The following is a 72,089-nucleotide window of genomic DNA, read 5'->3' as shown; positions in this document are numbered from 1 at the left end:
TTGTTAATTATGCACACCCTTAAAACACCCGATTTGACCGTTTGTCACGCCTGCGTTCGGATCACCACTCCCCGTTTTCAAGCACCTTCCCCTGTTACCACCCACAAACGCCTCATCCTGTCAATCAAATTAGCAGGCACTCACTGTTTTGCAAGCACTCGATTTCCAACTGCACTGACTGGTTGGCGCATGCGCATTATGACCCATATGCATGCACAGTAGTGCGAACATCACTCGGAGCGAACGAGCGGCCGCGAACGTGCGCTCTGAATCAGGCCCTTGAATCTTATACTTTAAAGCTTATGAAACCTTTTATGTGAATATGTACTGTATAAGTATTTGGGGTTTGATATAAAGATGCTTGTTAACTTGGGGCAGATGCATGCGAATGAGGCTAATAAACAGCGTTTTCATACAAGATCTTATGCATTCACTAAAGTGCGACTAGTTAACAGCGCAATTGTGCGTATTTTTGTGTGTATGAGAAATGGTGTAAGATGCAATTGCATGATGCTAATAGTAACATCGCCATATGTACTTAAGTGTGAGTTTAGCTAAAATGGTTTTGGGCAGCCATTCGCAAAATTGTGTTTTGCGATCTGATTTACAAGATGGTGTCTTGCGGCCAGTCGCAAGATGGCATCGTTACGATCTAATTTTAAGCTGGTCTTGTCTCAGCCAATTATCCAGCTTCGATACTGTCCACCACCATCAAGATAGTATTGAACCCTTGTCATGAAGGTAGATCCATCACGAAGTCTATGGAAATGTGAGTCTAAGAACAAGAGGCAACAGAGGACCAGATGAGAGGGATCTTGTGATGAGCACAAATTTGACAGGCTGAAAATCCTTAACATCTTGATGAACTATTGGCCACCAATACCCCCTGAGAATAAATTTCACAGTTCTATTGACTCCTGCATGCCCACTAAAACATGAACAATGTGCCCATTGCAGCAACTTGGATCGGGATTCAAGTGCTACAAATGTCTTTCCTGGTGGAATCTTGACCTTATTGGTAACAGCCACAAAGCAAGCAGGATTTAGAATGGCCTTGTCCTCCTTTAATTCCTCCATCTCATCAGAATTGAATGCTCGAGATAGTGCATTGGCCGTCACATGCTTATTACCCATCCGATAGGTAATCACAAGATTAAACCGATCAAAAAATAACGACCACCTAGACTGGCGGTAATTTAAACAATGGGCCGTCTTGAGATATGTCAAGTTCTTATGATCGGTATATACTGTTACCGGAAATTTAGCTCCCTCCAACAAGTATTGCCATTCCTGAAGAGCCAACTTGATGGCCAGCAGTTCCCTATATCCGACCGCGTAGTTCCATTCTAGCGCAGAAAACTTTTGTGAGAAGAACCCACAGGAGTACCACTTGTTTCCTTTGTCCTTCTGCGACAGCACTGCCCCCACTCCAACTGTGGAAGTGTCCACCTCCAAGAAAAAATGGTAAATCACAATTAGGTTGCCTCAGAATAGGTGCTGAAAGGAAACACTGTTTCAATTGGGTGAATGCTTCCTCTGCCTCAGATAACCATACACAACTGTCTTGACCCTTTTTGGTAAGAGCAGTGATGGGGGCTGCGATGGATGAATAGTTCCTGATGAGCTGGAGGTAGAAATTGCAAAACCCCAGGAAGCATTGTATAGCTTTCAATCCAACTGGATGAGGCCAGTTTACAATGACGGCAAGCATTTCTGGATCCATTCTAAGAAAGGAACACGAAATGATGTATCCCAAAAATGTTAGTTCCTTTTCCTCGAAAGAGCATTTCTCAAGCTTGCAAAAAAGCTGATGAGCTTGGAGTCATGACTGCACCTCATACACATGTTGACAGTGACTTGCAATATCCTCTGAAAATATCAAGATATCATCCAGATATACCACCACGTACTTGTATAACAGATCCCAGAAGATATGTTTCATGTACTTTTGGAAAACAGCTGGGGCATTGCTTAATCCAAAGGGCATGACTAAGTACTCATAGTGGCCATCATGAGTATTAAAAGCCATCTTCCATTCTTCCCCAGATCGGATTCTAATTAGGTTGTAGGCCCAATGGAGATCCAGTTTGGTAAAAATCTTTGCCCCTTTTATTCAATCAAAAAGTTCAGAAATCAGTAGTAGGGGATACCGGTCCTTATTGGTGATTGCATTCAGGCCCCGGTAGTCGATGCCTGGCCTCAAACCTCCATCTTTCTTCTTAATGAAGAACAAACCAGCTCCAGCAGGTGATTTAGACTGCTTGATAAACCCTCGCTCCAGATTTTCTTTAACGTATTCAGTTACAACCTGGGACTCGGGAAGAGAAAGGGGAAAAATTCTTCCATGGGGCGGTTCCTTCCCAGGCAGTAAGTCTATAGCACAATCCCACACTCGGTGAGAAGGTAGCATTTCTGCTGCTTTTTTACTGAACACATCTGTAAAGAATTGATAAAGAACTGGAAGTTGGTCTTCTGGAGAGATGACTGAGCTTCGAATGGCATGGTGAGAAGGCTTAACTGATGATAAACAGAACCCCACAACAGGATTTGAGGTTCATTCCAATCTAGAATGGGAGTATGACCAGACTCTCGGCTGACGGAAGAATGTAAAATGTTATCAACTCTCGATGAAGAGCCCCTATTTGCATGGTGACTTCCATCGTCTGTGAATGAATGGTAGCCATAGGAAGTTTATTCCCATCCACTCCGATGATGCAAAGGGATTTTTCCAGAGGCATACTAGCAATACCCAACTCTTGGACATTTTTAGTCATAATGAAGTTGCCATTGGCACCCGAATCTAAGAAGGCCTTGACTTCAAGGAGTTTCCCATGGCCAGGGTTATGTTGATGGAAAACTGAGAAGTAACTTTGTTTTTTGGGGTGTATTCCAACGCACCTAAACTGGACAGCCAGAGAGAAAATGGCCTGATTCACCACAGTACAAACAAAGCTTATTTTTGAACCTACTTTCTCTTTCTGCGGCAGGGAGGTGAGATTTTCCAATCTGCATAGGTTGTTCTGGAAACTCAGTAGGTGCCGTGAAACGTGGAGCCAGCTTAAAAGTGAAGTGACTAGACTGGTCCCTTTCTCATGCTCTCTCACTGTGGCGAAGGTCTACTCAGATACACAAGGAGATCAAGTCATCCAAGGAAGTTGGCAACTCCCTAGATGCAAGGACATCTTTAATTTGATCTGACAGTCCCTGCATAAAAGCGGCAACCAAGGCTTCATTGTTCCACCCCAACTCTGAAGCAAGGGTTCAAAACCGCACATCATAGTAGATCCTGTAGATTGGTTTCCCTGCTTCAGCTGCAAGATGGCTGACCCTGCGGAGGATACTCGCCCAGGCTCATCGAAGACCATCTGAAAGAATATCAGAAACTCAGCTTAGGGGTGCATAGTTTTTAAAACTAGCCTGCAGCCTTTGCAATGTCACCTTAAAGTAATATCTGTCAAATAATTTTTAATAAGTCACCTAAAAACTATTCTTAATTGTGTGCTTTTAGTCTTAAAAATATTGTTGGATAAACTTCTAAACTTGTAAAATGTATCCCTGGCTCCACGATTCATGGCACCTTCTGTGCTCGATTCAATTCGAAATCCAAACAACAAGCTTCCCTTCAGACAGGACAAAAGTGGCTTATATGATCTTGCTGTTGTTAGGTCAAGCATTGGCTTGGGCCTCTCCATTGTGGGAAAGGAATGATCATCGGCCAAATATTAACCCCAGGAAACATATATTCACTGCTTAATTTATTTTTTTCCCAAAGCCAATTAGAAATTTTAAAACTTTACCAATGCTCCTTGTAAGAACTACATTCCAGAAAAAAATTAATTACCACATAAAAAACATTTAAACATTGTGAAGATATGTTTCCTTAGGTTAATTTTTGGCCGATGATGTAATTTACACCTGGTTTACCTATACCCATATATACGATTATAAATACATTTTGCAGGTCCAAAAGTTTTTTTTTCAAAAAAGGGGATACATTTTCAACCATGTTTAGGTCCTTTTAAAAAGTGCAGATTCGGGGCTATGGGGTGCATAGTTTTTAAAACTAGCCTGCAGCCTTTGCAATGTCCCCTTAAAGTAATATCTGGCAAAACAATAGAGATATGCTAATCTTCATCCCTTCTTCACAGGTGCAGTGATGCACCTTGCACGCTTATTTAAAAACCTTGATTAACTTCAGCAGGCAAAAAAGGGAATACCTGTAGTGATCCCCCATGTCAGAACATCTTTAGGGTGTTGCCAGGAACTTATCTCCTAAATTTTTACCAAGTTTAGTAAATCACCTTTTTGCAGGGTAGTTATCACCGCATATTAATTGCATACTGCGATAAGCAGCTACGCACCCGATACTTTATCCCTGGAAAAACCTACCATGAAGCTGCAAAGTCCCACCTTGGACATTTCTTCTGCAAACTGATTATGGCTGAAGAGGCATACTGGCTTATTTGCGGCTAAAGCTTGAGATAGCAGTGAATAAATGTTATCCGTTGTCAATGTAGGGGGACTATATTTTTAAAACAATTACAAGTGTATTATTATATGTGTTTTTAAATATACTAGCATCTGGATGTGATTAAAACATATACTGCAACATTGCCAGACCAAATGATTCTGAGGGCCTTATATGGCCCCTGGGCATGAGGTTCCCAATCCCTGGTCTAGATAGACAATGTTTGGGTAGACAATGGAAGATAGACAGGCAATAGATAGACAGGGAATGAAGTTCAACAGGCAATAGGTCGACAGGTACAGAATGTCGACATGTAATAGGTTGACAGGTACTGAAGGTCGACAGGTAATAGGTCGACTGGGACTGAAGGTCATCAGGGTCAGAAGGTCGACACACTAAAGATCGACTAGTAACACGGTCAACAGGTATGAAGTCAACATGCATAGGTCAACAGGGACTGAAGGTCGACAGGGTCAGAAGGTCAACACACTAAAGGTCAACTGGTAACAAGGTCGACAGGTATGAAGGTCGACAGGCAGTAGGTTGACACTCATATAGTCAAATGGTCGATAAATAATTTTTTGTAGGGTTAGTGTCAGGGTTAGGGTTAGGCACTTACTCACATGGGTAGACTAGTAACAAGGTTGAAAGCTATGAAGGTCGATAGGCAGGGACACTCACAGTCAAATGGTTGACACATTTTTTTTTATTTATTTTTTTAGGGTTTGTGTTAGGGTTAGGCACTTACTCCGACGGTTAGGGTTAGGCACTTACTCTGACGGCTTTACTGGTAACAAGGTTGACAGGCAGTAGGTCGACACTCATATAGTCAAATGGTCGACACTTTTTTTTTAGGGTTAGTGTTAATGTTAGGGTTGGGCACTTGCTCCGATGGTTAGGGTTAGGCACTTATGCCGACAGGTCAACAGGTATAACAAGGTCGACAGGTATGAAGAGCAACAGGCGGTAGGTTGACACTCATATAGTCAAATGGTCAACACATTTTATTTTTTTATTGGGTTAGTGTCAGGCACTTACTCCGATGGGTCGACAGGCAGTAGGTTGACACTCAATCAAATGGTCGACACATTTGTTTTTTAGGGTTAGGCACTTAGGGTTAGGCACTTTCTCCTATGGGTCGACTAGTAACAAGGTCGACAGGCATTAGGTCACATAGTCAAATGGACAACAATTTTTTTTGTTAGGGTTAGTGTCAGGGTTAGGGTTAGGCACTTAGGGCTAGGCACTTACTCCGATGGTTAGGGTTAGGCATTTACTCCGATGGGTCGACTAGTAAAAAGGTCAACAGGCAGTAGGTCGACACTCATATTGTCAAATGGTCGACACTTTTTTTAGGGTTAGTGTCAGGGTAAGGGTTAGGCAATTACTCCGACGGTTAGGATTAGGCACTTATTCCGACAGTTTGGGTTTGGTACTTATCCCGTCAGTTAGGGTTAGGCACTTACCCTGATGGTTAGGGTTAGGCACATACCCTGACGTTTAGGGTTAGGCACCAGGAGGGAGTGTTAGGGTTAGGCACCAAGAGGAGGGTTAGGGTAAAGATTAGGGCTAAAAAACAAAACAAACCATGTGTCAACAATTTGCATGTCGACCATATGAGTGTTGAGCTATTGACCATATCGACCTTCATACCTGTCGACCTTATTACCAGTCGATCTTTAGTGTGGTGACAGTCTGACCCTGTCGACCTTCAGTCCATGTTGACCTACTGCCTGTCCACCTTTATACCTGTCAACCTTGTTACCAGTCGACCTTTAGTGTGTCGACATTCAGACCCTGTCGACCTTCAGTCCTTGTCGAACTTCAGTACCTGTCGACCTTGTTACTAGTCGACCTTTAGTGTGTCGACCTTCAGACACTGTCTACCTTCAGTCCCTGTCTATCTATTGCCTGTCTATCTTCCATTGTCTACCGAAACATTGTCTATCTAGACAATGTAGACCTAATGACCGGATACCTGTCAGATGGAATTACTATGAAATGCTGCTGGCTGTGTGCATGGTGGACTTCATACCTACGATGGCAGAAGGTTGACCAATGAAGTTTCTGCTGACTTAATTATTCTGCCTATCAATAACCATTTGGCCCCCTTATCTTGGTCTTAAGGATGTCTTTATAGAACCACCAAACAATATGCGTAATCATAAATTCCCCCTCCCACCCCAAACTCAACATCAAGCATTTGCCATTATTCTGTTCAAATTTGTGCAGGCATTTGCACCTCCCTGTGTATTTCCTTCCTAACCAGATTCAGGGCTAATATTATACTAGGGCAAATATATAATCAAAAAGTTTATTTAAAAAAATTACATTGATTAGCCTGTTTACTTGTATATTCCATCCATTATACAGAATGTGTAAACTGCCTCAATCTGCAGTCCACATTACTGTTTAATCTTTATGGCATTTATGTGATTGCAGTATTTTGACATTTACACATGGGGTGCATAGTCCCCTTGCAATAATTTATTTTAACATATTAATATATGTGGGTGTAAGCAGGGGTGTAACTAGAACTTGTGGGCCCCATAGCAAAATGTTTAAGGGGCCCCCTCCAACTCAGGTCTCAACCAGAGTGTGTGTGTATATATATATATATATATATATATATACAGTATAAGGGATGAGCTGGTGCGGATTTCTGAAATCCGAAGCTTCCCGAGCCCCCCCGATCCTAGTCATATCCGAGTCAGGCTCGACTTTTCCCGCCTGACTCGGATCTGAAATCGAGGCAAAACGTCATCATCTTGCCTTCCGGATCTCGCGGGTTTTGGATTCTATAAAAGGTCCCCGCGTCGTCGCCATTTCTCACTCCGGCTGTGGACAGTGAAGAAGGAGGGTGGTAGCTAGGGCTGGCTGGGCTTTGTTGTGCTGCTGTCAGGGCTGCCATCAGAAATTGTGGGGCCCGGGACTGACAAAATAGACAGGGTCCCCCTGTGTTTCTGTCTCTCCAGCCACGGCAGTCCCCACACTTACCTGGTTATTGTTGTTCTGAGACCTACTCCCCATGCAACACGGTTTTTCTCTTTCAGTGGAGCGGCGTGAAGAGGGGGAATCTGGGCGGGGATTGCAGGGGCAAATGCAGGTTTTGCAATATATATAATATATATCTGCAAGTAATACTGTCTCACAACCAAAAATTACAAAATCCTGCTCTGGTGCCTTCCTCAATATACAGTACAGTATTGGCGAAATGGCGACACTCACAGGTACAGTACTATCATGTAAGACTTCAAGTAACAAACAGTGTTTGTGTTCACCATTTCAGTCCATCCGGACTTTTATTAAGAACATTCTTGCTAAAAGTCCAGATGGACTGAAACTTTGGACGAAGACATTGTTTGTTATTTGAATTCTTGCATTTAAGTACCCATGAGTGACGCAGTTTCTCCAATACTGTATATATACATATATATTCACACACACTATATATATATATATATATATATATATATATATATATATATATACATACACACACATATATATATGTATATATATATATATATATATATATATATACACACACATGCATATATATATATATCTATAAATATTAAAACATATATATATATATATATATATATATATATATATATATATATTTATATATATATATGTATATAAAGTAACACGTGTGTATATGTATATATATATATATATATATATTCACACACACACACATATATATATATATATATATATATATATATATATATATATGTATATATATATATATGAGAAATGTAGGCAGCACTTCACAAGAAAAGACACGAACAACAGCTACATATTATTAAACATCTGAAACATTGCTATGTAGCTGTTGTTCGTGTCTTTTCTTGTGGAGTGCTGCCTACATTTCTCTTGCATCCAGCGTATATATAATATAAAAATATTATATATACAAATATATTTTAGAGATATGTACTGGATATATAACTCAAACATCTCTCTTCCCTCCCCCAGATGATTCCTACCAACATGTGCTACACACAGCCTAATGCAGCAATTTCTACAGGTGAAGCAGGTGCCTTACCTGCAGCTGGAGGAGTGCAGTGGTTCACCGAGCACTCAATCAGCCCACGACCCACATACACTGCCTGGGTGGAGCTTTTTGCTGCCCCATCATGCCTCCCTTACATTCTGCCTTCTCCGTGGCTATGAGGAGCTCCCTTCACTGCCAGCCTGTTAGGAACTCCAATGAGACGGAGAGAAGAATCTCCGTCTCATAAAAAAAATACACTTGTTTAGCGGCGGGTCGGTGGCGACGGACTGACGGGCAGAAGGGGGTTTCTAGATAATGGTCCGTTAAAGGGTGCTGTAACCCTCAAAGTTCACTCCAATTGAATTGTGAATTGTGATATGTGTGCACAGTAGCCGCACGTGCATCAACAAGGTAACGCTAAGCGTGCGCCTGTGTCATAAGTAAAGGGCCGGCTGGCTTGACTGTTAAAGGGTGCTGTAACCCTCAAAGTGCACTCCAAACAAAATATAAAAATATTTTCTGTGTTTGTGAATTGTGTGCGCAGTAGCCGCACATGCATCAACAAAGTAGCGCCAAGCATGCGCCTGTGTCCCATAAGTAAAGGGCCGGTTGGCTCATCTCTTAAAGGGTGGTGTAAGCCCCCAAAGTGCACTCCAACAAAAAAAATATATTTTCTGTGTTTGTGAATTGTGTGCGCAGTAGCCGCACGTCCATCAACAAAGGAGCAGCGCCAAACGTGCGCCTGTGTCCCATAAGTAAAGAGCCAGCTGGCTCATCTCTTAAAGGGTAGTGTAACCCCCACAGTGCACTCCAACAAAAAAAAAAATATTTTCTATGTTTGTGAATTGTGTGCGCAGTAGCCGCACGTGCATCAACAAAGTAGCACCTAGCGTGCGCCTGTGTCATAAGTAAAGGGATGGTTGGCTTGTCCGTTAAAGGGTGCTGTTACCCCCAAAGTGCACTCCAAAAAATATTTTTTTTTTCTGTGTTTGTGAATTTTGTGCACTGTACGTGCATCTTCAAAACAGCAGCGCCAAGCGTGTGTCTGTCCATTAAAGGGTGGTGTAATCCCCAAAGTGCACTCCAACAAAATTAAAAAAATCTTCTTTTCTGTGTTGTGAATTGTGTGCACTGTACATGCATCCTCAAAGCAGCAGCTCCAACCGTGCATCTGTCTATTAAAGAGTGCTGTAACCCCCAAAGTGCACTCCAACAAAAATAAAACATTTTCTTCTGTGTTAGTGAATTGTCTGCACAGTACTTGCATCCTCAAAGCAGCAGCACCAAGCATGCATCTGTCTGTTAAAGGGTGGTGTAACCCCCAAAGTGCACTCTACAAAAAATAAAAAAATTCTTCTTTTTTTCTCTTTGAAAATTGTGTGCACTGTAGCTGCACCTGCATCAACAAAGGAGCAGCACCAAGCGTGCACCTGTCTGTTAAAGGGTGGTGTAACCCCATAACTGCGCTCCACAAAAAATAAACAATTCTTCTTTTTTTCTGTTTGTGTGCGAAATATATGCACAGTAGCTGCACGTGCATCAACAAAGGAGCAGCGCCAAGCATGTGCCTGTGTCCCATAAGTCTGTTAAAGGGTGGTGTAAACCACCAAAGTGCGCTCCAACAAAAATAAAAAATTCTTAATTTCTGTGTTGTGAATTGTGTGCGCTGTAGCCACACGTGCATCAACTAAGTAGCAGTGCCAAGCGTGCACCTGTGTCATAAATCAAGGGTCAGCTGCCTCATCTGTTGAAGGGTGGTGTAACCCCAAAGTGCTCCAAACAATAAAAAAAAATATTTCTGTGTTTATGACTTGTGTGTGCTGTAGCCGCACGTGCATCATCAACACAGTAGCCGAACCAAGTGTGTGCCTATGTCATAAATCAAGGGCCGTTTTCTACATCTGGTCCAGACCGAAGGACGTGCCAACAATTTCTGACATGTCTACTGTCACTGCAAATGATACTGTCACCACTGACAGAATGGTGGAGGATTACATCGGTGACAGCATCCAAGTAGGCATGTCAGACAGTCCATACCTGTACTTGCAGGAAAAAGAGGCAATTTGAAGGCCCCTGTAAAAACTGGCTCTATTTTACCTGAGTTGCCCCCCCTCCAGTGTGTACTCCGAAAGAGTGTTTAGTGCAACCGGGAACCTTGTCAGCGAAAGGCGTAGGAGGTTGCTTCCACAAAATGTGGAGAAGATGATGTTCATAAAATTGAATTATCAACTCTTCCAGGGAGACCTGCCTCCAGAACGTACAGAGAGACCTGTGGTGGTGGATTCCAGCGGGGACGAGTTAATACTCTGTGAGGATGAGGATGTATACAACACTGAAGAGGGTGAGGAATCGGTGGATGAGGAGGATGAGGACAACATTTTGCCTCCGTAGAGCCAGTTTGTGCAGGGACAGATTAATTGGCAGCTTGTTTTGTGGGGGCCCAAACGAACCAATCATTTCAGCCACAGTCGTGTTGCAGACCCTGGCGCTGAAATGATTGCTTTATTAAAGTGTGCATGTCCTGTTTATACAACATAAGGGTGGGTGGGAGGGCCCAAAGACAATTTCATCTTGCACCTCTTTTTTTTCTTTGCATTATGTACAGTTTGGGGCCTAGTTTTTCAAACTGCCATCCTGTCTGCCATTGCAGTGCCACTCCTAGATGGGCCACGTGTTTGTGCTGCCCACTCGTATCGCTTAGCATAGTCATCCAGCTACCTCGGTGCAACCTTTTGGACATAAAAACACTATTGTGAGGTGTGAGGTGTTCAGAATAGACTGGAAATGAGTGTAAATTAAGGTTATTGAGTTTAATAATAGCATAGGAGCAGAAAAACCCACAAATTCTGTAATTTTAGCTCTTTTTATACTTTAAAAAAAAAAAAAACAGATCCAAAACACAAAACCCAGAACCCAAAACACGGAAGGGTGGTTTTGGCAAAACCAATCCAGATCCAAACCACGAAGAAAGATCCAGATCCAAAACCAAAACACAAAACACGAAAAGTGGCCGGTGCACACCCCTAATTGTTATCAGTAAGCTCATATCCTGGTTTTTAAATTTTTGGAATACATTTTCATGAATTTTTCATGTTTGCAAGTTTATTTTATTTTTTTTTAATTTTGGATTAATGAAACTTTTTCTTTCATTACATTTACAGTTTCCAACTTCTTTAGCAGATTTGCAGTCTGTTGCTTTGGATTTTGAATCCAAATGGAATTTTCTGAACTGCAGTGGAGCCATCGATGGCAAACATATTAGAATCACCCCACCAAGCAAATCAGGCTCCTTATATTTTAATTATAAGGGCTTATTCAGTATCGTCCTTATGGCTGTAGTTAATGCACATTTGAAATTCCTATTTGTCAATGTTGAAAAAAATGGATGGTCTTCTTACGGGGGTTCTTTCCAAAACACAAAGTTTTATGAACACATGGTTAACAAGACCCTTCATCTGCCCCCTAGGATCAGTGCACTCATGGCCTTGGCTTTGTGTTTGTTGCCGATGAGGCCTTTGTGTTTGGTCAACAAGTCTTAAAGTCCTTTCCCCAAAAAACTCTAAATCACTATAGACGAATCTTTAACTATTGTCTATCCCGGGCACACAGATGCACGTTGAGAATGCATTTGGACTGCTAGCTAACAGGTTTAGAGTATTCCATACCTCAATTAACCTCTGAATTGACTAAATTAACTGTGTGGTTTTAGCCTCCTGTGCATTACACAATTTACTAAGGAGAAAGAGCCAAGCCAAATGATTTCTCTGGCAATGGATGCAACGGATCAAATTGAGGAAAATCTGACCTCTGTTGTCTCATTATTTAAGTATACTGGAAGTTTTGGAAAATACAATTGTTGATTTTATTACCTGTTCTCATGTAGTCTTACCATTTTACCTTATTAAATTATGTTACGTTTGTACATTTTACTACCTTCTACTACATACTCCTACAATTTTCACCTTGACATCCTCTGTATAAATTGTAGCTTGTGTTATTTGGGTACCCTGTGTTTCCTGGGTACCCTGTGTTACATGGGTACTCTGTGTTACCTTGGTACCTTGTTTTAATTTGAGTACCTTGTGTTTCCTGGGTACCCTGTGTTACCTGGGTACCCTTGTGTTACCTGTGTGCCCTGTGTTACCTGCATACCCTCTGTTATCTGGGTACTCTGTGTTACCTGCGTACCCTGTGTTACCTGCGTACCCTGTGTTACCTGGGTACTCTGGGCCTGATTCAGACTCGGTCGCAAATGCTGAGCGCTCGCAACTGGGTCGATGGTGGCCCAGAGCACATGCACATGATGGAGCCGTCTCCATCATGCGCATGCGCAAAACCCGGATAGCAACGGGCACTCCATCACACCGGGTCTTGTACCAAAGGGGGCATGCTGTCGAAGTTGAGTGACAGCACGCTCCCTTTGGTGGGCGGGCCGGGGGGTGGCTGCCCAGACGGAGGTGTTCCCATGAGAATGCCTACCATCTGGGGGCGGCCCCACTGACATCACGAATGATGTCAGTGGGAGAGATTTCTGCTCTGTTAGAGCCGAAATCTCTCTGGGGCTTGTGGCCACAAGACCCTACCACAAGGGTCTCGTCGCAAGCCCGATGGTCACGATGGTCTTGACCATTGTGACCATCTTCCTGCCCGCTCGCTATAGCTGTGTGCGGTCACCCACACCGATGCGAGCGGCCAGGAGGCCATTCTAAAGAAAAAAAGACCGGCCCTGATTCAGAGTGAGCACTCTGTCAGAGCGTCCAGCTCTGAATCAGGGCCTCTGTGTTACCTTGGTTCCTTGTTTTACTTTGATTGCCTTGTGTTACCTGGGTACACTGTGTTACCTGCGTACCCTGTTGCCTGGGTACCCTGTGTTAACTGTGTATCCTGTGTTACCTGGGTACTCCGTGTTACCTTGGTACCTTGTTTTACTTTGAGTACCTTGTGTTTCCTGGGTAACCTTGTGTTACCTGCGTACCCTCTGTTATCTGGGTACCTTGTGTTACGACAGAGCTGGCTCCATCGTACGCATGCACACTGGGCCATCATCGACCCACTTGCGAGCGTTCAGCACTCGTGAGCCGGTTTGACTCAGGCCCTCTGTGTTACCTTGGTACCTTGTTTTACTTTGAGTAGATTGTGTTTCCTGGGTACCCTGCGTTACCTGGGTTCCCTTGTGTTACCTGCATTCACTTGTGTTACCTGGGTACCTTGTGTTACCTGGGTACCCTGTTTTACCTGCTTACCATTTGTTACCTGTGTACCTTCTGTTACCAGGGTTCCCTTGTGTTACCATTTTGAACTTTTTGGCATTAATTAGCTTATGTAACATTAGTGCCTTTGTATTCCTTAGTTCCCTTTGTTTTTTTCTTTTGTGATTTTTGTTTCAAATATTTTTAATTTTAACAATAGCAAATGGTTATTCACAATTTTTGGAGTTTGTCAAAAAAAACTCAAACAATGCGTTTTTTGCTTTGCATTTTTAACCAAGTAATACTGCAAAATAACATGAATTCTGTACAGGATTCCAATAAATATACAGAGAAAAGGAGTGCCCTTAACATACCTCCTACTCAGATTGGTAGAAGAAGGCACATGAGAAATTGCACATGTATTGCATAAACCCAAATGCAAACAGCAGTAATAGAACTGTGAAGCAAAAAAAAGCAATTTCTGAACAGTGTACAAGGAAAGCACAACCAAATAAATTAAATCACACATCCCAGAGCAGGGATGAATGAGGGTGAGAAACCATCTTTATGAAATGATGATCTACTCAATAATCATCTCAAAGAAAGAGCTGGAGACAGAGGAAAGATAAATTAATTCAACTTTGTAAATTCCAAAAACTGATAATAAATTGTTTTTAAAAAAAAGTCAATAATGTTCATCGGGATGAAGTACTGTGCCAAACTGAGGGCCTGATTCAGAACCGCTAGCGAGTGCTATGCGCTCGCAAGCGGGTCGATGGTGGACCAGTGCTCATGCGTATGATGGAACCGGCTCTGTCGTGAGCATGCGCGAGACCCGGATAGCGACGGGCAAACCGTCGCTCCAGGTCTCGAACCAAAGGGGGCGTGCTGTCGATGTTGAGTGACAGCACGTCCCCTTTGGTGGGCGGGCCGTGGGAGTGTCTGCCCAGATGGTGGCATTCCCATGGGAATGCCTACCATCTAGGGCCAGCCCCACTGACATCACAAGTGATGTCAGTGGGAGAGCTTTCGGCTCTGTTAGAGCCGAAAGCTGTCTGGGGCTTATGGCAATGAGACCCTACCACAAGGGTCTCATCGCAAGCCCAATGGTCATGATGGTCTTGACCATCGCAACCATCTTCCTGGCCGCTCGCTATAGCTGTGGGTGGTAACCCACAGCTATGCGAGCGGCCAGGAGGCCGCTCTAAAAAATAAGAAGGCCGGCCCTGATTCAGAGCGAGCGCTCTGTCAGAGTGTCCGGCTCTGAATCAGGGCCTGAGTGCACAGTACTCATGGATGGCCCAGGTTGGTTGGAAGGGGGAGCAGTGGAACCCAACGCATAATGGGGCTGATATTGGAAAGGAGGATTTTGGTGATATGTCCAAAGGGGAGCAAACATTGGATAAGCTGGAGGCAGCAGCTGTTGGCCTGTATATGGGCGTTGTGTCGTGTTTTCCTTGAGTTGATTAACCAACCCACGACACGCCACCTCATATACGACCCGCTTAAAGTACAGCTGGGCCTGGGGTTTCATTTTTCACATATCATTGCCAATATTTTGCCCGAACACTGCAAATTCATCAGTGTTTTTATGCAATACCTCCTTTGCAAGTTTAATAAATTCATCCTCTTCCTCTGACCATCCCGACCGAGAGGATTTTGCAGCTGCTTTTCCACCCGTACTCCTCCTCCTTTGCCAGTGGCTCAGAGGCTTTGTCAGAAAGTGTTTGGGTGGCTGGTAGCACCATGCTGCTCTCCCCACTGTCGATGATCTCGCTGGTCGGAGAGCCAACATCAACTTCCGTAGCAAGGAACTAAGAAAAATACAAAAACAATATGAGCAAAAAAAATAATAATGCATTATGAAAATACATAAATGTAAATGTAATGTAATTTAAATGTAGCCACCAGTGTTAAGAAATGAGAAAACTTACGGCATGCTGGCTCTCCGATTCCTCTTGCGGAACCTCAACGTCCTCGTTCAGCTAACTCACTGATGGCATCTCCGGCTCTTTCTCCAAGATGAAGCTGAATAGATCATAATACCATAAAAATGGTTTCTGTACTTCATCTGTCCCTGCTCCAGAATGCATGGATTTCATGTATTTGTTGTGTTCCCTCGTAAACCCTGTTTGGAAATTATTGATTTTTTGCTTCACAGAAGCTATGTCTGCCTTTGCATCTCGGGTTCTGACACAGGTGAGCAATTTCTCAAATGCCTGGTTCTTCTTTGTCTGATCTGAGTAGGACTTTAGGCTCAAGTTCCACAGGCACTCATTCTCTCTGTATGTTTCAAGGAATCCTGTCCAGAATTCTCTGTTAGCTGCCAATGCTGTTTTGAAAAAAATAAAAAACATATTAATAGAGATAATGTTGTACATATGAAATCTATAGCTAGATCACCAATGTACATAAGAACCATGTATTAATGCATTTTGTATTTTGCATTTTGTAAACTGTAAAAACCAAATTTATGCCAATTACTCATGCAAACCAGGACAAAAAGTCAAGACTAAATAAATGACTTTCAAGGACTGCACCCATTAAAATATCTCAAAAATGCACCATTATAAATATAACAAAATAATGATTTGACATTACTATTTTGGCCCACAGAGGTCATAATATAGAATGCAGAAGGTTGTGTGTGAGTTGAATTTAGTTCAGATATATTGTAGTAATTATTTCTGCTTGCGACATGCAGTTTTGTATTTGGTAGATCCGTTCAAGCTGCTTATGGAAGCATATTCAATTTAATGTGAAAATTGTGCCCTATTCACATTTGGGACAATTGAATGTTGACCTTTCTTTAGTCCAAAAACTATTTTGCAATTAATAAATTAAAAATGTCCCAAAACACAAATAAAAAACCAACACCGGACTTTGGAAATTGTAGTGCTGTTTGAGATTAATAGAGGAGAATAATGAAGTAGAGGGTCCCCCGTATTAAGCCAAACCAGCACCAGGCTTTTCAGAACCAGTCCTGGTTGCAAAAATACGGGGTACAAATGTAGGGGTCCCCCATGTTCAGCGCAACCAGCACTGGGGTCTGAGCCAGCCCTTGTTCTGGAAATACACAGGGTAAAAAATTTGTAGGGTCCCCCTGTATTTTCCAGAACCAACACTGGACTTTTTCTAGAGGGGGGCTGATGCCACAGCAATGGGAACCCTCTCACTGGTCCCCCCAGCTGCAGCATCAGTCCTAACCACTAGTCAGCCCAGGTCGGGGATCCCTAGGGAGCTGGGGACCCCCCCCAATAAAGGGGTCCACCTCTCCAGCCTTGGCATTCCAGGCTCAGGCTGATAGCCCGGGCTATCCCCGGCACCCCTGGGCGGTGGGTGCCAGGTTGATTGTGTAAAGTCTGGTGCACGTAAAATTAAAAAAATGCCTTTTACTGTGGAGCTACAGTTCCCAGCAAGCTTCCCCTGCATGATGGTACTTGGGTAACCACAAGAATCATCATGCAGGGCATTACGGGCCTGCTGGTACTTGTAGTTCCACAGCAAAACCAATATTAAAAAACGACATAACACAAACCATTGTAAAATATAATTTTATAACAACATTCTGTACATACACACACATGCACACACAAAATCACATACCCCTTCCACCCCAACACATTGCACGCCTATTCACCTACATAGCAGCACCCCCACATTGCATGGCATGCCTATTCTCATGCACAGAAGCACCTCCACATTGCTTGGTACCCATATTCCTCCTGCACAGCAGCACACCCACATTGTATGGCACCCATATTCCCCCTGAACAGCAGCACATCCACATTGCATTGAACCCATATTCCCCCTCACAACAGCACCCCCACATTGCATGGCACCAATATTCCCCCTGCTCAGCAGCACCCCCATATTGCATGGCACCCATATTCCCCCTGCACAGCAGCACCTCTGCATTGCTTGGCATGCCTATTCCCATGCACAGCTGCATCCTCACATTGCATGCACACCTATTCTCCTGCACAGCTGCACCCCCACATTGCATGCACACCTAATCTCCTGCATAGCTGCACCCCCACATTGCATGGCACCCATATTCCCCCTGCACAGCAGCACCTCTGCATTGCTTGGCACGCCTATTCCCCTGCACAGCTGCATCCCCACATTGCATGCACACCTATTCTCCTGCACAGTTGCACCCCCACATTGCATGCACACCTATTCTCCTGCATAGCTGCACCCCCACATTGAATGGCACTCATATTCCCCCTGCACAGCAGCACCTCTTCATTGCATGGCATGCCTATTCCCCTGCACAGCTGCACCCCCACATTGCATGGCACGATTATTCTCCTGCACAGCTGCACCCCCACATTGCATGTCACCCATATTCCTCCTGTACAGCAGCACCCCCACATTGCATGGCACCCATATTCCCCCTGCACAGCAACACCCCCACATTGAATGGCACCCATATTCCCCTTGTACAGCAGCACCCCCACATTGCATGGCACCCATATTCCTCCTGTACAGCAGCACCCCCACATTGCATGGCACCCATATTCCCCCTGCACAGCAGCACACCCACATTGCATGGCACCCATATTCCCCCTGCACAGCATCACACCCACATTGCCTGGCACCCATATTCCCCTTGCACAGCAGCACCCCCACATTGCATGGCACCCATTTTCCCCCTGTACAGCGGAACATCCACATCACATGGCACCCATATTCCCTCTGCACAGCTGCACTCCCAAATTTCATGGCAGGCATATTCCTTCCATCCTCTACCACCCCCCGCATTGCATGGCAGTCAGATTCTATCCATCCTCCACCACCCGTGTATTGAATGGCAGACAGATTCCCTCCATCCTCCACCACCCCCTGCATAGCATGGCATCCAGATTCCCTTGCCGCCCCCCCACCTGCCCACATTGCATGACAGGATGCATTGCATGACAGCCAAACACACCCCCACACATTTTTAGCCATCCATGTGTGTCCCTAAACATTGGTGGTCAGTGAGGGGAGAGGGAGATGGGTACTTGCCTTTCTAAACAGCTTGTCCAGGTGTCCACTTAGACGTGGCGTCTGTAACCTCTGCAAGCACGGGAATGTCTGGAGTCAAGAGGGGAGTGTGGAGGGAGGGGCCATCGTTCATAGTTCATCGTTCATTCTGTCAAACATGACAGTCAGAAAGGACGATAAACGAAAACTACAAACTACAAACGGGAGCGTGCTTGAACAATTTTCGTTCATCGTTAACCCACAAAATCTGAATGGTTTTAAGAATAATTGAATGATAATGACATCATTATTGACAAATCGTTTAAAAAAATGTGTGTATGCACCATAAAGCCACAAAAGTGTATGCAATTCCCTATTCTTTTTTTTCTCAAGATGATGAATGATGTTTGTTATAACCAAAAGTGTAGAATTTTTTCTGAAACTAGTTGTTTTAAAAAGTTGCTTCCCTTAAAAATTTATTTTAAGGGAAGCTGGGATGATGTACTAAATAGTACTGTTGTTATTTGTCAATTGTTGCTTCAGTTACAATAAACTTGCATTGTAACTTGTAAATGTGTCTGCCCTTGTGTCTATAAAATGGGGAACATGCACTACCAGGCTTGCCACTCTGATCTACTTGAACCTGATCCATAGTAACTTTTGGATATTATACAATGACCAACATTCACTGCTGCTATGAATCCCATATATGCCTCACACACAATGATTTACAACAGTGGTTCTCAAACTTGGTCCTCAGGACCCCACACAGCTCATATTTTCCAGGTCACCCAGCAGGTGCACAGGTGTATTCATTACTCATTGACACATTTTAAAATTTCCACTGGTGGAACTAAAAAACATACACTGTTTGGGGTCCTGAGGATCGAGTTTGAGAACCTGTGATTTGCAACACAGGTTCTCAAACTCTGGGCCTGATTCTGGCCCGGTCGCGAGCGCTGTGCGCTCGCAACCGGGTCGATGGTGGGCCAGTGCGCATGCGCAAACTATTGCTCCGGGTCTCGTACCAAAGGGGGCGTGCTGTCGATGTTGAGTGACAGCACGCCCCCTTTGGTGGGTGGGCCGGGGGGGTGGCTTCCCAGATGGAGGCGTTCCCATGAGAACGCCTACCGTTTGGGGGCGGCCCCACTGACATCATAAGTGATGTCAGTGGGAGAGATTTTGGCACTGTTAGAGCCGAAATCTCTCTGGGGATTGCGGCAGCAAGATCCTACCACAAGGGTCTCGTCGCAAGCTCGATGGTCATGATGGTCTTGACCATCGCGACCTTCTTTTTGGTCACTCGCTATAGCTGTGGGTGGTCACCCACAGCTATGCAAGTGGCCAGGAGGCCGTTCTAAAAAAAAAAAAGACCGGCCCTGATTCAGAGCGAGCTCTGACAGAGCGTCCAGCTCTGAATCAGGACCTCTGTCCTTAGGACCCCAAACAGTGCATGTTTTCCATGTCTCCTCACAGAATCACAAGTGAAATAATTAGCTCCACCTCTGGATCTTTTAAATGAGTCAGTGAGTAATGAACACACCTTTGAGAACCACTAATACCCCTTTCACACTGAAAATTAAAATCCCGGGTAAGTCACTTTTACCCGGTAATTTGAAATACAACCCAGGATTTTTCCCTATTTGAAATTTTCACCCCGGTTCTAAATTTCCGGGTCTCCGACAAGGTTTTTTTGCAGCATCGTAGACCCGGGAAGTAAGTCCTGGTTTGACCCATTCACATAGGGAAAAAACCTGGGTTTTTCTGCAAATTACTTGGTAAAAGTGAATTATCCGGGATTTTCATTTTCCTGTATGAAAGGGGTATCAGACAGAAAATGACAAAAAAAACTGGCACGCAAAATGCCAGGTAAAAGCTGTTTTTTTTTTGTTTTGTTTTTTAATTTTCTGTCTGAAAGTGGTATAAAGTGAATTACCTGGGAATTTAATTTTCCTGTATGAAAGGGGTATCAGACAGAAAATGGCAAAAAACCTGGCATGCAAAATGCCAGGTAAAAGCTGGGTTTTTGCCATTTTCTGTCTGAAAGTAGTATTAATTACAATATTGAAGTTGCTTGAATCAACTTCTAAATAACAGCAGATGCTAGAATAGGAGAGCTTATCTAGTAAAATGAAACACACATGAATATACCTCCCGGGATACTGCTGTAAACCAGCAGAAAGCTGATATTCTATTTTGTAAACAGCCATCATTTGTATTTCACAGCAAAATGCACAACTGTAGCATGGAAATTAAAACAAGCTTTGGCATAACCGAGGGACAAGAAATTGGAGCTTTCACTTACAAACACCCACATGTAACGATGCCTTTCTATTCCACTACAGTGCTGTTTGCATGGCCCTGCCTAATCTGGCAGTTATTTATTGGTAGAATAATACCTCTTTTCTACCAAAAACCCAGGTCCGACCTGGGTTTTTGGACATGGTTCCAACCCTGGTCAGACCCAGGTCAGACCCATTACACTGCACCTTTGATCTGGGTTACTCCCAGGTCAGCCCTGTTCACACTGAACTCAGGTCTGCCCTGCTAAACCTGTGAGGTCATAAAAAGTGGGAGGTGACTGCTCCACAACCACCAATCCGCTCATTTTAGGCATGATCCAGATCAGATAACCTGGGTTGCACCGTTTATACTGCACCATTACCTGGGTCCATCCTGGGTCCAACCCTGGTAGCTACCTGGGTTGGATTGCAGGGTCACTTGACCCAGGTTATTTTTCAGGGACCCTTTTACACTGAGCTGCAACCCGGGTAAACCCAGCAAAAACCCAGGTTTTTGCTCTGGTGTAAAAGGGGTATTACTAAAGGGTTTGATATTTCTCAGTTTTTACAGATGGTCATTTTCTCATATTATCTGGTTACATCAATGGCTCTAAATCTCTAAATAGATGGCACCCATTCCAGTATTCACAATAGTGCTAAATTATAAAATAGCTATATACAATAGTTTGTATTGGAAATTGATATTATTCTCTAATACTGTGCTTCTAAATATATGATTAGTTAGTCAAATTAGAGACATACTCTAAATAAATACCTTTGTAAAGTCACATTTTATTTATTTAATTATTCTAATGTAAATAAATAGTCATTCCATAGAGCATATAAAAGAATGACTGTAGGTCCCCGCACCACACAGCCTGCACCCAGAGTTATACTTACCTTGTGCCAGCATGTAGGTCCTCCTCTAGGCACCATCTTCCCATTGACTAATACCCCTTTTACACCGGAGCTAAAACCCGGGTTTTTGAAGGGTTAACCCGGGCAGCTCCCTGGTGTAAAAGGGCAGAGGGTTGGATCGCCGGGTCGAGTGACCCGGCAATCCAACCCAGGTAACTAGCAGGGTTTAACACGGGCGTAGCCCGTGAAACCCTGCTATGGGAACAGCGCACTCCGGGTCACGAAGACCTGGAGTGCGCTGCTAGCCGGCCGATTGGTCCGGCTTCAGTGGTGCTTGGAGATGACGTCATCTCCAAGCATCCACTTTCACTCCGCAATAGCCGGGTCTATGCAGACCCGACTGCGGTGTGAGCGGCGCTGACTCGGGAATATCCCGAGTCAGCGCCGGCAAAATTCCGGGTCTGATCAAGGTAGGAACTTTGTTCCAACTCCGGGTCAGACCTGGAATTTAGGTGGAAAAGGGGTATTATTTGGCAAAATGGAGTTGCACAGTGAAAACAAAGATTTTGGCACTGTGCCAGAGACTTTGCTCTTGCTTGCACAAGGTAAGTACTGTATATGTGGGCAGGGGCACCGAGAGGGGGGGAGTTACTGTTTACCCGGGTCTGGGCTTCCTGCGGGGGCCCAGGTCCAGCACCAGACCCCCTCCCTTCTCTCACTCTCACAGCAGCCCAGCAAACAGCATATGCTGAGCTGCAGTGGGAGACTGCTTGTAGCTGCTGAACAGAAGCCACAACAGTCTCCTTTGCCTGTGAGGGGGGGAGCAATCACACTGATCGTGCCCCCCCTTGCTTTGCACTGGGCTGAGGGGTTTACAGCTCCCCCCTCCCCGGCGCCCAGCGTGGTGTTTTTGTTTAGCTCATGGGGACATAACCATGCCCCCTGCAATTAGGCCATGCCCCCCTCTGTACCTGGGCCTGCCAGGGGTCTCTATGGCCCTGTATGTGGGGCTGGAAAGGCCCACCGCTCAGAGGAGGGGGCCCACTGCACACAGGCCACTCAGGTGTTAATATTCCCCTGAGTCTGACCAAAAGGTGTGTGCAAACTTCAAACAAGACAAATTATATATGTTATCTGCTTTAACAAAAAATGTATATGTCTACAATGGCTAGGAGCTTCTTAAATCAATAAATATACCTGATGTTTGTGTGCTAATTACTGTAGGTGTTTTTGGGGCCCATAGCGTATGATTTGGGAGAAATTAGGTATCTAACCAATCACTCATCCCAGAGCAGTATTGTTTACAATCATTTTATAGTTTAAATAATCAAGATTAATGTGAACCTGCCATTTTTCATGTGGCTAGGAGAAATTTTGTATAGTCATTTGTACTTAAATTTAAAGTTACGTTGGTGGTCCTGGCAATAACCCTGGGTTACCTTACTTTGTAAGGTACTGCGGAACACTTGTGGCACTAAATAAATAAATGATAATAATAATTATTAATAATAATAATAATAATAATTATCAGATCAGCCAGTGGCCAGGGACTTGGTCATGACATCACTATGGGAGGTGGAAAAAAAAGGTATGGGAGCATTTTAATCTGTGGGAATCGGTATGTAATACTGACAGCCAGGATCCAGATGGTCAGAATCCCGACACCTAGATCCCGACAGGGTTAACATACTGACACTTGGTGGTCGGTATGCTAACCCTCCCCCTCTCCCTACCCTAACCCTCCCTCCTGGTGCCTGAACCTAACCTCCCTCCTAGTGCCTAAAACTAACCTCCCCTCCCTGCAACCTAAACCTAACCCTCCCCCCTTAGTGCCTAACCCTCAACCCTTGTGCCTAACCTTAACCCCTAAACCTAACCCTAACCCTCCCCACCACACCGCTAGTTATCTTCGACATCCCAGCAGACAGGATGCTGGTGCCAGTATTCTGACCGGCGGTGGTATTCTGGCACCGCTAAGGTAAGCATCGGCATCCAGACCACCAGGATGCTGAATGCATACCAGAATAAACCAAGTGTAATTCTGCTTAAGTTTTTCCTTTTTATTTTGAAATTTCAACACACGTTTGTGTATGTATTCTGTAACCCTTTTTATTTTTTAGCATTTTTGTAACTAGGCATTGTACTCCTATTTGTAAATAAAGTGTTCCTTTATTAGTCTATATTCATATGCTTCAGAACCCAGTCTTTGAAGTAGCTATTAGATCGCTAAGATTACACTCTATCAGTGGTTCTCAAACTCAGGGGGTCATTCAGACCCGCTCGCGAGCGCAGGACGCTCGCAAGCGGGTCGATGTTACCCCAATGCGCATGTGCACGATCGAGGGAGCTACGTCGTGCGCATGCGCGAGACCTGGACAGCGACTGTCAAGCTGTCACTCCATGTCTCGCACCAAAGGGGGCATGCTGTCGATGGTGACTGACAGCACGCCCCCTTTGGTGGGCGTGCCGGGGGTGTGGCTGCCAGACGGAGGCATTCCCATGGGAATGTCTACGTGTGGCTGCCAGACGGAGGCATTCCCATGGGAACGCCTACCATCTGGGTCCGGCCCCACTGACATCACTAGTGATGTCAGTGGGAGTGATTTTTGCTCTGATAGAGCCAAAATCACTCCAGGGCTTGCGGTCACCGAGACCCTACTGCAGGGTCTTGTCGCAAGCCCGATGGTCGCGATGGTCTTGACCATCACGACCATCTTTTTGGCCACTCGCATATGCTGTGGGTGGTGACCCACAGCTATGCGAGCGGCCAGGAGGCCGCTCCATTTTTAGGTAGGAGGGCACTGACTCAGAGCGAGCGCTCTGGTCAGAGTGTCCGGCTCTGAATCAGGCCCTCAGTCCTCAGGACCCCACACAGTTCATGTTTTGCGTGTCACCCAGCAGGTGCACAGGTGTGTTCATTACTCACTAACACATTTTAAGAGATCCACAAGTGGAGCTAATTATTTCACTTGTGATTCTGTGAGGAGACCTGTAAAACATGCACTGTTTGGGGTCCTGAGGAGTGAGTTTGAGAACCTGTGCACTATATCAGAGGTTCCCAAAGTCCGTCATTACAGTCCATATTTTAGAGATATCCAAGCTTGAGTCCAGATGGTTAAATCAAATGGATTGAGGTACTAATTAAGTCACCTGTGCTCAAGCATGGATATCCCTAAAACATGGACTGTAATGGTAGACTTTGGGAACCTCTACACTATATCAATTATTTATTGCTAGAAGCAGGGGCAGACCAACTATATGAATGCTAGTTTGTGTCACAGAGACTGAGCAACTGTTATAGAGTGTTTGGGGATCTGTGGCCTCTTTTATTTTGAACACAGAAAAAAAGAGAGATTTGCCCTCCAGCACACTGCAGCAAAAACAATACTTAAATCCTACATAATAATAGAGATTTAGAGGTATTGGTTACACATATTTGCAAATATATGAATAAGCGCCAGGCCAATCGTCAAGGCTCCTCTATACTGGCGTCCCTAATATTAAGGGGCTCACATCTGAGAAGCAAGGCACCCCAAAAAAATTCCAACCAAGGGCCATCCCCAGGGCATCACACGAAGAAGGGAAAAAGGTGATAGTGAAGTATGTAGAAAAGATGTGTAAAGATAAATCAATAAGTGTTAATGAAATGATAAAGAATTAAAATGACATATATAATGTACAAACAAATAGAGAAGTGATAAAAGTATTCTATGTGAATTAAGTGGTGATGCCATGAGAAAGGCCCAGTCAGAACAACCCCGGGGGCCCCACTCCCAAACGCTCACCCCAAAATAATTATTGCTACATAATGGTAGCACCCACTCTGGGTCATATAATTACAATTGATGTACTGCATGATAACAGTACATATGTAAGCTGAGAGCTAACTTACCTTGGAGGTACCCCAAAACACCTCCACATGGCACTATAAGCATCAGCACCTCCTCCTAATGCTCACTGCCTTCATGCCTCTCCAAATTTACAAAGAAAAATGGTAGTTGCTCAGATCAGCTTAATTGCATAACACAGGTGCTTGTAAAGGGCGGGGTTTACTCTGAACACAGAAAAAAAGAGAGATTTGCCCTCCAGCACACTGCAGCAAAAACAATACTTAAATCGTACATAATAATAGAGATTTAGAGGTATTGGTTACACATATTTGCAAATATATGAATAAGCGCCAGGCCAATCGTCAAGGCTCCTCTATACTGGCGTCCCTAATATTAAGGGGCTCACGTCCGAGAAGCAAGGCCCTTGGTTGGAATTTTTTTGGAGTGCCTTGCTTCTCAGACGTGAGCCCCTTAATATTAGGGACGCCAGTATAGAGGAGCCTTGACGATTGGCCTGGCGCTTATTCATATATTTGCAAATATGTGTAACCAATACCTCTAAATCTCTATTATTATGTAGGATTTAAGTATTGTTTTTACTGCAGTGTGCTGGAGGGCAAATCTCTCTTTTTTTCTGTGTTCAGAGTAAACCCCGCCCTTTACAAGCACCTGTGTTATGCAATTAAGCTGATCTGAGCAACTACCATTTTTCTTTGCCTCTTTTATTTCCACAGGTGGTGGCAAGTAAGAGATGTGTATTGTATAACTGAGTGACAGTATATTGTGAGTATTATATTAGGCTCTGCCCTCACTACATAAGGGATCTGCGTGATTTCAGTCTTGATCTTAGTAATGTATGGGAGCAAATGACAGTCATCCATTTGCTCACAAACACTGGAAAATAGACAAAAATGGTTGTTCAGACAAATTGGTTAAAACACACAAATGTAACCAATTTTAAATTTTTTTTTATCCTTTCTTCAGTGTTTAGAACCATATGATCGACTGTCATTTGCTCCCAAACATTACCAGGTTTTCATTCCAACCAGCCAGATTGGACAGAGGGTCTGATTCAAAGCCGGATGCTCTGACAGAGCGCTCGCTCTGAATCAGGGCCTTCCTTCTTGTTTTTAAGAGCGGCCTCCTGGCCGCTCGCATAGCTGTGGGTGACCACCCACAGCTACAGCGAGTGGCCAGGAAGATGGTCATGATGGTCAAGACCATCGCGACCATCCGGCTTGCGACGACACCCTTGTGGTAGGGTCTCGTTGCCGCAAGCCCCAGAGTGCTTTCAGCTCTAACAGAGCCAAATGCACCCCCACTGACATCACTTGTGATGTCAGTGGGGCCGGCCCCAGACGGTAGGCGTTCCCATGGGAATGCCTCCGTCTGGGTAGCCACACCCCCGCCCCACCCACCAAAGGCTGCGTGCTGTCACTCAACATCGACAGCATGCCCCCTTTGGTACGAGAACCAGAGCGACGGATTGCTTGCCGCTATCGGGGTATCGCGCATGCGCACATGACGGAGCCAGCTCCGTCGTGCGCATACGCACTGGGCCACCTTCGACCCGCTTGTGAGTGCATAGCACTCGTGAGCGGGTCTGAATCAGGTCCAGAGATCTGACAGAAAATTGTATAGTGGATGCATTTCTGAGAAGCTCAGACTCTCCTTCATTGCTGTCTCCAGGCCTATGCAGAGACAATCCATTGTAATTACCTGATGCACCTGAGCAGCTCAGCAGTGCTCACCTGATCATCTGCTCCAATGGGGATGGACTATCTGCTATTTTACCCTGTACCTTGAGTTAGTACATTGCCTGAACAATCCCAGGATAGGTGTAGGCTCCAGGTTTACGCCTTGTATCCTGTAATCGTGTTCCCTGTTCCTACTACATGGATTTCTTGCTATTTAGCATCTGCTGCTGTGTATCATCACTTGTCAGTGCTGCAGCTTCCACATTGCATACAGACCTGCAGGGGCGGACAGTCACGAATCCATCAGGCAAGCAGGACTTCTCCTGATCGCCCCCTTCCTTTCTGTGAACTGAACCCCTCCTTCTCCTGTCCCTCTCACCTCACTCCACAGTGATCTGGACAGAGGGCAGGGATAGCTCTCTGTGCTGGGACTGGAAGAACGGTGTTAGTTGCTGCCAGTGTGGCTTTGTGTAGTGTAGAGCTGGCGAGTGCAGCCACGGTCTTCATTCAGTCATACCACTGGGACACTGCATGCAAGTTACCTATACTGTAGTACTCTGTTTTCTGTAGTTATTCAGGTAATTTGGTTACACTATTGTACTGACCCTGTATTGTTTCCCTATGCTGTGTGCTATTGTCTTGGTCTGGTTTAGAGAAGGGAGCTTGTTCCAGGGCTAGGGTTCAGTGTGCAGTATACAGTCTGTACACTTAGGTGTTTAGTAAGCTGTACACTGAGGTGTTCAGTTTTTGAGTTCCAGGTCTTGCGTCAGAGCAGTACCAGAGTTACAGCTTCCTCAAGTTGTACACTGACTACATTAGATTACATTTATTGCACTGAGTTCTGAGTTCCAATCTACAAGTACTATATTGTTCTGAGTCCAGGAGTTCACCTTTGTCTCTGGAGTGTATCCCTGGTCTTGCTGGACTTCACAGGTCACTAGGCAAGGGGTCACCCAGTGGACCTGGTCTATTCGCTCAAGTTCCAGTTCAGTATCCATGCATATCACTAGCCTATTGTTCCTACACCATCACTAGTGTAACTACACTCTTGTTTATACTCATGTACAAGAGTTACATTAAGCTTCCTCATTTCATCTGCATCTCTGTTAAGTCCAAAGGTCCAGAGCCGGACCTACAGAATATCAAGACCGCTTTTATTCTGTATATTTCTCAAATCCCTTTTAATTTATGCTAGAGATGTGCATGGATTTGATTTTGGATCTGGATTCATCTTTGTGTTTTGGTTTTGCAAAACCACCATCAAAGGCTGGTTTTGGACTTGATATTTTTTTTTTATAAATATCAATAAAAAATGCTAAAATGTCTGAATCCAAAACCAGAGTTTGGTTTTTAAATCTGATCCAAACTGGGACTCTGTGCCTGATTCAGACCCACTCGCTAGATGTGTCCGTACGCTGCCAAGGAATGCAAATCCCGTGATCGCACGGCAAGTCATTAGCATGCCCATTATGTCTTGGCATGCGATCGCGGTGTGTATGTAGACTCCCATTCGCCTGTCTTAAGATGCCCACTTTCCTTAACAATACACATCATCTCCAGGAAGTGTATTCAACAATCTGTACCATTGGACCCATATGCAGCACTTGTAGCTGACCATACCCTACCGCAGGCACTGCGAGTGTTTCAGTGTGTAATTCAGCCATGTGACGTGCTTTATGATGCTGTGCCTTAATTATGCATGTGTCTGAAATGGCGCTAAGATGCTCAGACATGCCTGTGTTCGCACCACCACTCCCCTGTTTCCATCGACCAATCCCTGTCACCACCCACAAATGGCTCGTCCTGTCACTCATTCTAGCGAGGAGTCTATGTGCAGGTTGTGAATGCTTCCCGATCACATGGACTAGTTCATGTCTGCGCACTGCATCTTGTACGCATGCACAGATTGAAAGCATCGGCATGCTACGTGCAAACACAGCCATGCAAGCAGGTCTGAATTGGGCCCTCGAACCAGGTCACCAATGTGAATCCGAACCTTGACTTGTTTCTGCTCAGCACCCATAAATTTGGGTGAGTTTGGATTTCAGAAATCTGGACCAGCACATCTTTAATTTATGCACATCAGACAAAACAAGAATCACACAACACAAGCAGTTCTAATGAAAGTGGCATAATAATTGCTCATCTCCTAGCCTTTTCCCAGCTGCCATAAGATTAAATGGCAAAACCCTGAACATTCCAAAATTGTTTTTCGGAGTTTTTTGGTTGTTAAAATTAGGTACACACTTATACAATCATACTTTGAGATTCAATACTTCTTACAATTACACTTTGAATTGAAAGTCCAGATGAACATACAAGTTCATGCCTATACACTATTACAATCTATCATTTGATCTGTGATTCTAATCTCTTGATATCATCTGCTAAAAGATTGTGACTGCAGTAGCAGAAGTATTGGACAGAACATTCAGTAGTGTGTACATCCTTAGAGGTTTGTCTGACATTGTACCATTGCATCTGAGGAATAATAGGATTCCTATTAAACCAGATCTTCAGATGCGATCTGTTTTCTTCTGATAAAGCATGAACTGGATTAAAGTGGTCCCTGAGAGGTTGTGGAACTCCTCACCCTGCTGCAACACACACACTAGGAGGAGCTACTCTGAAATTGCCACTGCCAGAGGCAGGGTCGATGGTTCCAAGAGCAAATAAAGATAAAATTTGCCCCTTAAACTGTTCTTTAATACCATGTGCGCACACACACTGTTGTGTATAGGCAAAATGGCTGGGGACCCCTAAAGCTTTATGGGTAATAATTGTGTGAAATACACATTAGATGCTTTTTTAGCTCTCCTTCCTCCATCTGAAACTACAATGTTAGGTCACTTAAAAAGAAAAAAGTGTTATTTGCCATCAGTGTCACTCTTAATTATTTTTATGCCACCCTTCTGAGTTTTTTTTTTTTTTTTAATGGGGTCCAAGTCTTTACTGGGTGCTCCCTGTATGCTACATAGTATCCTCCAATATGCTCCACGCTGCCCCCCTGCATGCTACAGTGCCCCCACGTGCCACTGTTTACTCACCTCCTGTGGCCGGCTCCTCTTGAATACTTCCAGTGTCTATATTCTGCATACAAAGTGCATATGGTGCAAAACGGCTCCAGAGTCCCCTCATCAGTGTCATGGATGTGATGTGTCATGTACAGTAACAGGCTCTTTAGTGAACATGAATAGATCCCTCAATGAAAGCGGTATTATTTGTGCTGGTGATTTGGCAATCATTTCATGGGAATAGATCAAGTCATGTTACTGTTGGTCATTTACATTATAATGATGTATATGCACCTATCCTGTATGCTTCCTTTTCAATGCATACTCATAAAAATGGGGGTTGGCATGGGTACCATTTGTGAGAACAGGCCCTTAAGTGCAAGGCCTATGTTGTAGCTCCCCTTCTCACCCACAGTCCACTCCTCTAGTAGTTAGGTTCTATATGTACAAACAGCGATCAGCTTTGTAACCATGCATTTCCATGCATGGGTTTGCTTGCTAGTTCATGCAATAAACACTACACAGCCTTGGCCTCAGAGTATGGTATTTGACATATACAATTGGACCACAACTATACATGAATTCATCAGCTACAATGTAACTCACAGTGCACAAGCCTTCCTTAAAATGGAAGACAACTAACTGTTTAATACATTTCTCCTACAGAATTTATTCTTTAAACAAGGAAGAGGCAAAACAGCTGCTGCTGCTGCTTCAAACATTATAAATGTGCTTAGTTTCTTGATTATTTGCAACTGGTTTCCTTTGTTTTCTCTCATTCAAGGTTCTAAACAAAGTTTTCCATTCATTAAGGGACATGAAGCATAATGAGCCATTAACCTCAAGGAAACCTATGGATATATCATAAAAGCCATGTACCACTGCTATTTCACTTTCCCTTTGGGAATTTAGAAGTAGGATACCCTTTTCTCACCTCATCCTCCTTTATAGCTGGTCATGACCATTCTCATCAATCTGAATGGAGCCTGACAGCCAGACTATTGGCTTTCACAGGGGTGGAGGCAATGTTATCATGTTTCTTACATTTAGCTTCCCACGAAAGGAAGTCTAGTGAATTCTTATATATGCCACAGCATTAGCTGACATATGAAAGGTGGTTACATTTTGTCACATGCCATTTTTTTGTACCAAGTTGCATGCTGTCAAAATGTATCATTTTTTTTTATCCTTGTACTACAAAGTCAACCAATGTATTTCCTCAATAGTGACTTAAAGTGGACATAGTGGATGGATAATGACCACAACTTAAAAGTTTTAATATTTGTAATATGCTGTAGCCACCACTAATAATAATTAACCATTATTTAGCACTTGTACAATAATGCTGACAGACCCATTAATACTTACAACACCAGTAAATATGAAATCGAGCTATCTTTCCTATAGCCATTGATATCCAGGTAATCTAATTGCCTATAACAGACTAAAGGGGGTATCCAATTAGCCGTGGTGAATTACCTCTCCTGGGGAAATTCAATTAGTCCCAAAGTCAGCCCGATGCAGCCACTTATCAGGGATTTTTTTTTCGGGACCTGTTGTGTCCTAAAAAATAATCCTCGATAAGTACTGTTTTTTCACAAAAAAAAGACTAAAACACATAATTCTACGAGCTTATCACACTTCCTGTGTGTTTTCGGGAGAACTATCCTATAATTTTGTCCGAAATAATAACATAGGGTGAAGAAAAACATTGGTAAAAATAGGGGATAATTGACAAAAAAATCAGTTTTTCGACGATCTTGGGGATCAATTAGCACACGAACAATGTTTGGAGCTAATTGGATACTGCTCCAAGTAGTCTATGCATCAAGCAGTGAAATGCGTGGAGTAGTGGACCAATGGAGAAGTTGCCCATAGCAATCAATCTGCTCCTACTTATTTTATAGCCTTTACTTAAAAAGTGCTACTTCAAAGCTAATTGGTTGCTATGGGCAACTACTCCACTGATCCACTGCTCCATGCTTTTTACTGCTTGATACATAGACCCCTGAAATTAATCTAGCAGAGAATGGGTTAAAATCTTCAGATGTGTCCATTAGGGTATGGGTAAATCAAATACCCTATTTGAAAAAAAAAGAGAAAATCTGTTTATTATGGGTGCTATAAACAACACTACACTTCCAAAGGAGGAGTCGGTCACTAGTCTGAACAATCATATAGTACTGTAGAACAATTTTATATATATAGTACATATTAAAAAAAGATGTAGAGTTTTCAGACATAACATTTGCACCAAGTGTCTGTTGCAAGTCCCCACGATGATGATTATGACAAGTATCCAGTCAAGCATGCAGGTAGGGGGCAGGCGCACCCGAAATGCATGTACAATTCTGTATACCACAAATGTACACATTTATTAATGTGCATACAATACAAGTACATCTATGCCAGATTTGCGTTTAACTCTACATTAGGCTCAAAATATATTATCATCATCCTCATCATTTTTTTTATATGGGTCCACAGTGTCTTGCACAGTAGATAAACAGAAACAGCGCAAACAAAAAAATTGCTACAGTAATCAAAGTGTAGATTTACTTTTCATCTCAGTATAATGTTATTATTGTACACATTGGCGTAACTACAGAGGGTGCAGGGGGTAGTGTTGCTATGGGGCCTGCGGCCTGGGGGGGCCTGAGTGCAAGCAATCTTATTTTTTTTTAATTTAAAGTTTATTTAATCTGGTGTGGGCCTCCTGTACCCTCTGTAGTTATGCGGCAGCCACCGGAGGTTTAAACCACACTGGAGGTGGGCCCGGCCAGGAGAAGGAGTCCAGCAATGAGAGGTGAGCTGCCCGCAGCCACCCGGTAGAAGACTCGCAAAATAATGACAATGACGTCATCATCTCACGAGTGACGGTCCAGGAAGGAGAGGAGACGGTGCACATAGGCAGGTAAGATCACGGCAACCGCTCTCCCCACACCACATGGGCTCGGGCCCTCCGGTCATTACCGCTGCTGACCAGCAGACCGCAGCTGCATTCAGTGGCTGGCTGGGCCAGGGGGGAAGGGTGCCATGTGCCCCCCAGGCCGCAGCGCCATGCGGGGCGCGGTGCAGACTGTGTCACTGTGACACAGCCTGCACCGCACGTGTAGCGCTGACCGGACGGAGTTCGGCTCCGGTAGCTGTGTGTTTGTTTCAGCAGCTGATGAGAGACTCTCATCGGCTGCAGCTGCTCCCACTGCGGGAGCAATCTTATGGCTCACACAGTGGGTAAAGGGAGAGACGACATGATGTCATGACGTCTCTCCCATAATGCAAAGCGGCCCGGGAGGACGGACAGAGGAGCTGATAGCAGCAGCTGGACCAGGAGCGGGGTATCAGGTAAGTGTTTTTTTTTTTAATCCGTGTCTCTCTACTGCGGGGGAACTACTACTGGGGGCACTACAAGGGGGGTTACCACTGGGGGCACTACAAGGGGGGGCTACTACTGGGGGCACTAGAAGGGGGGAACTACTACTGGGGGCATTACAGGGGGGGGACTACTATATGGGGCACTACAAGGGGGAGAGCACTACTGGGGCACTACAAGGGGGAAAGCACTACTGGGGGCACAACAAAGGGGGCTACTACTGGGGGCACTACAAGGGGGGACTACTACTGGGGGGCACTACAAGGGGGGCTGCCCCATATCTTTATTTTTACTTTACATTAATTCCAAATGGAGCCACCTCCTCCTTGGAACACTTGAGGGGGGGCACCTAAGCACGCAGGTGCTCCGGGCACCCTGGCTACACGCTAATCCTCTTCCAGGGCCACCTGCATGCATTTGCCCCCCAGGCTAAAATTTGCCAGCCAGCGCCTGGCTGCATTAGTCCTTTATTGAGTCAAGGTGGATGCGGCTGGGTCCGGAACTGCTCCCCACAACACCCGGCTATTACCGCAGCTGCCCCCTGGCCAGGACACTACCATCTGCAGAAAGAAATGAGTCTTCACTGCAGATGATGGTGTCCAGGCCCGTGGTCAGCAGCAGTAATAGCTGTTACCATATGTAAAGCAGCACACAGTGTACAGGCTTACCAGTGATAAACTCTCCTCTAGTGCAGTAAACTCTCCTCTAGTGCGGCACTAGGCATTACCACTGTGGTGGATACCTGACTTGGGGGGGGGCATTAGAAATTTTGCTATGGGGCCCACAGAGTTCTAGTTACACCCCTGATTGTACATATAAACATAGTGGTGAAAAAAATATTGTCATTCTCTGATAATATACCATGCCAATAAATACTCATATCCATTATAGCAGATAAGCTACATTTAATTGTGACCTGTCATATAATGACTTAAACAGACAAAAGGAAAGTAGCTGGAAGTGTCTCATTGAGACAAATTTGAGTTTACAATGGGGGACCTGAACAAACAACCAGAAATATGAGGGGCCGTTCAAGTCAAAATTCCAGGTTTCTGGATATGACATATGCTGAAATGGCTATAACGTACTGAAAAGCACATGACAGTGCCAGCCAATTACAGCTCTCCCAGGGCTGTTGGGAAGGAAAAGCAGGAGTACAGTGTGGCACAGCTGGAAAGCAGAGGTGAGTGCTAACGCCATAGTCAGTTGTGTAAGCACTTTTGCTGTGCTGATGATGGTAATGTACCACAGAATTACTACTGAATGCACTATTGTTTACAGCTGCAGATAGGAGACTCTCTTTTCAGCTTTTTTCTCCTATGTGGATCGGGCTCCTGCTGCAGGCAGGTTAAGGTAACTGAAGTCTGCATAAGCCTAAAGCTACATAAGTGTACAGGCTTGGAGTAGTTTTAAGACCGGTTTATATAGCTGTGATTGAAGTTTTTTTTAGCTTTAGATTGACAGGTCAATGTGGCTCTGGGTAGCCTATTAGAGCGTAGGTAGGGTCGGCCTTCAGAAGTTATATAGGGTCAGGTAAAATCCAAGGACTTCCTCTTTGCTTCAGGATTCCAGGAAGGCTAAGTAACCTGTGCCACACCTTAGTCCTGTCCTTCCCCACCTCCCCTTATCTCCCACCAGCACCGCACCCCACCCCCACCCAGCCGCTTGTCAATTTGCACATCCCCTATCATCCCCACTCCTCCTTGTGCAGACACATCTCCCCACCCATCCAGCTTTCTCTGCCTGGCGCCGTGTGCGAACACCCCCGTGGGCCCGGAGCTCAGTAAGAGGCTGGCACCACTGCCCATTCTCCTCACCTTAGCGGCTCCTCAGCTGTCAGCCCAGCGGCTCCTGCTGTAGCCGCACAAATGCTGCTGGGTCCATCAACGGGTGTGCCTCCAGGACCTGCCGCGACTATCCCGGCGGCTTCCACTCTCGGCCCCCACAGTGATGAGGCCTCCCTCCCTGCTCATGTGGGCTCCAGCAGGGCCTGCAAAGGGCGGAAAGTGGCCATCATTAACCCACGCAGTGCTGCTAATCTGGCCACACCCCTGGTGGGCATTTTAGGCTCTCCTGCTGGCGGGGTTGCACAGGCAGCAAGTGTTGAGGGGGATGTTACTGCTGGTGTGACCCTAGCCAGTAGTGTACAGCCTCCTCTAATGCCTTTATAATTTATCTCCCCTGTACAAACTCTCACTACCCCAGCCCACCCTGCAGAACAAGTTTTCACCAACCCATCTCACAATTTTGGTACCCCTCTTATGAACATGAATACTGCCCAGCATCAGGTTCCACTTGTCTCCCACTCATGCCATCCTTACAATTGGATCCTGATAACAAGTCTGACACTCCTAGTGAGGAGGAATCCTGCTTGTCCGTAGCTTGTCCCCAAAATTTAGCTCTGCACCTGCATCCCCGTTACTTTTCTCTGAGTCTCTAGCAATGCCTTCTGTATCTGTTCCCCAAATGCATCTTGGCCTCAGTGGGTCAGGTTATTCCTCTCCTTTTCATCCTGATTTTCCATATGCACTTGCCTTCAACTCGCAAACTGTGAGAATTTCCAATCCCCCCCAACCTTTTCTTTTTGGCCATATTCCCCGTAAAGTATTCAGAGTTACTCTGGCTGCCATGGGTCTGTTTCCGTATTGGTCCCTGCAAGCATGGGGTTTTCCCCCATGCACCTGGCTGTTTCAGTCTCTTGCACTAATGTACAGTAGCTCCCCCCTGGCCTTTCTTCAACATCAAACCCCTGCGTTACCAATCATGGCTATGCCACCCCCTCCTCCTACGGTTGTTTTACCAGCGGCTTCTCCTATTTCCTTTTTAATTGCAGGGATTGAGGCAGGAACAACCAAGTCAATGGCAGCTTCCATTTCAGGCACAGAGAAACCTCAGGAGAGGGATACCTCAGAAACAGTGGAGCAGGTGGCTGGTCCATCAGGTACCGTGAGTAACATTACACGTCAGATCACACTAGTTTGTATTCTAGCGAAAGCAGCCCCTCATCAGATTCACCTAAGAGGCCACGTAAAATTCTGAAAATTTTGGAGAAGCATTTCAAGGGCCCACAGAAGAGCATGTTCAGCAAGCCTGCTTCACGGTCAGCTAGTACACCCAGCAGTGATTTAGTACATTGCGCGAATATTGCAATAACAAGGGGTTTGTGTAGGAGCGTAAGGGATAGGATAGTTAAGGGTCATTTTGTAGATATGTTCAAAATCATGGACGAAGGAAGGAAAGGTTTGGCAGAAGCCAAGGCATCTGGTGGTATAGGCGAGGAAGCATATAGATGCTTTAATAATACCCCTTTTCCACCTAAATTCCGGGTCTGACCTGGAGTTGGAACTAAGTTCCTATCCGGATCAGATGCAGAATTTTGCCGGCGCTGACTCGGGATATTCCCGAGTCAGCACCGCTCACACCGCAGTCGGGTCTGCATAGACCCGGCATTTGCGGAGTGAAAGTGGACGCTTGGAGATGACGTCATCTCCAAGCGCCACTGAAGCCGGACCAATCGCCCGGCTAGCAGCCCACTCCTGGTCATCGTGACCCGGAGTGCGCTGTTCCCATAGCAGGGTTTCACGGGCTACGCCCGTGTTAAACCCTGCTAGTTACCTGGGTTGGATTGCCGGGTCACTCGACCCGGCGATCCAACCCTCTGCCCTTTTACACCAGGGAGCTGCCCAGGTTAACCCTTCAAAAACCCGGGTTTTAGCTCCGGTGTAAAAGGGGTATAACACTGTACAACAAATTAATACTTTTAATTTGTTTCCTTTCTAAAAATAGTCACATTACTAATTTGAGGTCAAGAAAAACTAAAATGATTTCAGAATGTTTTTACTAGCTCTATTTTTTGAGCTACACTACTTGCACTATACTGTATGTACATTAGTAATATAGTCATAGTGAAAAGCTATTTTAAAATAATCTGATATTTTCTTGATAGAAAATAAATAACAGTTGTTTTAATTAAATCACAAATGAGAGCAAAAAACGAAACAAACATACAACATACGAAAGTACTGTCTAATATAGTGGCCTATTCATGGGGGTGCTTTCTCTTTGCTTGTCGCTTGTACTCCTCTTCTGGGGCATCTCTTGTCACTGTCCAACAGTAGTGATTAACCTACCCTGATATCTTTGTTCTATTGCTGAAATGTCTTGGTGGAATCGCCCACTATGCTTGTCACTCAGTGCACCACAGTTATCTTGTGTGGGTAATCCCGTGAATTGCATATATTTGAATAGGGGAGGGGACAAATAACTGATTAATTTAATTGGGTAATTAGGCCCCGCCCCCTCTGTGTGGAAAGCAGATTGCTGGTAAGATTCTCTCTATTCTGTCCACTTCACTAGGAATACCCTACATCATCATAAATGGGCTATATCTCGGAACTCAGAGCTAACTGAGAGTTTGAAATGTCATATTCATTCTTTGCATGCTGAAATAAATTAGAAGTAACTATTTTCACATCAGAAACATTTTCATTATTGTGCAGTGTAATTGATTAAATGGCATGCTGGTTTTTGGGGCATGCTACTTGGAATCTAGGCCTGCGGAATATTTAAACATCCTAATGTACATACATTTGATAAATGGTATGTACATAAAATCAAAAGGCACTGTATGGCGTTCTTATGATGAAGAATTTTGTAAGAAGCAGGACGACCATACAGTTATGTCCTTGGGATTTAAGGACGTGGAGGTATGGTTGGAGGTGACCCTGCAAAAAAAAATTGGGGACAGAAGTAGCATTTGGTAGCAATGTTAAGCAAAATACATTTCAAAAAGGCCAATTGAACATAAATGTAAATACAATTTATGTTATAGTAGGGATCGCGCTCTCTTTAGTGAATTTTGTAGATGTTGTAGATTGGACCCCACTTGCAGAAACACTGTGAGTGAAATAATGCAGACTGGATATATACCAAGGGGGATGTACAAAGTAATTTATTGATGTCACTCGCAGTATAGTGAGGACTAACTGTTTAAAATACATGCATGTGGCAGCTAATATGCAGGTGAACATGTGCAGGTGGTGGGGAGAGATGGGGGAGGGGGAATGGACAGGCACTGGACAGATGGATAGTGCAGGGGACAGTCCAGTGACGTGATTAAGTGTGCAGGGGGAGGGACTCCAGCACCACACTGTACTGAGTAGCTGATAGTAGTTATGAGCTGTTAGTATCACAAAGTCAGGGTTGATGTATAACAAGTCTAGATGACAGTCTTGGTGAAGCCTCACCTTATCTTCTTTCTTGGTCCGGGTCCTGGTATCTTCTTTTGGCAGTCTTCATCCACTCCTGTCAGTGATTAGCATAAAGATTCCCTGTGAGATAGTGGTCAACGATGCAGGGGTCCTCTGTGTGCACAGGGGTAACCCCAGTGGCGTAACTTCATCCCAGGTGCCCAGAGGCAAGATAAATGTTGGTGCCCCCCCCAAACTAAAATGTACCACCCCCAGCACCTATGCCAGCCCCAGCTGCCGCCACCCCCCTTATGCAGTTCCTTTTATATAATGCCCCCAGTAGTGGTCCGCCTATGTAGTGCTCCCCAGTAATGGTCCCCCTATGCAGTGCATCCAGTAGTGAGCCCCCGGTAGTTGCCCCCAGTAGTGAGGCCCCTTGTAGTTGCCCCCAGTAGTGAGCCCCCGGTAGTTGCCCCCAGTAGTGAGGCCCCTTGTAGTTGCCTCCAGTAGTGAGCCCCCTGTAGTTGCCCCAGTAGTGAGGCCCCTGTAGTTGCCCCCAGTAATGAGGCCCCCAGTAGTGAGGCCCCTGTAGTTGCCCCCAGTAGTGAGCCCCTGGTAGTTGCCCCCAGTAGTGAGGACCCTTGTAGTTGCCTCCAGTAGTGAGCCCCCTGTAGTTGCCCCAGTAGTGAGGCCCCTGTAGTTGCCCCCAGTAATGAGGCCCCCTGTAGTGAGGCCCCTGTAGTTGCCCCCAGTAGTGAGACCCCTGTTGTTGCCCCCAGTAGTGAGGCCCCTGTTGTTGCCCCCAGTAGTGAGGCCCCTGTAGTTGCCCCCAGTAGTGAGGCCCCTGTAGTTGCCCCCAGTAGTGAGGCGCCTGTAGTTGCCCCAGTAGTGAGTACCCTGTAGTTGCCCCAGTAGTGAGCACCCTGTAGTTGCCCCCAGTAGTAAGGCCCCTGTAGTTGCCCCCAGTAGTGAGGCCCATGTAGTTGCCCCCAGTAGTGAGCACCCTGTAGTTGCCCCCAGTAGTGAGCACCCTGTAGTTACCCCCAGTAGTGAGGCCCCTTTAGTTGCCCCCAGTAGTGAGGCCCCTGTAGTTGCCCCAGTAGTGAGCACCCTGTAGTTGCCCTCAGTAGTGAGCCCCTGTAGTTGCCCCCAGTAGTGAGTCCCCTGTAGTTACCCCAAGTAGTGAGGCCTCTGTAGTTACCCCCAGTAGTGAGGCCCCTGTAGTTGCCCCCAGTAGTGAGTCCCTGTAGTTGCCCCCAGTAGTGAGCCCCTGTAGTTGCCCCCAGTAGTGATGGCCCCCACTGCGCACACACACAAAAAAAAAAAAACTTACCTTTATCCCCGCTCCAGTGCTGCTGCCGTCCATCCCTGGTGTCTGCTCCTCGGCACTCTGGGATTGATGTCATTATGTCACTCTCATAGTGCACTGTGGGACCTGGAAGACGGAGCTCACTCCTGAGCTCCGTCCCCAGCGTCCGCTCCTCGGCTCTATGGGGGTGACATTATGATGTCACTCCCATAGTACACTGCAGGACCCGGAAGACGGAGGGAGCTCCGTCCTCCAGCTACCGCCAGGAGGATAGGAGCCGGGCGCCCGCTGGTAACACACTCAGCAGGCACCCAGCAAATGGAGGGTGCAGGGGTGCGACCGCACCCCTTGCACCCTCCGTAGTTACACCAATGGAGGTGGAGTGCCGATCAGCGGCACCCCTCCATGCAGCTCCCGTTGACAATGGAGCCAGGTGCCCCCTTCAGGGCTGACGCCTGGCGGCATTGTCTCTGGGAGTTCCGCCACTGGGTACCCCTCAAGTGGTGCTGATGTACGTTTCGCCTGGAGCTTCCTTGAAAAAGCCCTACTATAACATAAATTGTGTTTACATTTATGTTCAATTGGTCATTTATCACACTAGTTTAGATTGGGGGATCTGCACCACTAACATCAATTGCTTCTAGTACCTACAGTGAGCGCTGAGAAATGGATCTACGTGATCTCCCTCTACATACATTTCAAAAAGGGAAGTGTTTTGCATTCAATGGGGGCCAATGTGATCAGGGAGCGAGCTACTGTTTTTGCCACCTTTGTCCCATTTGCGGTGGAGGAAATTCCGCCAAAGAATTCCAGAAAGGGGCAGCTGGATCTGCCACAGAACCCCATAAATGATTTAGGTAAGGCTCCTTCCCCAGTGTATTTTCCGTATTTGGCTAAATTGTTGGAATGGTTACCAAATAGGCTTGATGCAGAATTCATTATGGAGGGCTTTGCAGTGGGTTTTTGAATTCCTGGTGAATTCCTGGTGGTTGCCGCGGCATTGCACAACCTTTGTTCTCGCAACGGTAGGTGAAGTGTGGTCCATAGTGGAAAGCCCGTTGGTGTTCAACTGTTGAAGTTGCTGGGCTCTCCGCTTCAGCATACCACACAGCTACTGCCCAGCGGGATGACAGAGGTGACACACACCCCCTGGCCAAGACTTTGGGATCAGAGCAAGTACTGCTGCCCACCGTGGACCACACTTCACCTACCGGTAGGTAAGCCTATCCCACCAACAGTGCTGGATGCCAAAAACTGTTTGAACTCCTGGACATATACCATTGAATACATCCCGGTTTCCAAAGTCTGTAGACCATAGGTCCAGCAGGGGAATATGCAGAAGTAAGGTCCACACATAAAGGAGCCCCATGAAAGGGTCTACCCACTTCCCAACCATGGTTTGTACAGCGACATTATGTATACCTATACCAACTAAACATATCCACATTACACGGAACCACCTAGGGAAGCATTGTGTCTTGCCCAATAAATAGTTTCGGATTCTAGACCAAGTTTCTGTCTCTTCTTTCACTCACCCATATCCGCCGATTCAGACCTCATACATGTTAAGGAAATAAATGTATCCCAGCATCCTATCCTGCAATATCATTTATTTGTTCTCATAGGCAATATGTGTTTGTGACAAATAATTTGTTCCTTCTTTGGACTTGGTAGCTTCATCAGGCTATTTTGTAAAGCCTGTATCCTCTATCTCGATTACAGTAACAGATGGCATCCAATAAGGATTACCACCCTGGTAGCCTACTTCGATTGGTCCAGCCATGGGTGAAGGGGTGCTGGATTGTGTATGCATATTATAAGCTGGGTTAGTTGTGTGGGGCAGCTGCCGCTCATATGATAATTACCTGTAAGTGAACTGTTGTCACTTAATTATAATCTTGCTTCTGCCAAAAACAAATATATAATCCAATTTGATAGCAGCTGTTTACGTTGTCATTATTTTTCACAACAATTTGGTGCCGAAACCCGGGACCTGAAAGCGACTGAAATGGAATCAGAACAGGAGCGGACTTCTGGAGACCAGACTGGCGCCATTTGAATAGGTGAGAACATTTGTGTCTCTCTCTCTCTGCTCTCCCTCCTCCAATCCTGAACCCTCTGTTTCATTGTCGTGAGTATAGGTCCCAAGAACCTGAACAGATGTGTTTTGTGTTTTATATCCTAACATCCTTTGGATATGCATGTGTGAGTGTATGTGGATGTTAGCACATCACCATAGCAGCATGAAAGAGGTCCTTTATGGCTGAGTGATTGTGCTGCCTCAAAATGCACCTCCATGGAGAGAGCATGGAGGAGGCAGGGAAGTAAAAAAAATAAGAGGACCCTACCATCCTCAGATATGAATGTTTTCTATTTTCTGAGTTTGTCAAGTAATACTGTCAATAACATTGCCTGTCTGGCAGAGGGACAAAAAAAGGTCATAGGAGAATAAGTGTTGGTGAGCTTAATGGTCCTTGCTGGTCTACCTGCTTTGCTCATCAGTACAGATCCCTGGGCAACCCCCCTCACCGGGGGCTCTCTGATTGGAATAGGAGTGATTCGATCTCCGATCACCTCCTAGCTTGCTGACAGCTCTGTGTACACTGGCTCAGCACTGCTTATCACTACACTGAAGGGTGTGCCCCAAAGCTGTGTGCTCAGTCTCTCATGAAGAATCATATTTCTGGCGTAGAAAACCCCTTACTTGCATGGTTTGACATAGATAGCATTAGAGGGAAAATATTGTTTGGCATCTGTTCCTTGTCAGTTTTCATTTGTCTCTGTTGGAAAATTTGGAGGGACCAAAAGCAGGGATTCACTGTGTGGTACTTCCCCTAACAGCCAACAGCCATATAATATAGTGCTGTGGGAAAACTGAGAGAGGGGGTAAGAGCCTCCTCCACCATAACCAGGCTATGGGAAACAGTTACAGCAGACGGGGATTTGGCCGATCACCAAATCAGAGTAATGGACATCCTGAGTCTCCTCGTACCCCACAGGAGGAGCTGAATAAGAAATATGGCAAATGGGTCAGCCGGCATTTACCTAAGTGGGCCAGGCTGACTAGGGGGATGGATTGTGGGATCCCAAAAGAGGGAACCTTTGAGTTATTCCACTGGGTAATGCTTTATAAAAATTATAAAACAAAATTAACAGAGCCAAATGAGTTGCCAGCTTGGAGCAGGTGGATGGTAGAATCTTATAAAAAACAACAAAAAGCCCATGGTATTTTTACATTAGAAACAAAAAATGAGGGGGCAAATCAGCGAGGAGGGGAGGCACAGCCAGAACAAGATGAGGAAGAGAAAGAGGAAATAGAACAAACTTGCAGCATCTTTGGTAGAACCCACTGCAGTCAGTCTGGAGACCTCTCATTTAAGCACCCAGGGGACTCCAATACATGAAGGCACAAAACTAGAGAAGCCCCCTAGTTTCAAGGCTATGTACCCCACTGCCGACCTGACATCCATAATAAATCCTGGTACTCTCCCACCACCTAGGTATGTGGAGTCTCAGGTCCGGGCTAGCGCCCCGGAATACGCACCTCCTCACTCTACCTCTACCTTTTGGCAAAATATATCTGATCCAAGGGGAAGAAGGGTTTGGTGTGGAGTGGAGGGTGAGCTTCTCATTACTCCCAAAGTAACTCAAAATGAGGTAGATGAGATGGCTGAGGAATATCGCTTGTCTCAAGCCTCAGCCTACCATGTTAGAGAGCAATTTATTCCTGGTACAAATGGACAGGTGGATCGGAGAATGACCCAACATGTCCCGTGGACACCTGGGGAGATGAAAGGATTTCTTTCATCTGTCCCTAAGCCATGAAATAATCCATATGGGTTTGCAAATGAACTGCATAATATTGCAGTCAGTTACAATCCAACATGGAGAGACCTGCTACAGATAATAAAATCAGTGGCCGGACAGATCAACACTGCCGCTATTTGTACCAAACTCTCCCTACAATCAGAAGGAGAGAACACCCCCCTTAGGGCATTAGAATATGTTACCCACATAAAGGACAAGATTGGGGTAGTTTTTCCCCCACAGTCCTGGGTCTGGGTAACCAATATTCAACAAAAGGTAAAAGAACCAGTGGAGGATTATTTTGAGATATTTAGGCAGGCTGTAGAAGAAGCAGGGGGAGATTTAGAGGAGCAAGGTATGGGAAAGATGCTGACCACCACATTAGTCTCGGGACTTAATAAAGACACACATGACAAGCTGGTCTCGGCCCATGCCGACTGGCGCGACAAATCAGTCCCAGCACTGATGAATGTAGCCAGCTCAATCCAGAGAAACATAAAAGAAGTACAGGAGAAAAAGGCCCAGAAGGTGATGATAGTTGACACCTCCTGCAACCGCCAGAGGGGTAGGTTTAGAGGGAGGAATAATTGGGAGCCCAGAAGAGTGAAGTGCTACAATTGTGGGAAACAGGGCCACATTGCAAGGAATTGACCTGCTCCAAAAAGGAAGGGCAGGACAGCGCCTGATGGGGAGGGCTTCCATTGTTACCAGTCATCTCTCAGAGTAGGGGGGTGATGCCTTTGTCCACTTGACCCTCCCTGAAATGCCTTTTTACTCAGTGGAGTGCCTGGTGGACAGTGGAGCAGCCCGTAGCATTGTCAAAAGATGTAAAGCCCAAAATTTTAAAATTTCAGGATTAATAGATGCTGTAGGACTGGAAGTTAAATCTATCACACAGAGAGAGACTGCAGAGACCCCTGTAAATATAGGCCCAGTCAGCACTTCCCTCTCCTTTGTTCTCAGTGACACTGTCCCTTGCAACTTGCTGGGAAGAGATGCACTGATGAAATTAAAGGCAACTCTTTGATACATGGAGGATGGGCCTACTGTGACTACAACTAAGGGATCAGAGAACCAGAACACCCTGGAAAGTCTGGTACCTCTGATGGCAGTTCAGCATCCTCCAGGTCAGGAGATCCCTCCTGATCAGAGGGATGTACCCCAGGAGGTGTGGGCTGTTAAAGGTGGACCGGTGTGCCTGATCAAGCAGGCAGACCCAGTGGTCATCAAGCTCAGACATGGAGCTAAATTACCCAGGGTTCCTCAGCATCCCCTTAGTGCGAAGCAACTTAATGGTGTGAGGAATCAAATCAGAACCTTTGTGGACAAGGGGATTCTGGTCCCTATAAAATACCCAGTTAACAACCCTATATCCAGCAGCCAAGCTTTGGAAACCAGGCCAGTTCGGTGTATACCAAGATCTTTGGGCAGTAAATAAGACTATTTAGGAGGATGCTCCGCTCGTCCCAAATCAGCACACTATTCTAGGAGAGATCCCACCAGACACCTCCTGGTTTAGTGTGATAGTTTTGGTTGATGCTTTTTTTTAGTGTACCTGTGCACCCAGACTCCCAGTACCTGTTTGCCTTCACTTTTGAGGGACAGCAGTATACTTGGACTCTGTTTCCACAAGGATTGGTCTCTTCACCATCTGAAAATGGTCAGGCGATGAAATAAGTTCTGGATAGGTGGCTATTGCCAGCAGGGGTCACTATTGTACAATATGTCGATGACCTCCTGCTGACAGCCACCTCAAAGGAGCAGTGCATTAATGCAACTGCTTCTCTACTTTCCCACTTGAGTGTTGAATGATGCACAGCATCCTCTAGCAAGCTACAATTTTGTCAGTAAAAGGTAATTTTCCTAGGCCATTGTATTTCATAGAGCTCTAAACACATAGCTGTGGACAGAGTCTCAGTATTACAGAATGCCCCATACCTACAGAATGGCAAACAAATTGGATCTTTTTTGGGTTTAGTTGGATATTGTAGAAAATGGATACTAAACATGTCTCAACTTGCTGCTCCCCTATACGCTCTGACCACTCATGCTGGACGCATAGAGCTGTCTGAGGAAGGAAAACAGGCTGTGGACCAGTTGAAGGTGGCCATACACAGTGCCCCCTCACTTTCACTCCCAAACTATACTAAGCCATTCAGCCTATTCTGTCATGAACAGGAAGGATAGGCTTCGGGAGTGCTTACTCAAAAGTATGGAGGGACACAGAAGCCAGTAGGGTACTTCAGTACCAGATTGGACTCAGTGATATCGGCAGGCTCCGATGCGTAAAGTCAGTCACAGCGGCAGCCCTGCTAGTTGAAAAGACTGCCAATATTGTCCTGGGGAATAGACTATTTCTTATGGTTCCCCATCCTGTACAAGCAGTTCTCCACAGCCTGACCACCAGACACCTCTCTGCTGCCAGATTGACAAGAATGTGAAATTTCTCTGCTTGTGCCATTTAACATCACTATACTTCAGTGCAGTGTGTTAAACCCAGCTACCCTTTTACCACTCCATGACACGGGAAGTGGGTCAAACCCAGAGCATGATTGTGAGCAGGAGGTGGAACTCTTCTACACCCCTCCCGGTCCTGTTCTGGACGAGCCCATTCCGAATGCAGAAATGACCCTCTATGCCAGTGTTGGCTAACCTTGACACTCCAGCTGTTATGGAACTACATAACCCAGTATGCACTGCTACAGTTTTGCTATTAGGGCATGCTAAAACTGTGGCAGGGCATGCTGGGATATATAGTTCCACAACAGCTGGAGTGTCAAGGTTAGCCAACACTGCTCTATGCAGATGGGTCCAGACTACAAAAGCCAGAGGGAGGGTTTGTTGCAGGTTTTGCTATAGCAAATGACACCTCTATTTTGTACTCTGAAGCACTTGACCCTGGTGCACATTCTGCCCAAAGTATAGAATTGATCGCCCTGATCAAGGCATGTGAACTGGCAGAGGGAAAGACGGTAAACATAAATACAGACTCCCACTATGTATACGGAATTACATGATTTGGCTTTCTGTGGAAACATCGAGGCTTCCTGACATCTTGTGGGAAAGTTGTAAAACATGCAAATCTGATCCAGGACCTTTTAGAAAAGGTAAAATTGCCTAAAGCTGTAGCAGTTATCAAGTGTCCAGCATATCAGCGAGCAAGTGATCCTATCACTATGGGTAACAGAAAAGCAGATAAAGGAGCCAGGCAGGCAGCCTTAATGCTTCTCCATGAGTCCCCAAAATGGACACCCTAATGACCCTGCAAAATCAGGCAGGTCCCCAAACACTTGGCAAATGGAGGAAGGCCGGGTGCGAACAAATAAATGATGTTTGGAAACATGGAGATGGTATATTATGTGTATCCCATTCTAGCAAGCTTGTCTCATCTCCCTTCACATGTTTCCAAAGGGGGTATGATTGCTAGTGTCAATAAATTTTGGTTTTCACCGGGCTTTCCACAGTTTGCAACAGAGTGGTGTAAGAAATGTATGATTTGTGCTAAACACAATCCAGTTATTCTGCCTGCTTGGTTGGGCTTTATTTTCTTGCATGCAGGTGAAAGGAGAAAAACAAAAGAACTCTATATTTTCTCCTGCATCAGCAGACGGCTAAGCAGCTGAACTCCACTGACTGTTGGATCTGTTCTCATGTTCCTGCCGACCATAAAGTAATCCCTTTGCATGGTATTCCTATATCAATGAATGATCTTAACCTCACATACTATAGCTATAATGTTGAAATATACATAAATCACACTGCTCACAATGCTATCTCAGACCTAGGAATATACTTAGAAATTGCTGGTATAATTTCTCCACCCACTATGTGTATAGTGTACGTTAACAATGTGGCTGAACTAAAAGGTCACCTAGTCAACTTGCCCAAGGTATACGTTGGAGAAACTAATTGTAGGAATGCTATCTTTAGTGTTTGATATGGAATACAAGGAAACTACATGTGACAAGGCAGATGGGGACTGTAATAATCAATGTTGGTGTGCAAATATGAAAGCTCTTTGTACCCCTAGGTGCACCTGTCCTTACCAGAAGGATGAGGATGATGTGGATTGTAAGACCCAAATGCACAATAATATGGTATGGTTTCAGAGCTGGTTGGGAAACCATGGTAAGATAATTCCAAGGGTATTGAAGCAAGGGCTATATTATATTTGTGGTAATAGAGCCTACCCATGGCTTACTATAGGGGCATGGGGGGACTGCACTATAGGAAGAGTTGCACCAGCCATAAGGCAATGTGCAAACATCTCTTACACCAATATGATAGAAACAGGCCCTAGGGAAACTCAATACAAGAGAGAATTGTTTACTATAGCAAATAAAGCCTGGATGCGGTTCCCTGCCTGGGCAGGTTGGGGAATTTGAATAAGCAAATAAATTGTATAAATAAGCAAACATTATGGATACGATAATTAATGAAATCACAAGTGCCATCCATGCTATAAATGAAGAAATGGCCCAAATTAGGAAAGTGACCTTACAAAATAGAATGGCTCTTGATTACTTGTTAACCATAGAGGGAGGAACTTGTGCTGTCATAGGTGAGGAATGTTGCACTTGGATTGAGGATTCACATGACCCCATAGAGGCACACAAGAATAAAGTAAAAGAACTAGAGTACAGGAAAAGCTAGATACATATCCAAGAAGGGATGGAATCCCTTCTCCTGGATGGGGACAATTGGTTTCTGGTTTAATAATATATTGTCAGATATTATAAAACCCATAGTGATATGTTTGATTGTATTTCTTTTGATTGCTTGGAAACTCCTAATGTGCTGTATTTCACATTGCAGGAAGGGTGTGGATCCGCTAATTTAATAGGAAGAATGATAACAGCCACAGAGATGACTGTCTGATGGCCTAGCCCAACTGCCCATCTCTTCTGAAAGACCCCTCAGCTGTTGTAAAGATCTTTGTGGAAGACATCATCTCTGAAAGAGGGTCCCGCAGGTGCACTTTGTCAGTTTGGACACCGCCCAGAGGAAGTTTTTTTTCCCCTCCCGAGTGAGTTTGATGAGTCAGTCATCTTGATTCCAGTTAATTCACGGAGTGGTCTCTGTGCCCTAGTGCACCTCCAGCTGCTGTTATGGTTCTTATTGATGGAGACAGTTTGTGTGAGATTGCTCAATAAACATGTGTGAATGCTGACCTGGATGGTAGAAAAGGCGGTACTTTAGTCAGAGTGTCCTATTGCTTATACCCTGTTTCATTTGCACTTTGTCATCCTATAAGACATGGGGGCATCAGAGTACTGGGTGGACCTAATCTGCCGGGGCAAAGCGGCTGCTGTAGGTGAAGACATTAACCTGCAGGTGCAATTGACTGCATGGTATATGGCAACAGAGTCAGTGTAGTCCCAGTCGCCTAGGTGGTGTGCACTATTCAATCAGTACTGCCATTGCTGCCATTTTAGGTGGTGTTTATAAGTGTGATAATGAAATTATCAAAAGGGTGAGAACTGTTAAGGAAATAAATGGATCCCAGCATCCTATCCTGCAATATAATTTATTTGTTCTCATAGGCAATATATAAAATATGTGTTTGACATGCGTGATACATAAGTTGTTCCTTCTTTGGACAGGTAGCTTCATCACGCTATTTCATAAACCCTGCACCCTTTATGTCAAATACAGTAACAGATGGCTTCTGATAAGGATTACCACACTGGAAGTCTACTTGGATTGGTCCAGCCATGGGTGGAGGGGTGCTGGAGTGTGTATGCATATTATAATCTGGGTTAGTTGTGTGGGGCAGCAGCAGCAGTGGCCGCTCATATGATAATTACCTGTAAGTGAACTGTTGTAATCTTGCTTCTGCCAAAAACAAATATATAATCCAATTAGGTAGCAGCTGTTTATGTTGTCATTACTTTCCACAACATACACCTCCACATCACAACCCTCCTCCCCTTTCTACCCCTCCCCCCTTCCTTACCTCCTCCCATACATTACACAGAAGCATACGTATACCCTCATTTTACATGAATCTAACCCGCAGGTCTTGGTACTCCTGCTCTATGTTGCAGCACCCAAACAATCCCCATCACACCCCACCTGTCCTCCCGCCACCCCCCCAATACACATAGGATCTCCTACCCCACCCCTTCACCACCACTGGAAGCACGGCACACCCAATATTCTTCTCTATTGGCACTCCACTGGTCTAACTGCAAACTTACAGCTATTGGAATTTGCAGTTGAACTTTGGGCGCAGCAGCTTCGCATTCAGAACATTGTGTTCTGGTGCGATAACTTAGGAGTGGTGCAAGCTATCAATCAGAGAGCTCAATCACCTTTGGTGTTGCATCTTTTGGGACATTTAGTTCTTAAGTGTTTGGAGGCTAATGTCTTTTTTCAGGCGAAACATGTCCCGGGAGTAGATAATTGCATCGCCGATGCGCTTTCACGTTTTCAGTGGTTAAAATTCAGATTGCTTGCTCCTAAAGCAAATCTCCAGGGCTTAAAATGTACTACCTCTGTCTGGCAGATCATCGAGCCGAGTTAGAAGGATTAGCTGCCATGGCATTGGCATCATCCACAAGACGGGCCTATTCCGTGGCTTGGAAAGATTGGAAACAATTTTGGGCTTCTAGATTATGTGAAGGTAAGAGTTGCAAGCAGAGCTTAAGCACTTTTGTCTGGGGGTATTACAAACCGGGTCGATCTAGAGCATCAACTGATACGGCATTGGCGGGGATTCCCTATTTTTCAAAGATGTATGGGAGAAGTGACCCCACAAATTGTTTTTGATTTCCAAGGCTATGAAAGGTTGGGCTAAATAAGAAGAGGTGAAGGAGGATAACAGGTGCCCTATTGACCTTGAATTGCTCAAGGATTTAATTGGCTGCTTAAACAATGTAGATTCCTGTGATTTTGAAACAATGCTGTTTCAAATTTCATTCTCTATGTCATTCTTCAGGGCATTTCGGGTCTGTGAATCAGTAGGCACCTCTAAACAACCTGTGCAGTCTGGCCTATTCTCTAAGAATGTGGTGCATAAACCTAAGGCCCTTTTTTGCAAAATTCAGAGGTCAAAAACAGACCAGTTAGGCAAAGGGAAATGGGTGACTGTTCCCACTCAAGTTTTAAAACATATGTGCCCGGTAGCTTTAGCAGAAAATTATGCAAAAATATGTCCCCCAGATAGCAAACATTGGCTGGCATATACAGATGGCTCACCACTTACAAAATTTCAATGTTTTACAGTGTGTAAGCAATGTTTAGTATTCTTAGGGTTGGATGTGGCAGCCTACGGCATGCAATCATTTCATATAGGGGTGGCCACTTGAGCAGCAGAAGCAGGTTTCTCAGAACCAGCCATCAAGGTGCTTGGTCAGTGGAAGTCAGCAGCATACAAGAAATATATACATAATAATGCGCAGCTTTAGCCAGTAAAACACTCCCTGCAGGGTGAACCCAGGCTTAGTCATTTAACTCACCACTATTGAAGGGGTATGAAGGGATTTGCCCTATAATTTTTTTTCCCTTTAACTAAGGATTTTTTTTTGTAGTAAACAGGTTTTACCTTCGTCTGGGTTGCCCATTCTATAGGGCATATTTACTAAAGTGAGTTTTTAGAAATGGAGTTGTTACCCATAGCAACCAATCAGATTTTACTTAACATTTATCTAGCTCCTTCTACAAGATAATAGCTAGAATCTGGTTGCTATGGACAACATCTCCACTTCTAAAAACTCAGTTTAGTAAATATACCCCTACTTGTTAGAGTATGTGTTTATCAGGCTGTCAAAGCTGGATAATAGGCTGAGACAAGATCAGTTTAAAATTGAAGCATGCGCGACGCCATCTTGCGAATGGCAGCTATACTCCATTTTAGAAACAAGAATCTGCAAGACACCATTTTGCGACCAGCATCACTTTAAGTTACAACTCACGAGCTAAGAACAGATGGCAATGATTTTGATAATCTAAATAGAATAGACAATGCACCAGAAACTGTGAGTGATTTACATACAACTTGGGAATCCCTCGTTGGCAATTGTAATATAATCCAGGCATTGATCTACACAATTGGATTTGTCTGAATCCAAACAGGTTTTAGTTTCATACCCAGACAGGATGGTTTAGTTTCACAGCTGGAAGTCACATTTGCATTGCAGTCTGAAACTGTGAGTGAGGAATGATATGTGTGTGTATGTTTGTATATATATATATATACACCGCACATTACGCACAATTGAGCTGCTAACATGACGCCCAGTAGCAAATGCACAATTATTAGCATCATGCGATTGCATCTTTTACCATTTTACATACACACATTATGCTTAAGACCCCGAATGAAAATACTGTTTAGTAGCTAAATGCACACGCATCTCTCCCCAGTTAACTAGCGTCTTCATATCAAACCCTGTACACTCACACATTACATATTCACTTACAAGGTTCCATTAGCTTTAAGATATAAGATTTAAGTTTATTCAGTTAATATAAATGCTGTGAAATAAAGATATTTGATAACTAAGGTTTTATACATGCTAAACAAGTCATGTTTGGTTATGTACTGATGCGTACTCTTTTTACAGTATTCCGGTGTTATCGGTGGGGAGGTCACATCATGCATTCTCGAGTTACGGATCGCAGAGGCTACAAGCAACAAAATGTATATTTCATGAACAACAGTTAGGATGTTACAGGGGGCGGGAAGGGAAAGACACCCAGCTGTTAGAGGCAGGGAGAGTCTATTTGAACCAGCTTGTTAAATGCTTTGTAACAGATGCTTCTCCCCTGGGAACCAATATGTGTGCTCCAACACTGGGTCTTTAGTCTTCTTGCTGAATGCTGACTGAGGGGTTTCTTGCTGATGCCTAACATCTGGTACCAGAAGCGCTGCGTATGTATACTGTACTTGGGTCTGTATAATTCCTTTTGTGCCTAAATTGTGTCTGGATCAATTGCGTGTAACTGTCTGAACTTTTACTTGAATAACACTTGTGCTTTGGATTCCAGGTCTTTATTTACTGTATGACTACGCAAATTAGCGTCATCCTTAGAGGTTTATAGGAAGGATTTTAGAAGGTACAGGCAGGGGTATATAAAGGTTCATTTTAATATCATCAGATGGGGGCTCATCGAGTGAAGTCACTTACCTACTCACACGGCACATATGGCTATCGATATCTCAGAAAAATTGCTATCCATTTTCGTGTGAGCAAAGGAAGCTGACTAGAATCCAGGGACAAGAAAGGAAAAAGTTTGTTTTCCTTTGTTGATAGAACCTAGCATTTACAGGGTTGCCGTAGCATTGAGTATGCAGCTGAGTTGCAGTTTTGTGCACAGAAAAGACACACTTTTGCGTACGCAGTTAAAAATTAATTATACGGTTGTGTGGTAGTCGCATTATTTTTTTTATGTGGCTGGTCGCACAATAGCATATACGTACTTCCGGTTGTGCTGCCATGGTGTTTAAACAAAGCCGTTGAGGTTTACATTTTTTCAATTGTTACCAATATCTGGGTTAACGTTTAGTTTTCTGCGCAGGAAAAAAGTGTGCAACAGTGAATATTTGTTGAACAAAGTTAAGGATATCGTATGAGCCTTAAGGGCTAGGTGCAAGGGTTAGTCTAGCTGCTCGGTAAGTAGCTTTACCATTCTATACACAGTAGCAGGTGTATTTAATTGTGGATAGGGGATTGGGGATACACCTCTGCACTAGGTTTTGGTTTGAACAGAAAGAATTTATAATAGTGGCCCCAAGTAACTGATATATATCTCATAAATAATTAATCTATGGGGGTGCTGCCAAGGACAATAAGAAATTGAATACAACAAAGAAAAAAGAAAAGTATTGTCTCTTTTTTGACGCACATAAAAAGTAGAAGAATTGTACAAAATTTAACTTTTATTGCATCAATGCTTAAAATTCACTTTTACCTTTGTAGTGAAATATTGGATAAAGAATACATTTTTTAAACAGAAATATATTCTAAATGTCGTTCTTGATAATAAATTATTAATAATACATGTATCTATATCTTATTCTAGGTTCAATTGACCTATTGAATGAATTAATAATATTAATTAGCTATGCATAAATAATCAAGTGATATTTATTATCTCTTTAGTGCATCAATTTAATTATCACATAAGCTGTGTATCAGCAGGAAAGAACATATATGTATATATCTTTAATTTGAGAACCCCTTATGGAAAGTTTACCATTCCATCCTGAACCATTGCCACATGGGAACATGTATCCAGTATCCAATATGCAAACGTCACCTTCCCATTAGAGTAAGAATATGATGAATCTTGGTAATGTTGGATTCAACATGCACAAAGAGTATGAGGGGTTAATTTGGAAAATTAAGTGAAATAAATACACAGGCTACGCATCCTTAGGTGCTAATAGATATTCCTTTTATATAATATAAATTGAATATGCAGATTCTATTTGGAACACTAATAGGTAAATAAATGGTGAATACCTTCAAATAAGCGATTATATATTATATGTGAGTTCTACTTAGTGTCCTTTATACAGTCACATGCCTTTATTCAGGTATCCCCTGTTTGATTGCTTATGCTGCAATTCAACAGCACTTTATTGGGGATTGAGCAATAATATATATCAATTAGTTATTCTATTGTACACTGATATAGTACTTTAGGATGTTTGATGTTAGTATACAATGCAATTACAACATCCCCCGTTGGGTGAATCACAATGCATCAATACAATACTATATAAAAATTTGCACACAAGTATATTTCAATTATAACGTCACCTATAAAAGCTGTGCCCCCTCTTGGGCATATCTAATATAGCACTATATAGAAATCTGCATATTAATATATTTCAGCTATAGCATCACCTATTGGGTACTTGTATATTCCTCTAAAAAGGCTGTGCAAATGATTTTCCTATTACAGCGCCCCCTCTTGGACGTATCCGCTATACAATAGTAGTTACTGTGGATTATCAACAGATGTACATGAATCTGATTACCAAAGCATACTCTGTAGGAGTGATTAATAAAAGAGATTTTGATTTCCTCAAAACAGATAATCCCAAAGTACCAACGCTATACTTGCTTCCGAAAGTTCATAAAAATGATAATACCCCTCCAGGTAGACCTATAGTCTCTGGAGTGGGTAGTTTGACTGAAAGAGCAAGGATATATGTAGATCAATTCTTACGCCATTTTGTATTATCTTTGCCCTCATATGTAAGGGACACAATGGATGTCCTAAATAAATTACAAGATTTAACAGTTAATCCTGGAACCTTATTGGCAATTTATGATGTGTAAAGCCTTTACACCAGTATCAGTCACACTAGAGGAATTCAAGCAGTTAAATATTTTTTGGATATGGGCAGACACCATGAGAAGAACTCTTTTTTACTCTCACTTTTAGAATTTATTCTTACCAAAAATAATTTCACATGTGATGAGAAATTCCATCTCCAGGTTAGAGGAACCGCTATGGGGACAGCTTGTGCCCCCACCGAAGCGAACCTCTACCTGGGATGGTGGGAAAAAGAACACGTATTTAATGAAGAACATGAAATATACACTAATTGCATCCTCCTATACTTGCGGTACATAGATGATGTACTCATACTATGGGAGGGTGAGAAAAAGCTCCTGGAATAATTTATAACTATCCTGAACAACAACGATCTCAATTTGAAATTATCAGGCGAAATTAGTTATGAAACAGTGAATTTTCTTGATTTATCAATTAAAATAGATGTGAATGGCCATATTTCTACAGATATTTTTCAGAAGAAAACTGCAACGAACAGCATTTTACATTCTACAAGTTTGCATTTACCATCTACAGTCAAAGGAATACCTAAAGGAGAACTATTGCGAACAAAACGTAACTGTTCAGATAAGACGATCTATCATGAAAGAGAACAAGTGTGTACTAGGTTACAACAAAGAGGATATAGTAAGAGAATGATAAAAAGTGCCAAACGTGATGTTAAAAATTATACAAGAGATTCTTTACTGGTCCCTAAAGCTAAAATACAAAAAGAAGAACCTATACGATTTATTGGGACCTTCAACAATAAGTGGCGGGAAATCAATCCTATCCTTCAGAAACATTGGTCTGTCTTACAAACAGACCTTGATTTAAAAAGTATCCTCCCTAGGAATGTCCAAACCAGCTGGAGACGATCACAGAATTTGAAAGATCGCCTAGTACAGAGTCATCTATCGTCCACGAGAAAATCGAGTTACCCTGTCAAAGGTTCATATAATTGTAGACAATGTAAAGCATGCCAATTTATGGTCCCCAGAAAATCTTTTGAAGACCATTATTGCAAAAAAATGGACTATAGACAGTTACATCAACTGTAACACACTGGGTGTGGTTTATCAATTGGAATGTCCTTGTGGACTAATATATATTGGTAAAACCAAGAGACCGCTGAAGGTAAGAGTGTTGGAACACATCGGTAACATACGAAACGCCAAACATGATCAGGCCAAATTTAAGACAATTACCTCAGTGACAAACCATTTTCTACAAAATCATGATAGTAACCCCAAAGACCTCAAAGTCTTTGGTATGAAACATATACAATTGGGTATTAGAGGTGGAGATATAGATAGAGAACTCCTTAGATTTGAAACCAAAATGATCTTCCTAATGAATAGTCTATACCCCCTTTGATTAAATGAAAACATAAGTTACCTACCTTTTTTATGATTTATTCACTGGAATTTTCTCCCCCTTCTCTCCTTCTTCTTCTTTTTTCATTATTTTCTTGTTGTACAGATTATTGTGATGGTGAGGGGTATTCTCATTCACCATGACAGTGCTTGCATGTATTATTCCCTTTCGATATAATCACCTCTTTAGATGGATGAAATTGTATTATAAATATACATTACTAATATGAACCTATATAGGTCCAATTAATGAATTTATTAAAACAATTTTTTGGGAGTCACATTTTATTACATCACTAATAATTATTATTAAACATCACAAAAATTATACTATACATTTTTAATTAAAAATGTCCTTCTTTCTTCTTTTTATCACCTTTATATTAATATTTGCACCCTTTCATTTTTGTAGTGGATATTAACACAGAATTTTTTGCACATATTTTCAATACACACATCTATTACACATTATTTATATTAAATGTATTAATTTATTGGATATTATATCCATTCATTTTTCACTCACATTAATCTACATCTGTTTTAAGATATGACACCAATCAATACATTGATTAATAATTAATTGTTTATATTTTGTTACATATAAAAAATATATTTATGGGAACACAATAGTGTGGATAATATAATTTTATCTAATTATCATCATTATATATGATATGATTGGGAATAATTTACATAAATATGCTTTATAACAATGGCATCTATTTATAATGCATAAAAAGAACTGATTATACCTAAGACTCTCAGCATTTTTTTATAAATAAAACATATTTGGTAACCAAATAGGTATTGATTTTTGCCACTAAGCAACACTTCAGATTGATGTGATAAATAATAAAGAGAGAGATAAACAACCTTGTTTGGTACTATACCATAGGAATGTTATTTTGGTTGCTAAGCAACGGATCAGAGCAGCATCGCAAACTCTGGAAATAAGAATGTGCTATTCCATCTGAGTTGACTGTGATTGGCCCTGGACTAAGTGTGGGGACGCCGATGTTTCCTGATCGGATAGGATGGAGCTGGCTATTGATTAGTTGGGCAGCCCACGTGTGTAGGAGGTAATGATCTGCTCTACATGAATGGTCTATGAGCTCCATGAAAATGACATCATTAGTTTATACTTGGAAGGAACCAAACCAGTTGGTGATTGGCCTGTTATCCCATGTGATCATTAAAAAAGAAAGAAACTCATGGATTGGCCCGGCGGCTCACATGATGATAGAGGCACGATGTAATTGGCCCTGACTTCTCAATAAAGCTATACTGATGGGTACAATTGGGTTGCCTTGCAAAAACCTTTTAGTTTGTGAAACGTACGTCGGTGTATGCGGCTCTGACCGCTCTCTTATGTTCTATGATATGACCTAGATTGTACTATTTGTATTTTACTAATCAAGTGATAATGGAAGCATGACACGCTAGAGCCTAAAACTCATTCTACAGGTGCAGCTGATACATCCAATAGGGGGTGCTGTAATGAAATAAATACAAGAAAAATATTGTTTGCACAGTTTCTATGGAGCATTATACCAATACCCAATAGATGGTGCTGTAATTAATATATATTTATGTGCAAATTACTATTATGCAGCAGATATACCCAAGAGAGGGCGCTGTAATAGAAAGAATGTCTGCACAACGTTTATAGAACAATATATAAATACCCAATAGGAAGTGCTGTAGTTAAAAAATAATTTTATGCAAATTACTACATAGTGCTGTATTGATTATTCAAACAGGGGGTGCTACAATCATAGTATATGTGTATATCAAGCATCTTAGAACATAAACTTACTCTATATGTGCAGTAGATATATCTAACAGAGAGTGCTGCAATAGAAAAAATACTTTTGCACAACCTCTACAGAGCAGTATACCAACATCCAATAGGTGGTGCTGCAATTAACATATATATCTATGTGCAAACTACTATTGTATAGCGGATACGTCCAAGAGGGGGCGCTGTAATAGGAAAATCATTTGCACAGCCTTTTTAGAGCAATATACAAGTACCCAATAGGTGATGCTATATCTGAAATATATTAATATGCAGATTTCTATATAGTGCTATATTAGATACGCACAAGAGGGGGCACAGCTTTTATAGGTGACGTTATAATTGAAATATACTTGTGTACAAATTATAATATAGTGTTGTATTGATGCATTGTGATTAACCCAACGGGGGATGTTGTAATTGCATTGTATACTAACATCAAACATCCTAAAGTACTATATCAGTGTACAATAGAATAACTAATTGATATATATTATTGCTCAATCCCCAATAAAGTGCTGTTGAATTGCAGCATAAGCAATCAAACAGGGGATACCTGAATAAAGGCATGTGACTGTATAAAGGACACTAAGTAGAACTCACATATAATATATAATCGCTTATTTGAAGGTATTAACCATTTATTTACCTATTAGTGTTCCAAATAGAATCTGCATATTCAATTTATATTATATAAAAGGAATATCTATTAGCACCTAAGGATGCGTAGCCTGTGTATTTATTTCACTTAATTTTCCAAATTAACCCCTCATACTCTTTGTGCATGGTGAATCCAACATTACCAAGATTCATCATATTCTTACTCTAATGGGAAGGTGACGTTTGCATGTTGGATACTGGATACATGTTCCCATGTGGCAATGGTCCAGGATGGAATGGTAAACTTTCCATAAGGGGTTCTCAAATTAAAGATATATACATATATGTTCTTTCCTGCTGATACACAGCTTATGTGATAATTAAATTGATGCACTAAAGAGATAATAAATATCACTTGATTATTTATGCATAGCTAATTAATATTATTAATTCATTCAATAGGTCAATAGAACGTAGAATAAGACATAGATACATGTATTATTAATAATTTATTATCAAGAACATTTAGAATATTTTCTGTTTAAAAAATGTATTCTTTATCCAATATTTCACTACAAAGGTAAAAGTGAATTTTAAGCATTGATGCAATAAAAGTTAAATTTTATACAATTCTTCTACTCTTTATGTGCGCCAACAAAGAGACAATACTTTTCTTTTTTCTTCGTTGTATACAGTAGCAGGTGTACATGTTGTCTTTTTTGTAGAGAAGTGCGTGGGAGTAGCCGACATATAATCTCTCATAGGTGTGGAAGTTGCCTTACTAAATCTTATCCGGGTGTTGACGTTGCCTTTTTCAAATCTTATCCAGGTGTGTGGGCGCCGCCGACTTAAATCGTCCACAGGTCCGTGAAAGTATCTTGATTGTCTTTCACCAGTTTAAATCTTTATTGAAAAGCATAGGAGTTGTCTCAGAATGGGAGCCACGCAAACAGTAGAGATGTTAGACAATGATGTGCTGCTAATAGAGGCTCCGATCGGATCGTCCCGTCGTATTATGCATACTAAGTACGGTACTTATGCAATAAGGTATTGTGATTTATCGTTTAATATGATGAGGAAGAGTGTTAGACCGTTTCCCAGAATTGGTAGTTTTGATAAAAATGTGTTAGATAATGTCCGGGATCACATCAGTTTGATGCACTCCTGAGAGAATAAGGTTAAATATTTTGAATGTTTCAAACTGTGGCAACATGAAGGGGATGCGTGGCTTAAAAATGTGCAAACGACACAAACTAGCATCGTGAGCACATTGCCAGAAAATACATCCACGGAGCAAAATTGCAATACGGGCGAGCCACAAAATGGCGCACCCGTGCGACAAGGTAGCATCGTGGAGAGTATTGCCAGCATTTCATGCTCACCTCCCCCACCTTATGTGGATGGAGGTGCAAGTACAATTACCAAAAATACCCATAAAAATGTAACAAGCAATTTGTACCCTCTCTTAAGCAACCATAAAGAAAATGTTTATGATGTGGATGATGAGCCTATTGTAATGTCTGCCATTTCCCATGCTGTACAAATGATAGATGCAGCATCACCACAATCACGAGTGGTGCCTCCATCTACATAGGTAACAGCAAGGGAAGTGCTAATGCCCTCTGCACCCGTAGAGGAAGTTGTTCATACCATACACAGCAGCAGACTAAACCCCCAGCCAGGTAACCATGTCAAAGGTAGCAGCGCTACCAGTCTGCATCCCATTCGGGCAATAACTGTTCCAAATGGAAATGCAGATGCGAATGGTATAGTGCCCACGAGGGAAGTAGTAATGTATTGTCCTCGGACAAGAGCAGAACTAAATTCCATCATAAATGATTTCCCCGATCCCAAAAAGGAATTAGCCAAATGTCAAAGATTGTTGAGAAATTTGGATAGTTCACATGAACCCACTAATAAAGATTGTCGTGTGGTGTTAAGGGCCTGTCTACCACGCAATACCGACGTGACAAAATTTATCACAGATTGTGTATTGGATAGTGACGTTCCCTTAACAGACAAGTAAACCAAGGTAACATTTCCCGCATTGTAACTCAATTGGGATATATATTTTCCAGTAGTAGTTAACTGGAACAAAATTTTCACCATTAAGCAGAAGGAGAGTGAAACTGCAGAAGATTATTGCGATCAGGCTCTGCAGGCTATCGCCCAGTACACTGGGATAGAGGATATTAAAGATAGCACTCACCGCCGGGGAATGATAGTCACCGTACTTGTGGACGGTCTGAAAGAGCGTTTAAAGACTTGGGTTGAGACCTCACAACCTGGCTGGAGGGGAGTCACATTAGATACACTCATAGAAACCGCCATCGAACATGATAAAAACATCTCCAAGAAGAGAGAGAGACCCAGAGTCAAAAACTAATGGCTGTCAGTATCCAAGCTCTGGAGGGAATGACAATAACATAACAGCCAACAGACACACCTGCACCCACACACACACTTGCACCTGAACAGTTACACGTCCTCACCAATCCCACACCACAGCAAACACATCCTTACCCCACATAACATACACAACCACAGGCCTGATACTACCCACAAACTTCATACCTCCCACCATACCCTTATCCTCCATATCCTTACCCATACCCACCACCTTTTCCTCTTGCTCAACTCCAACAACAATCATTTCATCCAACCTGTTCAAAAACATGTTTTAACTGCAACCAAGTGGGACACATAAGTAAGTACTGCAAAGTAAAGAACACCACACATGAACACAGGTTTACCATGGGTTCATAGGCAACCCCAGTATCTTCTCCCAGGCCTTATATGACTGTTTACAATCTTTTCAACCTATCAATGGATCTGTTCTAATGTAAAATGTGGACGATTTATTGTTGTATTTTAGGTCATGTTTAAATGATATTAAACTATTGTGCTTTGTCTCCCACTTACAGGACACAAGGTTGATAAGGATAAATGGCAGCCATGCCAGGCTGAGGTCGACTACTCGGAATATTATCCAACCCAGTGGCCCAGGCATTATTTAGAGCAGTAGCTATTAATAACAAGATTTAATTGCAGGAACCTGTATGCAGATACTATATCCCTAGAATTATTAAAAATGATGGGGGGACTTATTTTACAGGTGACGTTTCCAAGAACATGTGTAAGGTGATGGGTAACAACACTAAGATTATCCCAGACTGTGTTTTCCTTTATTTGCCCCCCTAGGAGATACTGTTCAAACAGGCAGCCTCATGTGAAAATATGATAATGAGGTTACTGTGCAGGGTCTCACGAAGTTGAATGAGAATAACCGAAATTGAAAGTGTTATTACAAAACATGCCTAATGCAAACTGTCATGATGTCAAATCTGGAGAATTTGTTATGATCCAATTTTTTTTTAGCTCAGGTTGTTTGACTGATCAGTGGAAAGGTCCATATCTGATGATACAACATCCTCAAAGGGTGGCCGAGGAAGATACGTGGGTCCATTCCACTCACTATAGGGAGGTTAACCAACCGGTGGAGATACAAGGCCGATAACGTGGACCGGTTGATTGCGAGCTTGTGCCGGAAGGATTAAGAAGGTGACGGTGAGATATCTGAGCTAAAGAAATGTGTGGATCAGTGCTTCCAGCAATGGAATGGTCTGCTGTGGTCATCCTAGTTCTTTTTTTTTCCAGAGTTTTTGTTGTGATGATCTGTTTGGGGATACTCAGTGTCTGTGATGGAGGACCGATTGAGGAAATGGGAGCTGATGGCAGTGCTGATGGAGTGGAGTCAGGAGGAGTGCAATGCCAATCAGGGGAGTGCCTGACCAATCTTAGTATTGTAATTGTTATGTTATTTGGGAAGAATACTTCCAGAAGTTATGACCCTCACACATGTTGAAATGCTTTGTATACATAAAAACACACCATCACCATATCTTCACACGCAATATTAACACAGAGGCAAGAGAAATATGATACCTGGTGATGTGCATAAAGCCACTCAGTTAATTAATGAGACAACTGGCTTTCAAGTTTTAGTCGCACTGGATCCCACCAGAATTGCTTGGGGTACATTAAATTTTAGATATATTCAGGAACCTGCTAAATTGATAGATAATATCACTGAGATTCACGATGACACATTCAGGTATACAGGGAGAGAATTGCAAGCATACAAGAAAGAACTGGTGCAAAACAGGCTAGTGTTGAATTATTTAACTGCTGTTACTGGAGGGTATTGCGTAACGTTAGCCACCCAATTTGGAGTAAAATGTCACCAATGATACCAGCGACCATAAGGAGGTGCTAGACCGGAAGATGGATGAAATTCTGCAGCTAAAGTGGGAATTTCACAAGAACCATAACGCTTCAGTGGCTGAAGTAGGAGAGAAGATAGAAGGGTGGGTTTCATGGCTGAACTCAGTGAAATGGTTCTCATGTCTATGGGATTGGGTCCAGGAAGTGATCGCCAGCATAGGCAAATTCTTGATCCTTATACTAATTGTCATCATAATAATTGGCTTATGCATCCGGTGTGTTCCTATTGTGTTGAAGTGTGGAAAATGTAAAAATAGAGTAAAACGAAATAATGAAATCATGATGGTGGCCAGTATGAATACCGAGGTAAATACAGAACGGCATTACAACCCTGAGCTAGGAAATACCATCATTTAATGTATTATATTTAGCCATGCATAAAAAGGTATTATTGAAATTTTATTTTTAAAACACCTCAGATAATGTAGTCTAAATTCCCCTTCAAGACTGCTTTTATAAGACTGGTGCATCCCCACACCTTTCACATGATCTTCCAAGATCCACGGTGTGCATATAATAGTAGTTTTATGTCCCCAACCAGAGACACATTATTGATGGATTAAGAACCACCTTGTGCCATCCCATAATAACACTAAATAGTATGTAACTGTAAGCCTAAATTAAATTCTAATAGCAGATTGTGATAGCATGTTGTTCGCTATCAAAGGGTGGACTGTCGAAACTGGATTATAGGCTAAGACAAGATCAGTTTAAAATTGAATCGCAGCGACACCATTTTGCGAAATGGCTGCCTAAGCGCCATTTTAGATAAACTCACACTTTAGTACATGTGGCGATAATACTACTAGCATCATGCGAATGCATCTGTGACCATCGCCATAAGTTAAGGCGATTCACCAAAAGCCTATTTCATGACTTTAAGTATTATAAAGGATATATTTCAGAAATGGCTTTACAGTATGTCAAAAATTGGATTGCATTAGATGAATAGAGCAAATGGCTACGTGACAACTAACTTGTGTAGTTAAGCTTCCTGGACAGTGTCTGCTTTCACTACAAGTGGCCTGGCTCGAACACACACCTTACATTAGCAAGCTTCCTGCAATGACATGACTTCAAAGACTAGAGTAGGGGTCTTCAAACTTGGCCCTCCAGATGCTGTGGAACTACACATCCCTGCATGCACTGCACATAGTTTTAGCATGTGGTTATATCAAAAAGGTGGCAGTGCATGCTGGGATGTGTAGTTCCACAGCAGCTGGAGGGCCAAGTTTGAAGACCCCTGGACTAGAGTGTTATCTTAGGTTTGTGCCATGTAGTTGGGCTATTTGCATTTACAGAAGAGACTGGGAGAATAAAGTGTTTTTCTTTTTAGCTTGGGAAAGGGGAGGGACTGCTGACAGAGTGGGCATGTGGAACTATCAGGCTCAGCATGTCACACTGCTAGATGTTCACTTAGTAAGTGTTAAGTGCACCATTTCTCATACACACATTAATACGTCTTTATATCAAACCCTGCACACTCACACATTACATATTCACACATAAGGTTTAATAAGCTTTAAAGCAGTGGTCGAAGTGGGAATTTTGAAGTGGGGGTTTGGAAAATGTTGGGTCATATACGCACTGGAAAAGGAGAATGACCACTCAAAAGAGGGTGTGCTAAAAAGACACATTTTTTCATCAGTGTAGTGTATCACACTGTAGTAACCCATATACACATTAGGACACACAATAGTAGGGCCCCCTATGCGATGCCACAGTAGTAGTACCCCTTATACAGTGCCCACAGTAGTAGAAGTAGTAGTGCCCCTTATACAATGCCCACAAACAGCATTGTATAAGGGGCACTACTATTGTGGGCATTGTCCATAAATAAAATAAAATAGTGGCAGGATAGGGATGTATTTGTATGCAATCCAGTGCCAGCAGCAGCTGCAGGGGGCACTCGTTCAGAAGGAATTACAGGCACAAAGGCGGATAGTTGGGCAAGGAGTGGATGCTGACGGGGAGGCAGGTGTGTAGGTGGGCGAGGGCAGAAGGTGGACAAAGAGACAGGTGAGGAGGCATACTTGTAGCTGGGAAATGGCCTAGAGGTAGGCAAGGACTAGAGGCAGGTGAGGAGATGAGCGGGTAGGCAGGAGAGTACTAGAGGCAGGTATTGGGCAGTGAGGAGGTAGGTGGGAGAGGACTAGATGCAGGTATTAGGCAGTGAGGAGGCAGGTGGGAGAGGACTAGATGCAGGTATTAGGCAGTGAGGAAGCAGGTGGGAGAGGACTAGATGCAGGTATTAGGCAGTGAGGAGGCAGATGGGAGAGGACTAGATGCAAGTATTAGGCAATGAGGAAGCAGGTGGGAGAGGACTAGATGCAGGCATTAGGCAGTGAGGAGGCAGGTGGGAGAGGACTAGAGGCAGGTATTAGGCAGTGATGAGGCAGGTGGGAGAGGACTAGTGGCAGGTATTAGGCAGTGAGGAAGCAGGTGGGAGAGGACTAGAGGCAGGTATTTGGCAGTGAGGAGGCAGGTGGGAGAGGACTAGATGCAGATATTGGGCAGCGACGAGGTAGGTGGGAGAGGACTAGATGCAGGTATAAGGCAGTGAGGAGGTAAGTGGGAGAGGACTGGATGGGGGCAGGGAGAAGGACAAGGAGGCTTGCTGGTAAGCAGTAGAGGACTAGAGGTGGGTATGTGGGCAGGTCAGCTTGAAAAGTGAAAGAAAAAATCTAAAATGTCAGATGCTACCTCTTCAGAAATCAGGTCCACTTAGTGTAAATAATTATAATAAAAAGATGGCAAATCGACTTCCCTCTTACTTTTCTCTTTTTCTCGCCCCTCTCTTCTGTCCTACTCTCGCCCCTCTTTTCATTACTGTGATTGCAGCTCACTTCATCAATATGCCTGTATTAACGCCGGTGACACCAGCCCCTCCCCCAGTCACGGCCACAGCCCCTCCATCTCCTGCTTGTGGCCAAACCCCTGACACTCCCTCCCCTACTTGCAGCTGCACATGCCACATGGCATACCAGCCAAATCCGCCTCCACTGCAGAGCGCCTACTGTGGAAGAGCAGAGGAGAAGATCAGTGAGCCCTGGCTGGCAGAAGAGGTGCAACTGGAGCCAGGGTGTTCTTAAAAAATATTAATCAGGCAGTTGTAAAGATGACGTGTAATCCTTATCCCTGACCGGGAGTGTGTGAAATCAAAAAATCCTGCTGTCTCTTATGGAGAAGGATCTTTTGATAGTCCCAAGGAATTCGTAGCCCCCAAAGGATTATAATCTGTGATGTCTGTTGGATGGGTGTTCTTATATATCCTTGATGCCACCATAAGTCTCCTTGTTCGCCTTCCACCTCAAATATAATATATTGGCACAGTATCAGGGATCATGGTGAACACAATGGTGCAGGTAGGTAAGAATGGCTTGTACTTACCCAATACGATGTATCAATCCTGCTGGTTCTCCTTCTCCCAGTGCTCTTTCAAATGCTTATGAGGGTACTGAATGTGTGGAATGTGCTACTGCACTCTTGTTAATAAGGTATGCAATATACTACATACTCCAGTCTGGTTAAAACTAATTTATTAAATATGGTATCTGACTCTGTGAATCAGCATCCTAACCACAGTATACATAAACTGTGTTTAAAAAGGTCTCTGATTTACATAGTGTATAAACAGAGTTATCTCAGAAAATTCTTATAGGAAAGGGGTTTGGCCCAACGCGTTTCATCTGTTGTGCGGACTTTATCAAGGTGCCCACCCTTCTCTTATACACCCTTTATATAGAGTAGATGATTAGTTTGACTGAGGCTCCGGTGTTAGCTGCCCGCACTTCCGGGTTCCGCGCACAAGCACGTCATAGCCAATGATTGTAGATGATGCTCCTGACACTAGAGTGTACTCCGGAGTCCCCATTTTAGTTCCGCGCATGCACCATCTATAGTTGCCATTTTGTAATGGGTTTTTCTATTTTAATGATATTCTAGCCTGCTCTAGCTGTTGTTAGTGCTTGCAATAGAGTATATGTTGGATGCCACTCTTCTCCGGCGGCCATTTTGTCTATGATCGATCATATTATCTTGCTGTATTCTTAATAGGGGGGCCATTTTGTTGGTTATTTGCAAACCATCTCTATCTGTGTATTCATGCTGCATCCATCTTTATTCATCTGCCTGCCTCTTGTAATAAACTATTAATAAAAAAATGCACTATTCCTTTGTCCTACAATTCAATGTGTTACTAGGGCACTTACTGCTATAATACTTAGGTATGTGAGTAGATGCATGAACATCAAAACGATAATTGTGAAGTTTAAATAATGTAATCATACAGTTATATACATGCTAATTTCATGATCACTATATATGTTCTGTGGAATTCTTTTGTTATGGATATACATTATTTTATGGTATACTGTGCCAATATATTATATTTGAGGTGGAAGGTGAACAAGGAGACTTATGGTGGCATCAAGCATATATAAGAACACCCATCCTACAGACATCACAGATTATAATACTTTGGGGGCTACGCATTCCTTGAGACTATCGAAAGATCCTTCCCCATAAGAGACAGCAGGATTTTTTGATTTCACACACTCCCGGTCAGGGATAAGGATTACACATCATCTTTACAGCTGCCTGATTAATATTTTTTAAGAACACCCTACCTACAGATTCAAGTCGGGACATTTTGTTTAAGACATTAGTAGGACATTTTGCAGTCCAATTACAGCAAGAAAGTGACTTATTTATTTTATATCTTCTTTCCCACACTCCAATTGTCCTAGAGTGCACCACTATTAACTATTTGTGTATACGTTTATTTGGAAGGTCGGGATACCTCTATTAGTGGAGCAGCTAGGGATGATTTCTAAATAGGATTGAGAGCGCTGTATACCCCTATTTTTAGACAACTGGAGCCAGCACCAGGCAGTCTGTCAGCGAATGACCAGCTGCCAGAGTCTGACTCCAGCCGCCTGCAGCCAGTGCCCGCTGATCTGTTCAGGGCCTGGAACTCACGCTTCACCCGAACTTCCATCCTTACGCGGCAGCTGCTGCTCTGAGCCAGGAAGCAGTAAGCACATACATTGATGGCTTCATTCTTATAATGTCCACTTACTACAGTGTATTATTATGTAAGCAGACATGCTAAAAAATGATGGGGAAATGGGGCTCTTATCCAAATTTTCATTTTATTTAACACAGAATGGGAACTTACTCTTGTTAGTTCCCTTCCCTCATATTGCAGTGTACTGGGTGGAAGCATGTGCTTTTGCCACTCAGCGCTAAAGCCACGCCTCTGCCCTCAGCTCTGCCATCCTTTTAAAGCTGAAAAAAAAACAAAAAAGTTTAGTGCAGTGCTCGAAGTGACGGTATGCCATGCCGTTGTATATAGGCTCACATCAAGCACTGCTTTGTATAAGTATAAGATTTAAGTTGGTTCAGTTAGTATAAATGCTGTGAAATAAAGATATTTGATAACTAAGGTTTTATACATGCTAAGAAAGCCGTGTTTGGTTTCGAACTGATGCGTACTTTTTCAACAGAATTCCGGTACTATCGGTGTGGAGATCGCATTATGCACTCCCAACTTTTGGACCGCAGAGACTACAAGCAACAAAATGTTTATTTTATGAACAACTGTTGCATGGATGTAGCATGGGGGCGGGAGGGAAAAGACCCCCAGTTGTTAGAGGCTGGGCGAGTCTATTTTAACCAGCCTGTTAAATGCACTGTAACAGATGCTGCTCCCCTGGGAACCAATGATATCAGCAACAAACTTCTCTATTGTACTGTCTATTCTGAGGGGGTATAAACATGTGTGCTCAAACACTGGGTCTTAGTCTTCTTGCTGAACGCTGAGGGACGAGGGGTTTCTTGCTGATACCTAACATCTGGACCAGAATGCGCTGCGTATGTATACTGTAATTGGGGTCTTTATAATCATTTGCGTCTAATTGTGTATGGATCAATAGCATGTAACTGACTGTACTTTTTACTTGAATAATACTTGTGCTTTGGAACCACACGTTCCAAGTCTGGAGTCTTTTATTTACTGTATGACTGTGTATGCAAATTGGTGTCATCCTTAGTGGTTTATAGATAGGATTTTAGAAGGTACAGGCAGGGGTATATAGAGGTTCTGATCCATTATCATCCTTTTACATGCTTTGATTAGGTACATTGTTGTCCGCTTTAAAGGATGGATGGTGCATTCAAAAGGAGTAATTGGAATGGAGTTATTGAGGAGTTAGTTGGATTAAGTCAAGCTGTTGAAGGTTAGGGTATGGTGGCGGTGCGGTTCTTAGCTGGGAACCGCTGTTGGCAGGAAAGAACAGTAGCAGTGGCCATCTGTCTTTGGAGCTTGAGGTGCTCTCCCTTCCAATACATGGCTTAGGCTGATTTTACCCTACTCAGGTCATTGGCAACCACCTAACCAGGTGTGCCTCACGTCGTGTCATGCGGTAGGAGGTGGATACCTTGGGCATGGTAATGGGCTGGCTGCTTGCCTCCCATTTAGAAGATCGATGTGAGTATTCAGTTGTTGATCTTGCATTGTGGGGCCGTTCTTTCTGTGCCACCATACTTTGTCTGTTTTCTTTCTTATTCTATTATTTAGTTCAGTTATACATTAAATAGCTTAATTAGTCAAACATTAAATAAAGCTGACTTTCCTTTCCCCTTATATAAGTCTCTGTGTCATTATTTCATTAGGACTATGGTTGATGATTTACCCTGCACTGTTAGGCGATGGGGAGTTTATAACTTTCACCTGCATTTGGTGTAGAATTTAGAAAACTCATAATATGCTGGTCAAGTTCCTCATCATATATATCACTGAATCGGTTGTCAGAAGATGTCGGCAGGTTTAGTTCTTGTCGTCTTCTGTACAGAGTTGAAATACTTATGTTTAAGCAATTAGCTATTCTGGTCCATGAAAAGCCTAGTTCCCACAAATATTATATCTGTTCTCTAGAAACAATCAGAAAGTATACTATTGTAGCATGAAGCAGAACTTGTATTTGTTTTTCAGGTCATGTCCAGCAACTTTTTGTTTTTTTAATTTGATTTGTACATTGACTAATTCAAAATACTGTATATCATATCATATTCTGTTATTGTGTGTTGATCAGCAAATTACTGGGTAAAAGTGATTTACCTTTTAATTTACTTTTCTGTGTGAAAGGGGGTTTATTCTAAAAACTAAAGAAATGACCTTTCACTCAAATGCAGGGTATATGCTGGGATTTTAAGGGGTGTTGGACAGGCGGATTAAAGGCATGTTCTTGTACTAAATTAATTAGATTTTACGTAATTAATTACTTATCTCAATTGAGCACGATACGCCTTTGGTTAGGATATTTACCTTGGCCTACTGTACCTACACCGAGATTTAGAAGGGGTGCAGAATATCCAGGGGTTGCATTACAGTCACATGATCCTGTTTTGGATATCCTCAATTAACAAAACTGTATGCCGGAATATATTTTCTAGCATGGAAAGCAATTCACAGTTTACACTAAAAAAATGGTGACAAACAATGAGCATTGCAATACAGCTAAATGACTTTCAAGTTTTCGATGTAAGTGCTCCAATTAATTCAGATCAACAGAAAACACAGCCCTTCCTGCTATAGTACAACTGGACTTTAGAGAAATTAAGTATTCATGAATATCTTCCACTGCCTCAATTAATAATACATTAGCACATCAAAATACAAAAAGAGAAAGTCTTGGCAAAGGTTTCAGTTAAATCTATAATTTTTATCTTTATTATAATAAAAAAGTATAATGTCTTTGCATTATCTGGTGCTTCAAACAATTTGCTACTTCACAAGAACTTTATCAGAAGTTTAAAAAATTCCCTGGCTGAGCCAAATAAATCTATAGCTCCTTAAGCATTACCACAGGTATCAGTGAAGATGACAGGCTTTCTCAGGCCAGAATTTTTTCTTCCTTAATCCACGACATGCTCCGTCCCCGACTTCTGTGCAGTGTATTCTATTCTTTTTTATGTGCTTTCAGTATCAGTCTGTACTACAAGATTTGAAAGAAGGTCCTTTAAACTGAAATCAATAAAACAAAACAAAGGGTAAGTTCAAAGTTTTTTGAGTAAAAAGTTCACTTACAAATTTCAAAATATATAGCATTCATAGCTTATCATGCACCCATGCACAAATAGTATTTGACATAAATGAAATTACTTATCTACAATCACATATAGATGTGACCAGTCTCATCATAGACATCATTCCAATACAGTTGTGAAAATTGTGAATGTAGTTGCTATCATACCCTCCTCAATAGAGAATGCTTAGAGTATACACACCCCTGACATAGCAAGAGCTCTTGACTACTCACATGCCACAATGCATGGCAACGCATCTAAGCAAATCCAGATGTGTCAACATACATCTATCCTTCGTGCACTACAAGTAGCGGTACACAAAACATGTGACTGCAGTGTGACTTGGTAGCACAGAGTGTCTTCATGTAAAAAATTTCACTTCTAATGCATCTTAAAAGCACAGTGACATGTACAGCATGGACAAGCAGTGTCTGCTGATTAAAATGATATGCAAAATGCCTTTATTGCATGTGTTCGTCTGTGGGTGTATCTGCATGAGAAATGTTATCTTACAGTGTTACATGTGCTATCACTGTAAGGTAACATTTTGCATGCAGATACACCTGCAGCTGCACACAGAGTATAGACATGCCGCATATCAATTTAATAATCCGAAGCATAGGCAAATGCAGGGGGGGTTTCTGGCTGCCTGGAA

Source organism: Taudactylus pleione, unplaced genomic scaffold, assembly GCF_031769625.1.
Source record: "Taudactylus pleione unplaced genomic scaffold, aTauple2 ptg000760l, whole genome shotgun sequence".
In the NCBI taxonomy this organism is placed as follows: Eukaryota; Metazoa; Chordata; class Amphibia; order Anura; family Myobatrachidae; genus Taudactylus; species Taudactylus pleione.
The sequence above is the reverse complement of the archived record's forward strand: the minus strand, read 5'-3'. Positions refer to the sequence as shown.